Source organism: Eptatretus burgeri, chromosome 7 (genome assembly GCF_056783735.1).
Source record: "Eptatretus burgeri isolate ZD-2024b chromosome 7, Ebu_testis_v1, whole genome shotgun sequence".
In the NCBI taxonomy this organism is placed as follows: Eukaryota; Metazoa; Chordata; class Myxini; order Myxiniformes; family Myxinidae; genus Eptatretus; species Eptatretus burgeri.
The window spans coordinates 86,987,924-87,060,012 of record NC_140967.1 but is presented as its reverse complement, the minus strand read 5'-3'; the positions used below and the strand labels follow the sequence as shown (position 1 = coordinate 87,060,012).

Genomic DNA, 72,089 nt, shown 5'->3' with positions numbered 1-72,089 from the left:
ATGGAATAATCTGTTTTTACCAAAAAAAATTCTTTCTTGTGCATATAAAAATAGTAATATTGTATTATCATCACACCATTTCAAAAGCTTTTTTTCCCTGAGCAGGAGTCAGCTTTTTGCAGGCTCCAATCATGGTACCCTTTCTTGTGGCAATGTTTTTACGGCCGGATGCCCTTCCTGACGCCAACCCTTTCGTCGCCTTTGACACACAGGGGTAATTACCAGTTTACTGGTGCTCATTTCGCCGACCTCGGAAGGATAACAGGCTGAGTCAACCTCCCCCTAATGTTAATTCAATGGCCAGCGGGGCTCGAACTCAGGACCCCGAGAACTCAGGACCCCAAGGATCCCAAGCCACCACCCTAACCACTGGTGCTCATTTCGCCGACCTCGGAAGGATGACAGGCCGAGTCAACCCTCCCTAATATTAATTCAATGGCCAGCGGGGTTCAAACTCAGGACCCTGAGGATCCCAAGCCACCACCCTAACCACAAAGCCAACACCAGGTTAGAAATAGCAATAGTGTATATAGAATAAATTATTGTATTGCACGAAATTAAAACTGTATGGTACATGAAAATACTTAAGTGAAAAATAGTGCCCTGTACTGTATATGGAATGAATATTGAACGAGTGGAAAATGCATCAAACGTTCCACGAAGGAGAGGTGAATATGTCTCCATGACCCGGACAAACCAATGTGTCGGAGTATCAGTTGTAGCACAGGAGCGCGCACACCGAGAGGAGCGCGCACACCGAGAGGAGCGCGCACCGAGAAGCACGCACACCGAAAGGAGCGCGCACACCGAGAGGAGCGCGCACACCGAGAGGAGAGCGCACACCGAGAGGAGCGCGCACACCGAGAGGAGCGCGCACCGAGAGAAGCGCACACCGAGAGAAGCGCGCGCGTCATGTGCGGGACCCATCAAAACCAGGGCGCGCGTCACGTGCAAACGATGTGGTCACAGCGCGCGCTGAGCCAGCTCGGAACGGTCCGTTTGGAATCTCCCGCCCGGTTCTCCACGTCGGCCTCGATTCCCGACAAACGCCGGGCATTTAAAACCCGTTAAAACGGTCGAAAATTCAACGAATGGCGAATATAAATAATCCACGAAATGAGTCCGTTAAATGGTTCAAATTAATCTTTAAAATCAGCGTTCTTACCTCGTTCACCTCAGCACGAACACGAACAACGAACCCGTGCGATGAACTCCTCGAGGAGGAACGCGGCGACTGGAGGAGGTGGAGCAAGTAATGGGCGGAGCAAAGAGGACACGCCTCCACATTTTAAGACGGCCAATGGCTGGACGGCTCTGAGACTGCGAGCAGTGATATCATGAAGACCTTTTCAGTTACAATCGCAAGACAAGCAATGTGTGTGTGTGTGTGTGTGTGTGTGTGTGTGTGTGTGTGTGTGTGTGTGTGTGTGTGTGTGTGTGTGTGTATATGTGTGTGTGTGTGTGTGTGTGTATATGTGTGTGTGTGTGTGTGTGTGTGACCCCCGCAGTGGTCCGAACTGAGTGATGGATTTATTTAAGCAATATAAATATAAATATTAATATGAAATGGGATGTATGACGCGATAGTATTCCATTTATGAGTTGTATTCACATAAATATTATTATTATTATTATTATTATTATTATTATTATTATTACTAGTGCATGCTCGTAGGTGCGTGCCCGTACGTGCAAACAAACAAACAAACAAAAAATTTTCAAACCGCGGGCCAGAAACAACAACCACACACACACACACACACACACACACACACACACACACACACACACACACACACACACACACAGACACACACACACACACACACACACACTGCTGGAATTATAGACAACACACACACACACACACATTGCTGGAATTATAAATAGAGGACACACACACACACAAACATACACACACATACACACACACACACACACACACACACACACACACACACACACACACACACACACACACACACACACACACACACTGCTGGAATTGTAGATAGATGAAATGAGGTCAATGAGATGACAAATGAAGGGGTTGAATGCAGACTGCAGAGCAATGAGTAAGGAAACCCGTCGTTGTGAATCGTTTTTACCACCAAATTGAGATGTATTTCGTTGGCAAGCATGTTGAGTGGAGCTGAATTCCTTAACACTTCCAAAGGCCACAACGTTTTGACAATTGGAAACAAAAAAAAATTGTGCACTTTTTTTGATAAATTATTTTCAGAACAATTTTTCTTCAATAAATAAATAATAACAGAAATTTTCTCCATGTACATTGTACAGACCTTTATCTCGTTAGCACCTCTTCATAAACAACATTGCTGAGGAAACGGCGCTTCTTCTTGTTTACTCGTCCAGGACAAGAATGCGGAGGCTGCTGGATCTGCCAACGTTTTGATAAATTATTAGTTTTAATGGCCAATTATTAAATTAGCGCCAACATATTTTGCCTTTTCGCAACGTCGTCGCAAGGAAGAACACAAAGAGAAGAGACGAGGAAAAAAAAAAGTTCGTGCAAAAAAAATATATTGTTGTGGTTGAAGAAATTCGCAAACCACCATTCAGGTCCTGTAGGTGAGATATCTCTGTAAGTACATGTGTAGTTAGCCCCAAACCCGTTGTTTAGAGGGAATAAATGTGATTCATTCGGGCTGCGACCCTTTAAGATAGCCGTTTTTCTGTTCTATCTTTATTTTGAACCAACCACGTCTCAACCGCCATCACACAACAACCACCAACCGCAACGCCGCTTCACCACGACAACAACGCCAACAGCCACGACCTTTACCTTCACAGCACACCATCCCGCAACCATCGCATCACCGCCATTCCAAGCGTCACCGTGGCCAGGGACCGCCACTTTAGACCCTCCACCACCTTCGCCTCTCCTTCTGCGGCCATTCCCGCACCGCTTGTGGGCACCGAGCGTCAGGCTGTCCTGGACTCGTACAGGGCGCGCGCCGAGCAGCGGGTGCAAAAAGCGGCCTTTCCGAGGAGAAGTCGAATCAAGAATGATACATGCCCACTTCTGATCCGTCCTATCAGCAAGCGCGGGGCGATTTGGCCCCGCCTCCAGGCGCATCGGAGTAGAATCGATATATGCAAATTCGAGGATCAGGGGAGGTTCACGCCCACTTTTCCTCCGTCCAATGGGCGAGCGTGGCTCCGCCCCCGAGCTCATCCTGATCCGGAAATTTGCATATGGGTTCTCCTGCCGTACTATAAAGCGCCGAGCGCGGGGCAAATTCAGTCAGGTTTTGGGCTCGGGCGAGTTGGAGAGGTGTGGCGGTGGCGGAGTGTGGCAGCAGCAGTCAAGACGAGTCTGGAGGAGAGTCAGTCTGTCGGGGTTCGGAGTCTGTCGGGGAGCTGCAGAGAGGGGAAGCCAGGAACGCGGTCGAGGTCGCAGTGGAGTCGCTCGTCGCGGGACCCAAGCAAGCCAGCTATCCTCTTTCCCCAGAGCATCAACAATTCCCCTCTTCCCCCCCCCCCCGCACTGAGATAGTGTGGAAAGGGGGCCCCGTTCCCACCCCATTCCAAGCAGTGCCAACGAAACCCACGGAGGAGCGCGGAGTCGGGGAACTGCCGCCACATTTGCGGCTCATCACAAGACGGGTAGGCTCCACCCGGTCTCGCGCGCACAGGCTCCGTCTGTCCCCTTGTATTTGAGGGTGGCCCTTTTTCTTTTGCTTTTGAGTATATGTGTTGTCGGCGCCATCTGTAAAGTAAAACTGTGTAAGTGTTGTCGTGTGTTCGCGTAGTCGGTAGTAGATCTGCATTGTTGTGTTTCTTTTGTTGCATAATTGTTGTAATTGTATATGTGTGCTTTCTGTGTGCCGCGGAATAAATGTGCCTCATGTTGAACTGTTTTTCCCGTTTCGCTTCGTCTTTTCTTTAATTGAATCTCCATCTTACTTCACGTAAAGGGTTGGTAGTGGGCTAAATACGCCCGATAATTAATCGGAACCGTCGAGGTTGACGATAACACCGCTCGGTTATCCCGATAGTACGGAACGGGTCGCTTAAAGTGGCCCGTGTCCGGAGTCGACCTGCGGCGAGGTGCGATCGCCCGGTCTACCCTCCGTGTGGGTACTTCGGTCGGTCGAATTTGGCGAACAACCCTATCCCACGCGGGGGGCCGATTGGCACGGTCGTGGTGAGGCCGAAAGGCCCACCCGTGACTTGTTCCCGGCGTTAGTCCGAGAGGGTCACGACAGAATTGTGCGTCCGGTGGGCGACATGCCGCGATTCGAGTTAGTGGCCACTCGCATGTCGGCGGGCGCGAATTCGCAACACTGGTGTCAGGAGTGGGACACAAACCCATCCCCCTCCTCGTGGCACTGGTGTCGGAGAGCGGGAAAACGGGCTCTCCTGTCTCCAGCTAAATTCACGGGAATCGGTCCAGGGGTGAGAGGAGCGACCCCCGATTCCTCCAAATTACGAGCGATTTAAATTAACCCTTTACGAGAAATAAGATGGCGTCTCAAGGCGAGCGGGAGCCGGGGGTATTAGAAATGGACTTAGAATGTGTAGAATCCATGGCACAGGATGAAATCCCCGCGCAGGAAATGTTGGTTGTACAGCACGAACTCCCCCAACTGAACCCAGAGTTCGAAATGGGCGCAGTGGCTGGGGTGGCGGACGAACGGCCCCCACGTGCGAATTCGCCCACGGATCGGACGATGGAATTGTTTGAGGCATTGATGAGGAAAATGGATACAAACACAAACGAAATAAAAGGCATGAACAAGCAAATGAACGAAGTGAAAACGAAAATGGATACAAACACAAACGAAATAAAAGGCATGAACAAGCAAATGAACGAAGTGAAAACGAAAATGGATACAAACACAAACGATATAAAAGGCATGAACGAAAATATGGAAACAAACACACTCAGAATGAAGGAAGAAATGAAAGAACTGCGGAGTGCGACGCAGAACATGGGCCGAAGCCTGCAGGCGGGCATGAAGGCAATGGCAGCGGAGCTGAAAATGGCGACTCCACGTGTGGGAGCGAACGAGCTGGGAGGGGGTGCAACGGCTGTGAGGCCCGCGGTGGAGGCGGGTGAGCACAAAGTAATTCGGGAAACGTGTTGGGTGAGGGTCGTGACGGAAGAAGTGACGGTGACCGAGAGGGAAAAACTAAGTGGGGAGACCGAAACGTGTGAGACGAGACACGAGGGGACAACAGAAACTAATAAATGTACAGAGACACGGGAGATGGGAACGATAGAGGAAAGACTACACGATGAAGACGGGGTGAGAGACGCGCGCGCACACACACACACACACACACACACACACACACACACACACACACACACACACACACACACACACACACACACACACACACACACACACACACACACACACACAGTGGAGGATAATGGGGGTGAGCTGGCGGACTGGGTGGAGACCCAGTGCGAGCAGCTGGATGGCCTCCTCCAGGAACGAGGGGAGGGAGTATGCCCCCTTGAGGCGAGTGACGACCAGGTGAGTTCGGTCGTGTCGAGCGAGGTCGAGGGGAGGAGTGCTGTGGACGGGTGCACGCCGAGCTTGGGGGGTATAGAGGCCCCGGAGACCCTTGTGGGGACACGAATCCCCAGTGTGGTTGTCCCGGTGTGTGTGGTGCAAGGTGTGAGTGCGTCCCCGTGTGTGGAAGCGACCCCGTGTGTGAGTGGTGTGGTGGCAAGTGTGCCGAAGGGCGTGCTTCCCAGCATGCCGTGTGTGGATGAGGAACCGCGTGTGAGTGTCGCCGTGTGTGTGAGTGAAACGGCCAGTATGAGTGAGGCACCGCGGGCGAGTGCCCCCGCGTGTGTGAGTGGTATGGGTTGTGCGAGGGAGGTGGCACGAGTGAGTGGACGGCCGAGTGAAAGGGAGACCGTGTGTGTGAGAGAGCGGTATGTGAGGGACATGTCGCTCGGCATGTGTGAACATGCAGCCGCGTCTCCCGGGGTGAATGTGATGGAGTGGAGTGTGAGCGTCGTGAAACTTGGGAGTGCGTGGGTTGAATGGCGACGACAACGGCGACAGAGGAAAGAAAGCCGGGTAGCGGCTGTCGATGTTTTGCGCACCGCGCCGGGTTCACCCAGCAGTGAGCACGCGGTCCGTGCTGTGCAACGCACGAGGCCCCCACGTGCTCGCTTGCGGGAGTGAAGTCCGGTCCGGAAACGCACACGGTGGATTTGCCGATCCCGCGGACGGACAAAGTTTAGGCAGGATTTCGGATTTGGACCGGACGGGTTCTCCACGCGGGCGTGTGTGTTAAGCTCCAACGGGCAGAGCACATGTGTTCGCGTGGGGAACCCCTCGAGACGTGAGGCTTGTGTTTTTTTTATGCGCCGAGTGACGTCATGGCTGCGTGTGTGGTTGGAATCCGGCAGGAGGGTGAATCCCTGCCGGATGGTACCGTCCAAGAGGGACGAGGGAGGCGAACAGCTGCCATGACGTCACGCCACAGGTGCGCGGCTGTGAATTGCCGCACTGGTGCCACAGGTTGTGAGTTTCCGCGCTGGTGCTGCGCGATGAAAAAAAAAAAAAAAAAAAAACAGCAAGCCTCGCTTTCGGGTGAACAGGATTCCCGGGCAAGGGGTGGAAGACCCCCCTGCCTGGGCACAGGATGAAACTAATTAGGGGGAAGGGTTAGCTTAGTTAGACCGGCTCCATGGGGCAGGGGTAAGTCCTCATGGGGCCCGTGGAATGGATTAGGTAGAGGGATTTAGTGAGCTTAACGTGGGGAAATGATTTTTAGAGATTTGGAGACAGTGACAGACTTTGGATGTGTAGAGGGGACGTAGTTTAGCGACGTAGTGTTAAATGGAACGTGCTACTAGTATAAGGGACGACGTGGGAGCACGAGTTAGTTAGGGGAGGTAGTTAGAAGGATGGCAGAGTTCAGCGGTGTGTGTGTTGAAGAGTTGGTGAGTGAGGTGGAAGCATGTGCTTGGTGAGTGAGTGAGGCCAGCGGGTCTGTGTGTATGGAACGAATGTGGAATACATGGTGCGATAAGTGATTGGGGGGAGGAGTGACTCCCGCCCAAGGGACCCTGGGGTCAGTGTAGAGTGAGTTAGGGGGTTAGTCAAATTTACAAAATGGAGGTCGTTTTGCTGTTGGTGGGAATGTAGGCTCGAAACCCGTTTGGAGGGGTGCTGGAGCCCTGTTGACGGGCTGGGAGCGTGGCTGCGAAAGGTTAGTATCGCTGAGTGGGTACCCCGGGCACCAGGCTAGCCGGCCGTAGTAGGCCAAGGGCCCATAGGGGGGCCGGGATAGCGTAGTGGGCACGGGTGCGTCTGCTTGGTGCGGGGGCCCGGGGCGCCGTTAGCCGCGTGGGCAGTGTTGTGGGCATGGGTGACCCTCGGAAAGGGGCCCGGGAAGCCAGCCTGCCACATGTGCGTTTCAGGGGAGGTGCCATGGGGGGCACTTCCCGGTGTTTAGGGAGCTGGTAGGCTTGGAGGCAGTGAGGTGCCTGGGGGTGCCATCGTAGGAGATTCGGCAGAGAGTCGTGCCTGCCAAGAAGAGCCACGCGTCCCAGCCATGAGACCGTGTGAGGGCACGGAGAGAAAATTGGGGGGCGAGGCCCGAAATTTGAGAGGACACCAACACAGGCGACGGGAATTTGGGTTTATAGAACCAATAGTTTAAGCGAGAGGCGCTTGTTGAAAGCCCCGGGGTAGTTTAAGAGTTAATGGTTAGGGTAGATTAGGAGATGTACCCCTCCGCACCATCCATCCCCTCGCTCTCGTTGTGGGCTGCTGGACCCACTTTGTGTTATCGATCGCTGAACTCTGGGGAGGCCATCCTGAGGCTTGAATTGGGCCTCGGCACAGGACGCTAGCTCTCCCTTAGTCCCCTCCGGGAAGGGAACGTAGGGGTTGGGAGTAGGCTATGGGACAGGATAGGTTAGCCGAACAAGGACGATAAAGGGGCTTAGGGGACGAATTATAGTGGGAGAAAGAAAAAAAAAATAAAAAAAATCATTAATTGGGGCAAAATTGGTTTTGGACAAATTAAGGGAGTGGGTATGGACAATGACAGGCAAAGTCGATAGGTTGGGAGGGAGACCGTAGGGTAGGTCCGAGCCCGCATTCTGAGTGGCCAGCACCACCGCACTCCCTCCACCAACCTGCACTGCACGGCAAAGGCTGGCCAGCTTCATCTGCTGGCTGTGTTGCTGTAAGGCCTGTGCCAGCCCACTTCATCTGCCGGCTGTTTTGCTGCGAGGCCTGTACCGGCCGGATCGTCTGCAGCTGTTTACTTCAAGGCCTGTGCCGGCCAGTTCGTCTGCCGGCTGTGTTTGCCTGCAGCGGCCTTGTTCTGCAGGCTGTGTTTGCCTGCTCACCTTTGCCATGCCCACTGCCCCATGTTCACCAGCCCCGTTCAATTTTGCTTTGCCCCCCCCCCCCTGTTCATTTCCATGCGTGCCAGGATCAGAAAGCAACAGTTTGCAAGCTGCAAGAACTGCCCTGTTGGCAGCTACAACACGGGCCTGCAGTGGCGGCCCGTGCACCGTGTTTGCGTTCATGCATCCATTCGTTGTGCTCATTGCGTGTGCCACTTGAGCTGGCACGGAGACTGCGTTGTGCAGCCCATGCACCGTTGTGGTTCACTGCGTTCAGTTCAAAAGGGAAGGCCTTGGACTGCGTGTGAGCAGCCAGCCACGTTCCCTGTCACCTGCATTGTTTTGAGCCAGAGACTGCATGTGGGCAGCCTGGCTCCCTGCTAACTGCTTTCTTTTTGCAGAGTTCAATGATCCTGGGCCATGGTTTAGTGTAAAATTAGTAAGTTAAGGTTAAGATGTACTGTAAATATGAGTGCGCCCCCGGCATGTATGTCTTAGCGCCGGCAATTTTATTTAAGTCGTCCGTGTGAGTGAGTTTGTTTAGATAGTTACGCAGCCCTCAGGTTATTTATTTTGGGGACACGAATACCATGAATGTCGCACTCAGGGATCCGTAGGTAAAATGTACTAGGGGAAAACTACACATGATGGCACACGAAAATTTGACGACTCGGGACGAGTCTGTAAAAAGGGAAGGGGGTAGTGTTGTGGTTACCAAATTCGCAAACCACCATTCAGGTCCCTTAGGTGAGGTATCTCGGTAAGTGCATGTGTAGTTAGGCCCAAACCCGTTGTCTAGTGGGAATACATGTCATTTATGCGAGCTGCGACTCTTCAGGATAGCCGTTTTTCTTTTACTATCTTTATTTTGGACCAACCGCCATGATCACAACCACAACATCAACCACCGACCACAACCACCGCTTCACCACAACCGCCACGACCTTCACGCACACCTCACAACCGTAGCATCGCCACCGTTCTTGCCCCGCTGTGGGTACCGGTGTTGGACTCATGCAGAACGCGCGTCGAACAGCGTGTACAAAATCACGGATTTTGTGCTTCAAAAACGGATCAAAAACGACACACGCCCACTTTTTGCCGTCCAATCGGTGAGCGAGGGGCGATTTGGCCCCGCCTCCAGAACGATCGATATATGCAAATTTGTGGATCAAAAAGCCTTCACGCCCACTTTTTCTCGGGCCAATGGGGAGCGAGGTGAAAGGTCAAAGGGAGGGGGTCAAAGGCGAAGTTACGGGGGGATAAAAGGACGGTGTTCGTCAGTCAGAAGAGAGTCGCAAACGAGAAGGAAGAGAGAGTCGCAAACGGAACGAGAGAGTCAGCAGAACGGGTCGGAGAGTCAAGAAGAGGAGAGTCGGAACGAGAGAAGGAGCAGAACGAGGTCGGAGAGTCAAGAAGAGGAGAGTCGGAAGCAAAGGGTCAAGACTTCGCGGGCGGTGGAGCTGCTCGTCGTGTGCGTTGGAGTCGGAACGGAGGGGACGGAGCTGTGAAAAGGCGGCGACACCAGACGAGGGGGTGCTCGCGTCGTGCAGGAAGCTGCACCCGAGGGAGGCCGACAGCGCGACCTGGCCGAGGTGGAGACGCTCGTCGCACATAATAAAGATCCTCTATACCCCGAGCATCAGCAACCCCCTCCTGTTTCCCCCCGCGCTGAGATAGTGCGACCAAGGGGGCCCCGTTCCCACCCCCTGCCAGGCACTGTCCACGAGGCCCGCGGGTTGCGGGGCCATCGCCGCTCCGCGTCTCATCACCAGACGGGTAGGCCCGACCCGGTCTCGGCCTCAGGCCTACCTCATTCTTGAGGGTATTTCTTTTCCTTGGTTTTGGGTATGTGTTGTCGGCGCCGTCTGTGAAGTAGAATTGTATAAGTGTTGCCGTGTGCTCGGTAGTCGGTATTAGCTCTGCACTGTGTTTTCACTTTTATGTTTGCTTTTTGTGTAAATGGAATTGTGTTTTCTTTTTTGTGTGCATTTGGTGGAATTGTATTTGTGTGCTTTCCGTTCGTCGCGAATAAATGTGCTTTATTGTTGAACTGTTTCCCGCTTCGCTTCGTCATTTCTTTCTTTGAATCCCCATCTTGCTTCACGTAAAGGGTTGGTAGTGGGCTGAATACGCCCGATAATTAATCGAACCGTCGAGGTCGACGATAACACCGCTCGGTTATTCTGATAGTACGGAACGGGTCGCTTAAGTGGCCCGTGTCCGAAGTCGACCTGCGGCGAGGTGCGATCGCCCGGTCTACCCTCCGCGTGGGTACTTAGGTAGTTCGAATTTGGCGAGCAACCCTATCCCACGCGGGGGCTGATTGGCTCGATCGCGGTGAGACCGAAAGGTCCACCCGTGACTGGTTCCCGGCGTTAGTCCGAGAGGGTCACGACTGGATTGTCCGTCCGGTGGGCGACGTGCCGCGATTCGGGTTACGTGGCCATCGCACGCCGGCGGGCGCGAAAACCGCAACAATATATATATATATATATATATATACATACACACATACACACACACACTTAGTGTACAAAACATGAGGAGCACCTTCCTAATATTGAGTTTCACCCCCTTTTGCCCTCAGAACAGCCTCAATTCGGCGGGGCATAGACCCTACCAGGTGACGAAAGCATTCCACAGGGATGTTGGCTCATGTTGACTCCAATGCTTCCTACAGTTGTGTCACGTTGGCTAGTAGTAGATCTCTACTCCGAATAGCTCGTTCCATCTCAACCCACAGATGCTCAATTGGATTGAGATCTGGTGAATGGGCAGACCACTGCAGTAAGCTGAATTCACTGTCATGTTCGTGGAACCATTCCTGAACAATCCTCGCCTTGTGACATGGGGAATTATCCTGCTGATGAAATCCATTCGCAGATGGATACAGTGCTGCCATGAAGGGATGCAGCTGATTGGCAATGATGTTCAGCTATCCTGTGGCATTCAAACGTTGCTCCACTTTTATCAAAGGCCCAATGCGTTTCATGAAAACTCACCAAACACCATCACACCAGCACCACCAGCCTGCAATGATGACACGCAGCATGATGGATGCATGTACTCATGTGGTTTTCTCCATACCCTACTCCTCCCATCAACATGAAACAGCAGGAACTGGGGTTCATCAGACCAGGCAATGTTTTTCCAATCCTCCAGTGTCCAGTGTTTTTCGTTCCTTAGCCCACTGCAACCGCAGGTTCTTGTTTTTTGCTAAAAGAAGTGGAACTCTGCACGGTTGCCAGCTGCCACATCCCATTCGTGTCAAGGTACGACGAGTTGTGCATTCTTTTATGGGTCTTTCGGCACTAATTTTGTACTGGACTGTCAGTCCCTGGTCAGAGTCCAAGTCTCACATCCATAGAGCAAGACTGGAAGCACCAAGGACCTGAGGACTCAGATTTTCATCCTCCCGCACAGGTACCAGCAGCGCCACACCCCATGATTCAGTGAATTTATGACTCCCCAGGCCCGACCCAGATGTCTGTTGACGGTTGGCTCACAGCCAGCAGAGACATGAATATCACTGTCAAGGTTAGTGAATCTCTCTGTGACCTCAACATCCTCACCACAAATAGGTACAGACAGGATAGCAGCATCCAAGATGTCAATGAACTGACCTTCAGCTGGAAAAACTGACCAAGGATTTGAGGCAGAGACTTAATTCCTTCGGTACCAGGTCTTTTCGGAGAATCCTTGGCTATCACTGGTCGGACTTTGTGTCCAACGAGCGGTTGCTGAGAGAGACTCAAACGAGATTTGTTACCTGCATAGTCCGTGAGCGTCAGCTGCGGCTGTATGGACATGTGGCTCGTTTTCCTGACGCTGATCCTGCTCACCAGTTTCTCTCAGCGAGGGAGCCTCGTGAGTGGAGGAGGCCAATGGGCTGACCACGTGCCTCATGGTTGCAGCAGGTTGATCGGCATCTCAAGGAGATGGGGATGGGCCGGCGTCTGCTTGGCGGATGGCCAGGTAGATTTTCGATTGTATTTCGGTCAGGGCTCTGACTGGGCCACTCAAGGACATTTATCTTTTTGTTCCTTAGCCACGTCAGTGTAGCTTTGGCTGTGTACTTTGGGTCATTGTCATGCTGAAAGGTGAACTTCCATCCCAATTTCAGCTTCCTTGCCAAGGGCAGCAGGTTTTCCTCGAGGATATTTCTGTATTTTGCTCCATCCATTTTCCCTTCCATCCTGACAAGTGCCACAGTCCCTGCTGATGAGAAACATCTCCATAAGATGATGCTGCCATCGACCATGCTTCACAGTAGGGATGGTGTTCATTGGGTGATGTGCTGTGTTGGGTTTGCTCCAAACATAACGTTTTGTATATGGGCCAAAAAGTTCCATCTTGGTTTTGTCAGACCACAAAACTGTTTGCCACCTGTCTTCAGAATCTCCGGAGTGTTTTTTTGCATACTTCAAACGGGACTCAAGGTGGACGTTTTTGAGTAATGGCTTCTTTCTTACCACCCTACTTGTACAGTGTGCCGTACTGGCCAGACTTATGCAATGATTGGGATATTGTTGCCACATGCACACAGTGGCCAGTCTTTGCCATAAAGGTATGTGGCTCTTTCAAAGTTGACATTGGCCTCTCTGATCAGTCTCCTTCTAACTTGGTCATCCAGTTTTAAGGGACGGCCTGATCTCGGCAAGATGTTGGTGGTACTGTTGTGGATTTTTCACCCACCCCGTTGTGATCGTTGAAGGATTCTTCCTGGTTGATTGTGGAATCCTATTTGACTTCAGGCAGAGTTTAACGTTTGTCCGATTTGGTTATAAAATCCTGCATAAAACCCACCGACACTGATAACCGATATCCACACAAGTCCTTTCTTTGTGAAACAATTTATTTTCTAATTAATTATCCACCATACACTTCTCACCCTCGTACAATGAATTAAAGAATCCCCATTTGTTGCAATATTATTTGGTTCTATTTCATTTATTCTGACTTTAGTTAACATTTTGACCGACCCGATTCAATTCACTTCCACATTACATCAGAGAGTTTTATTCTAACTTGGTACTTGGTCAGTCCCAAGGAGTACAAGCCACTGAGATTCTAATACTTCCTCAGGTACTTGCACTGAAACAATTTTACATTTCAAAGCATTTTATACTTTAATGGGAGAGTGGTGGGGGCTATTAACCCAGACTGCAGACGTGTCCTTTAGACGAGAAGCCACTATGTACATTTCGAGGCAAAGGTTCGCTGTTATCAGCTCAGGTCACACCGCTCCAGACCAAGACATTTATCAACATTTAGGGCAAAAGTCTCTTGGCCAGAAAGGACAGCCAATTCAACTTATAGCATAAAACTTACATTTCTAAAACCCCATTTGTTACAATTTAGAATACATTAATATACATTTTTCCCCCACACTACCCCGTTTTTTTTTGAAAGGAAAATTTGAATAATTTTTCTTACACATGATTACCATATCCCATTCCTGAAGGAGAAAAGATTTCCATTATTCAAGTTCAATCAACAATGGCGGCGAGTGCTCATATCAGAAAATGAGTGAGTTTCCATTTAATTTATGGCCTGTTCATCAGCATGTGTCACACATTGAAAACATGCTACCCGAAGTCAGAAGATAAACAGGTCAGGGTGTGGATAGAGCAGCACCCAAGGGGAAACACAATCGAAGCACTCCTTGAGCTGAGGAGAAGGTAGATGTGGGCAAGTACGAGCTTGGGCCGGACACTGGGTTGAAGGAGACGAAAAGGACTCAAGAGGTGAACAGAGATCCAGCCCCAACAGAGCCTGGCATCGAGTAAACATCATGGGTGAACATCATGGGCTCATACGTTTCCACAAGACTGACAAAGGTTCTTCCAAAGCATTCAACTTGCATTATCAAGATTTTATCTCTCATTATTTCCCTAAATGACAACGAAAATATACAGAAATCTCAGTTGTATTTGTACTCAAAACATTCATCTCATTTGCTATTTCCATGTAAAAGCAAACAGTCTTTATCAGGGTTCCAATTTGCTATCAATAATTCTTTTCACAAAAATATTCCATCATTTATCCCAAAATATGAAAGTAATCTATTTCTTCAATAACCAAATCCAATTCGATTTTGCACAGTTACCATTTTAACATTCACATCTGCTAAACAATTTACAGTTTCATTCACAAATAGTTCCAGACCATTCTTTATTATCTTGATTTAATTCTCAGTAACTTTTCCTTATCCTCAATTAACAGATTAACAAGGGTTTTTTTTCATGAGCTTAGTCTGAAAGTAACTGACACAGTTACCGCACAACCCCCAATTTGACAGTTCCACTCCGCTCGGCCATCCTGGCTTCGAGTTGCTGAGCTGCAGAGCGTAAAATATCTCAAAAATAATGTTTGACCAATCTCTCTTAAACAACTTTTGGTCAAGAGTCTAGACAATAAAATATTGGTTCACGAAAAAATATAAGTGACCACTATATTCGTTATTGTTGTCTGTCTGTGTCTGTCCCGAGCATAGCTACGTGGGTTTTGATCCGATCCTGATAAAATTTTCGTGGGAAGTTTATATCATGATCTAGTTGTGTTTTCCTGAAAATGGGCGTGGTCCACCCAATATGGACGGAGCCACGCCCAAAAAACGTGTGTTTTTAGGGGTAGCCCAGTTCAATTTGCATCTTCTCCAAGGGGTTTTGTCAAATCTGACAGGGGTTTCGGTATTTGGTTAGCCCAATGGCACCTGCATAGCCCCACGGAGCTCGATTTTCCATTTGTCCCAAGGTCATGAACTTAGAAAATTTCGAATTTTCACATAAAAATCAGACGACCACCCAAACTTTGAGAGCTAGGATGACAATATTTTTATGCATAATCTTGAGGTCATTCCCCACCTAAAGTCTTGAAACTATTTTGCTCCATCTCGAACACCTTGCCCGTGGCGCCCCCTTCAAGTTTGTTTTTACGCTGATTTAATCAAAGTATGGATAATCCGAGGAGTGCGAAATGCCATACAGCCTATATGACGTTATATTGTTCCTGGAATGTTCCAGAGGAAATTTTGCACCAAAGGTCATAATCCTTGACCTTTGACCTTTAAAGTTCACAAAGGTCAAATTTTCAAAGTTGTGGGAATCGAACCGGGTTTTCAACCTTCTTCGACGAACTAACTCCAATAAGCTATAGCACGTATCCTGTTTCCTTATTTTAATGTCCACAACATTGTTTTGTGACCTTTAAAGATTATGCAAAGGTCAAATTTAAGTTGTTGAACGAAACCGGGTTTTCGACATTTTGCAGCTAATAACCTGTCACTCGTACCACATCATGTTGATCATTTTTATAACTTGGTCAAAAATTATCACATTGTCTCATCCTTGACTTCTGAAACAATCCACATCGTCAAATACCGCTCGTGAACCATCGTCGTCTTCAGACTTGTTTTCTTTTAAAATCCACAAATCAAAAATTAAATCTTCAGCATCTATCCAATTAAATCATGAATTTACCTTGACTGAATTGATCAAAGGGTTACACTGGGTTGTTTGCCATTGCCTTCCCAGCACAAGTTCAGGCAACCTCAACATTCGCAGATGAATAAAACAATACGCCTATTTCAACGTCCATCTGAGGGCATCATCAATTAATTATCTGTGAATCGCCCCACGTGCTAAACATCATCAAATCATTAAAATCATTCCAAATCACGTTTCTACATTTAAATCAAAATCTTCAAAACATTTCTGACACGTCCACAGAGCTTGCCCAGCACTTAAACCTGCCGAGTTGAGTAATCACAAATCATCACAATGCCAGCGAGAGCTCAACTCCCAAGACTTCACATTCCGAATATATCCCACATTCACAATTGTTATTTCAATTTATCCAAAATCCCTATGGTTTTTAAATAAAACTTCAACACTTTTTCCCTAAATGGACTTCACGTTAAACAGATTCAGTAGAGAGGGTGCACCACAAACACCAAGTAGCAAGGAACAGGAAGTTTTCTCCACATCCGTTGGGAAGAAAAAGAAAAACTCTAAGACAAGCAAAACCCATAGTTTAGAATTACTCTGTCATGGCTTCAAAACACACACACACACACACACACACACACACACACACACACACACACACACACACACACACACACACACACACACACACACACACACACACACACACACACACACACACACACACACACACACACACACACATACACACACACACACACACAAACGAGCATTGCTTCTCATAGACTCGCGTGTGATCACGTGACAAATACCAATCACATTTCTATCTCATTTTAAAGTCATTGCCAACGGCATGCACATTTCGACACAATAGCCCCCATACTCTTGAATCTGCATTTGAATCGAATTTCACACTTAAAGCTAAGACTCAAACACAGACCCAGTGGAGAGACATGTCACCCCCCACAGATCCAGTCGAGGGGGTGAGCTGCACAGTCGCAGCCCCCACAGATCCAGTGGAGGGGGCGAGCTGCACAGTCGCAGCCCCCATAGATTGAATTCACACACACAACCACGACCTTCCCGTTATCAGCACCAAACCACGAACATCCAGGCTGTTTTATTTCGACTCTCTGCCTGATATTTCTTCCTTAGTTGTTAAAATATCGTCAAAATCCCATCCAGAACACGTTACATTGCAGTGAATATTGGACTCGCACAAGTTTCATTTTTCACTCTCAGCAACACATGCATCTCAATGCAAATCACCAGCCACGCTCCCAGCAGGTCAATCGTCTCCTGCATTCTACAAATTTCACGGTCGACTTTCCCACATTTGGGGAAAAATCGCAAGGCTCAACCTTCCCCCTGAAGTGCAATGGGTAGGCCTCGCCCTGAGAATACCGCCTCAATGATCACAGTATCTCTCCTATCGGGTATCAATGCAAACATATATCTCACGCGTCCTCTGTGCGGTCTGTGGCATGTCACTTCGTCATGCTCATTTGATTACTCCCCTCCATCTTCTTCTCCAGTACTTTTATAAAACAACTACAGTACTTATTGTTTACTTTTAAACGGACTCTCTCCGCTACCTCTTCTTTCTATCAATAAAATTATCTGACAATGAACTTTTCTTTGTTCGAAATGCGTTACCTGCTGAGACAGCCCACCCTTGAGGAACGCTCTCCCTTACCTTCGCTCAAGCACTTGTCGTTCCTCCAGGCACTGCCTCCGGCAGATTAAGCACCTCCGGTCACGAGCACCGCACCAACGTCGGTTCGAATCAGAGTCACCAGGTGCCAACTGTTGTGGATTTTTCACGCACCCCGTTGTGATCGTTGAAGGATTCTTCCTGGTTGATTGTGGAATCCTATTCGACTTCAGGCAGAGTTTAACGTTTGTCCGATTTGGTTATAAAATCCTGCATAAAACCACCAACACTGATAACCGATGTCCACACAAGTCCTTTCTTTGTGAAACAATTTATTTTCTAATTATCCACTATACACTTCTCACCCTTGTCCAATGAACTTCAGAATCCCCATTTGTTGCAATATTATTTGGTTCTTATTTCATTTATTCTTACTTTTAGTTAACAGTTAAACCAACCCAATTCAATTCACTTCCACATTACATCAGAGAGTTTTATTCTAACCTGGTACTTGGTCAGTCCCAAGGAGTACAAGCCACTGAGATTCTAATACTTCCTCAGGTACTTGCACTGAAACAATTTTACATTTCAAAGCATTTTATACTTTCATGGGAGAGTGGTGGGGGCTACCAACCCAGACTGCAGACATGTCCTTTAGGCGAGAAGCCATTACGTACATTTCGAGGCAAAGGTTTGCTGTTATCAGCCCAGGTCACACTGCTCCAGACCAAGACAGTTATCAACATTTAGGAAAAAAAGTCTCTTGACCAGAAAGGACAGCCAATTCAACTTATAGCATAAAACTTACATTTCTAAAACTCCCTTTGTTACAATTTAGAATACATTAATCTACATTTTTCCCCCACAGTACCATATGCCTTCACTTCTTAATGATTGCCTTTACTGTGCTTCAAGGGATATTCAAAGCCTTTGAAATATTTTTATACCCATCCCCTGATCTGTGCCTTTCCACAACTTTATTCCAGAGGTCTTTTGAAAGCTCCTTGGTGCTCATGGTTGAGTCTTTGCAGAGAAATGCACTACCCAGCAGAGGAAACCTACAGGAACAGCCGATTTTATTGTGAAATAATCAATCACTACAATTTAACACACGTGGAAGCCAATTAACTTGGTGTGTCATTTTGACGGTGATTGGTTGCACCTGAGATAATTTACAATTGCAATTGTAAGAGGGATGGACACTAATCCAACCAAGATATTCCAGATCGATATTAATTAATTTACTGAAATTTGTAGAATTTGTTTTTCACTTGGAAGTTGTGGGTCACAATGTTGTAAATGAAGGTGGAAAAAGTCTGATTTAATGTAATTTAATTCCAGGCTACAAGGCACCAAAAGGTGAAAATTTTGAAAGGGGGGTGTAGACTTTCTTCGGCACTGGATATATACATAAACTGGTTATATTGTCATGGGTAAGTTCAAATTAAAACTAATAATACCACTAGAAAGCGTTTTTATGACAAACCAACATCAAGGCTGCACTTTCAAACTTGTCTTCCTCCTCTAAAACTTGGTGGAACCTCGTCAAGTCTCTCTCCAGACTCCGGTGTATGCTTCCACTCCATCCCATCACTCTCTCCAAATGGCACCACAGCCGACTCCGCTCGGGAGAAGGACGAATGTCTCAATCCTGTTTGCTTCAAATTGTGTGAGAACCGAACCCCTCAATCTCCAAACCTACCCTACCCAACCTGTTGTACCCAACTGGTCTTACATAGTCTCCATACCTTCCCCACCCTTTGTACCAAACTTTCTTGGGCATACTGTCTCCATACCTACCCTAATCTCTCGTACCCAACTGGTCTTACATACTGTCTTTCTCACCTGACAAGGTAGAGAGATTTCTGAAAACCTCCGTTGTTTGCTCACTCACATGATACACCAACTGATCACAGGTCGTGTGACCCGTCTTGCCGGTGTTGAGTTTCCCACCATGTTAGCTACAATAGATGAGTCATCTTAACTGTCATCCTGTGTGTTTGTATTGTTTAATTGTCGAGATGCAGTACAACATTTTGGTGACGAAGTTGGCGGGATTAAGTTTTCCAACTCACACCAGCCTTGCTGTCAACGGCAGGAGAGATGGGCAAAATGGTACGTTGCACATTTCAAAATGTTGTGGACACATTTGGACAAAACTTGGTGGAGAGGTTGGGTGTGTTACAGGGATGAACCGATTCAATTTTGGGTAAGGTCCAGGTGCAGGTATGCAGTCTATACTGAGTGCCATTCTGGGTCAGTTTCCGGCTGCTGAGAGGTTAGCCAACGCGCTGCAGAACACAAACATGGTGCAAAAACTGATCATTTCAAGTACAGGCCGATTGCTTGCTTTCAATTATAAGCAAGGTCATGGAAACTATCACTGCGGTTGGCAGCAAATAATTCCTTTTCTCCAACGGGCTGATATCAGATCATCAGTTTGAGTTCAGACCCGGTCATTCTACCTTGGACATGTTGCTTCCACTCTACCAACAATGGATGGCGGCTCTCAATCTCAGACATGAGATCAGGGCTATTTCTATGGAAATATTTTGAGCATTTGATACAGTCTAGCATCCCACCTTGATCTCCAAACTCTGAATATGGCACTCATGGCCAACTTCACACATGGTTTAGTGACTTCCTCCACTCTCATAACCAACATGTGGCACTCAATGGAATTCTTTCATCTCCTCTCCCTGTCAAGGCTGGAGTGCCCCAAGGAAGTGTTCTGGGTCTGGTCCTATTCCTGATCTTCATCAATGATTTTTCTGATTCCCTGGAAAATCCTGCCAATATCTTTGATGATGATTCTACCCTCTGCTGTATTATTTCTTATCCTTTAGGGAGCCAGGCAGCAGCCTCTTCCGAATACGCATCCTCCATTGTACAAAGTCCTTCCTTGGCACACCTGAACTTCTATCCACCTCCAAGGCCTTCATATGCAGCTTGATGGAGTACTGCTCTCCCCTTACTTTGGTTCTTATTTCATTTATTCTTACTTTTAGTTAACAGTTAAACCAACCCAATTCAATTCACTTCCACATTACATCAGAGAGTTTTATTCTAACCTGGTACTTGGTCAGTCCCAAGGAGTACAAGCCACTGAGATTCTAATACTTCCTCAGGTACTTGCACTGAAACAATTTTACATTTCAAAGCATTTTATATTTTCATGGGAGAGTGGTGGGGGCTACCAACCCAGACTGCAGACGTGTCCTTTAGGCGAGAAGCCATTACGTACATTTCGAGGCAAAGGTTTGCTGTTATCAGCCCAGGTCACACTGCTCCAGACCAAGACAGTTATCAACATTTAGGAAAAAAAGTCTCTTGACCAGAAAGGACAGCCAATTCAACTTATAGCATAAAACTTACATTTCTAAAACTCCCTTTGTTACAATTTAGAATACATTAATCTACATTTTTCCCCCACAGTACCATATGCCTTCACTTCTTAATGATTGCCTTTACTGTGCTTCAAGGGATATTCAAAGCCTTTGAAATATTTTTATACCCATCCCCTGATCTGTGCCTTTCCACAACTTTATTCCAGAGGTCTTTTGAAAGCTCCTTGGTGCTCATGGTTGAGTCTTTGCAGAGAAATGCACTACCCAGCAGAGGAAACCTACAGGAACAGCTGATTTTATTGTGAAATAATCAATCACTACAATTTAACACACGTGGAAGCCAATTAACTTGGTGTGTCATTTTGACGGTGATTGGTTGCACCTGAGATAATTTACAATTGCAATTGTAAGAGGGATGGACACTAATCCAACCAAGATATTCCAGATCGATATTAATTAATTTACTGAAATTTGTAGAATTTGTTTTTCACTTGGAAGTTGTGGGTCACAATGTTGTAAATGAAGGTGGAAAAAGTCTGATTTAATGTAATTTAATTCCAGGCTACAAGGCACCAAAAGGTGAAAATTTTGAAAGGGGGGTGTAGACTTTCTTCGGCACTGGATATATACATAAACTGGTTATATTGTCATGGGTAAGTTCAAATTAAAACTAATAATACCACTAGAAAGCGTTTTTATGACAAACCAACATCAAGGCTGCACTTTCAAACTTGTCTTCCTCCTCTAAAACTTGGTGGAACCTCGTCAAGTCTCTCTCCAGACTCCGGTGTATGCTTCCACTCCATCCCATCACTCTCTCCAAATGGCACCACAGCCGACTCCGCTCGGGAGAAGGACGAATGTCTCAATCCTGTTTGCTTCAAATTGTGTGAGAACCGAACCCCTCAATCTCCAAACCTACCCTACCCAACCTGTTGTACCCAACTGGTCTTACATAGTCTCCATACCTTCCCCACCCTTTGTACCAAACTTTCTTGGGCATACTGTCTCCATACCTACCCTAATCTCTCGTACCCAACTGGTCTTACATACTGTCTTTCTCACCTGACAAGGTAGAGAGATTTCTGGAAAACCTCCGTTGTTTGCTCACTCACATGATACACCAACTGATCACAGGTCGTGTGACCCGTCTTGCCGGTGTTGAGTTTCCCACCATGTTAGCTACAATAGATGAGTCATCTTAACTGTCATCCTGTGTGTTTGTATTGTTTAATTGTCGAGATGCAGTACAACATTTTGGTGACGAAGTTGGCGGGATTAAGTTTTCCAACTCACACCAGCCTTGCTGTCAACGGCAGGAGAGATGGGCAAAATGGTACGTTGCACATTTCAAAATGTTGTGGACACATTTGGACAAAACTTGGTGGAGAGGTTGGGTGTGTTACAGGGATGAACCGATTCAATTTTGGGTAAGGTCCAGGTGCAGGTATGCAGTCTATACTGAGTGCCATTCTGGGTCAGTTTCCGGCTGCTGAGAGGTTAGCCAACGCGCTGCAGAACACAAACATGGTGCAAAAACTGATCATTTCAAGTACAGGCCGATTGCTTGCTTTCAATTATAAGCAAGGTCATGGAAACTATCACTGCGGTTGGCAGCAAATAATTCCTTTTCTCCAACGGGCTGATATCAGATCATCAGTTTGAGTTCAGACCCGGTCATTCTACCTTGGACATGTTGCTTCCACTCTACCAACAATGGATGGCGGCTCTCAATCTCAGACATGAGATCAGGGCTATTTCTATGGAAATATTTTGAGCATTTGATACAGTCTAGCATCCCACCTTGATCTCCAAACTCTGAATATGGCACTCATGGCCAACTTCACACATGGTTTAGTGACTTCCTCCACTCTCATAACCAACATGTGGCACTCAATGGAATTCTTTCATCTCCTCTCCCTGTCAAGGCTGGAGTGCCCCAAGGAAGTGTTCTGGGTCTGGTCCTATTCCTGATCTTCATCAATGATTTTTCTGATTCCCTGGAAAATCCTGCCAATATCTTTGATGATGATTCTACCCTCTGCTGTATTATTTCTTATCCTTTAGGGAGCCAGGCAGCAGCCTCTTCCGAATACGCATCCTCCATTGTACAAAGTCCTTCCTTGGCACACCTGAACTTCTATCCACCGCCAAGGCCTTCATATGCAGCTTGATGGAGTACTGCTCTCCCCTTACTCAGATTGATGCCTTGGAAACTAAGGCTTTCAAGATCATTGGAATGTCCCATAATGAGGCTGAGGCTGAGGCTAATGGCCTGTCACTCTCTCCTCACAGACAGGTCAGTGGTCTCTGTCTTCTACCACCTCCTTTCTAGTCCTGTGTCCTGTTCTCTTTCCATGCTTTCTCTCCCCAGGTTTCTGCAGGGCTTCTTTTTTTTAATTCCTTGTCGAGGCTCGTGTGAGAGCTAACACACAACGCACATCAAGGGGGCATGAGACAAGAGGGGCGGGAGGGAGGGACAAAACAGTGGGGAAGACACATTGGGAGATCTGTGGAAGGGAGAGGGACGGGACGAGAAACATGGGGAACAGAAGATGGACATTACAGGGACTTTCAGGAAGGAAAGCAGGGACTTAGAAGGAAGTGGGCTTGGGTGGATTATCGGGGGTAGAAAAGATCGAGGATTTGGATGGGGGATGATAAGAGGTGGTAGTGAACAGCTGTTTTGAAGGCCTGGAGGGAAGAATGGGAAAGAATAGAGTGAGGGGGTTTATTCCAAAGGCGGGACAAAAGAGGAATGAAAGAGTGAAGGCGAGCAGTGATTCGTGATTTTGGTAGTTTTACCAGAAGGGGGTTGTTGGCGGACCTTGAGCGCCCTGAGGAACTGTGGTGGGGACAAATCGCAGAGAGAGCAGGGGGGGCAAGGCAGGAGAGGAGACGGTAGAAGACAGAAAGACCACCGACCAACCTGCGGTGATTGAGTGAGAGGCCCAAAGACTCAGCGTCATTGCGGGAGATTCCGATGATCCGAAATGCCCTGGTTTCTACAGCATGAAGCCGAGAAAGGTGGGAGGCAGGAGCACCAGCCCAGAGGGGAGAGCAGTACTCCATCAGGCTGCGGACAAAAGCTTTGTAAGTGGTCAGGAGCTCAGGAGGGCCGAGGAAGGACTTTGCAAGAGGGAAGATTCCCAGTCGGTGACTGACTTTGGAGGCGAGGTTTGAAATGTGGCTTTCCCAGGAAAGGTCATGGCAGATAGTGAGACCAAGAAGCTTGAAAGAAAGGACTTCTTCCAGAGGATTGTTGAGAAAGTGGATGGGGGGGTTTTCTAAACGGTCCTTTCGAAGAGACATAGTGAGAGTGTGAGACTTGTCTGGATAGAAAGACATGTTCCACGTGTTGGACCAGTTTGTGATTTTATCCAGATCTGCAGTGAGTGAAGAAGCTGCTGCTTGCCGGTCTGAGGGATGACCGATGGTACGGCAGAGGGTGGAGTCATCAGCAAAGAGATTTCGAGGATTTTCCAGAGAGTCAGAGAGATCATTGATGAAAACCAGAAAAAGAACAGGGCACGGAACGCTACCTTGAGGAACTCCAGCCTGGACAGGAAGAGGGGATGAAAGAACTCCATTTAGGGCCACACGTTGACTGCGACAGGAGAGGAAGTCTGCGAGCCATGAGTGGAGATGACCTTGGATACCATGGGAAGAGAGTTTGGTGAGTAGGGTAGGGTGCCAGACTGTGTCAAAAGCACGTGATATGTCCAGGGATACGGCTCGGATTTCCTGTCTGGCATTGAGGACCTCCATCCATTGTTGGGAGAGCAGAAGCAGCATATCCAGGGTAGAGTGACCTGGTCTGAAACCAAATTGATGATCGGAAATCAAGCCATTGGAGAAGAGGAAGGATTTCATGTCTGAAGCGATGATGGATTCCATCACCTTGCTGATGATTGGGAGAAGGCTGATTGGTCTGTAGTTGCAGGGATCTGTTTTTGCACCTTTTTTATGCAGGGCAGTGATGTTTGCAGATTTCCAAGCAGATGGCAGATGACCTTGAGCAAATGAGAGGGTGAATAGAACAGAGAGAGGGTGAGTAAGAGCAGAAGAGCAGGTTTTTAGGACACGTGGGCTGATGCCGTCTGGACCGGTTGCAGAATCTGAGTCGAGGTTTGACAGCAAGCTCTCCACCTTGTCAGGAGAAAAGGACACAGAGTCCAGGGACAGTTGGGTGCGACTGGGTAAGGTGGGTAGAGAAAGTGATGGGTTTTGGACACAAGATTTAGCTGCAAACACCGAGTTTAGGCATTCAGCCTTTTCACGTGCGGTATCAGTTGTACGGCCATTTGAGGTAAGGGAGGGGATGGAGGGGGAACATACACCAGAAACAGATTTGATTAGACGCCACCAGGATTTTGAGGAGGGAGAGAGGTTTGAGAGTTCAGACTTGAGATGAGAAAGATGTTGTTTTCTGGCTCTCCTGAGGGTAGATACACACTTGTTCCGAGCTTTATGGAAGGAACTGAGATTGCCCTCAGTTGGGTTTGCTTTCCATGAGGCAAAGGCAAGTTGTTTCAGGGCAACTGCCTCGCCACAAGCTACAGTGAACCAAGGGCGGGAGGAAAGGTAGGGCAACTGAAGACGAGAGGGGATAAATCTGTGCATGAGGAAGAGCAAGCTTCTTTGAAATAATTCCCAGGATGAGTTGATGTTGGAGAAAGTAGCGATACGAGATCAGTCTGTAAGTTTGATGGCTGCTTGGAGACCCTGCCAGTTGGCTTGAGTGAAATACCAGACTCGACTGCGGTGAGGTGGTTCTCTGATAACAGCCAGAGAGATGTCCACTTTGACAAGGATGTGGTCAGAAGAACCGATTGGAGCGGAGGGAAGAGCAGCAGATATTGTCAGGGAAATTTGTCAAAAACAGATCCAGAAGAGATGGAGTACCATTGGTTGAGATCCGGGTCGGGAAGTTGACCGATTGAGTCAGTCGCAATAAGTCGCAGAAAGCTTTTGCTGAGGTGCCATGACAGGTGAGAGAGGTACCCACACCGAGCCAACTGGCATGATGACAATTGAAGTCGCCACAGAAGAGGAAGAGAGAGTTTGGATGAGAATATAGAAGATGGTCCATGTTTTCCGATAGTGAGGTGTAGATGGAGTCATTACTGTTCGGTGGACGGTACAGTTCACATATAAACATGAGGTGGGAGTGGAGTGGAAGCCGTAGTCAGAGGTATTCCTGGGGGTGTGGGGGAGTGAGGGCAGTGCATGGAGAGTGAGGAATAGAGTCTTTGATGAAGAGAGCAACTCCTCCACCAGGACGAGGCACAGGTCTGTCATACTGGAGGAGGGAGTAACCAGGGAGAGATACTTGGGAGTCAGACACGTCTTGGGGGACGAAAGTTTCTGTTAGGCAGATTATGTCTGGTTTGTCAGTGGCAACCTGTATGGAAAGATCTGAAAGGTTTGAGCGAAGGCCTCGGATATTTGAGGTCCACACTGTTAATGAAGAGGGAGGGGAGGAGGCTTTGGGTGCAGGGGGGGGGGGGAGGGGGAGGGTAGGACAAGGGACGAGGAGGGGAGGTAAGGATGGTTGTTGAGTGTGGGGGATTGCAGAATAGCTTGGGGAGGGGCCGGATGAGGAGGAGAAAAGGCTCTGTGGTGCTGGGGGAGAGGGGGGACAAGAGAGGGGGAAGAAGGCAGTTGAGGATTTGAGGAGGTGGAGTGAAGAGATTGAGGTGAGAGGGCAGTGGAAGGAGGCAGCTTTGTGGATGAGAGGGGGGGGCAACTTTGAGAAGGATGAGTGAGGGGGATGAAAGGTGGGACAAAGGTGAGGGGGAATTTTTGAGAGAGGTGGGAGGGAGAAGAGTGGGATGGTTGCTTTGAGAGTGAGGGGTAAGAGGGGTGAGTTGGCATTGAAGTTGAAAAAAAAGAATGGTTGATGGAAAGCGAACATTCATAGCAAACTGGGTTTTTAATAGTTTTAGTTCAGAGATGCGATTTAACACAATTCTTGATGGATGCAATAAAGGCGAATTCAGAGAATGGAGAGAAGAAACGCTGTAACAGTTGGATTTGTTTAGGCAAGGAATGGAGAGGTCGAAATGAGAGCAGTCTGTTAAAATAGCAGGAGTAGTGCATTATGATACAGTAAAGAGTACCACATGTGTGAGAGAGGAAGATGAAGCATGATAAGATATCGTTTTTGTTATTATTATGAATGTTTGAGAGAGTTTTCAACAGATTAGGTCATGGAAATGTTGTGGAAAAAAATCGAGGAAGGAGGAAGAATAAGAGGTGATGAAGACGAAGAAGCAGAATCAGGAGAAAGGTGGCGGTTTTTTTTTTTTAAGATAAGAAATAGAGAAATTAGTTGGGAGAAATGGGAGACGTTAGGAAAGTGGGGGAGATAGAAATTGAAGGTCAATGGGGAGAAAAAAAACAAATAAAACGATCGTACACCGAGGTGAACAGGTAGGCCTCAGCCTCGTCCTCAAGCCTCGGTCTCAAACACCCGGGAAGACAACGTCGCCAAAAACTCACAAAATAGCACGATTTTTGAAACAAAACCGAACTAGGAACACACAGTAACATGTAGGTGAGAAAATAAACAGTTAAAACGGGACAAATAACGACCGGAAACTTATCTTTTTTGATCGTCAGCAGAGAGCTCCGAAGGAGACCTCTTGACACTCCAAACCCGGAACCGGAAGCGATGGATATGATCAAAGGAGAGGGCTTACACAGTCCACCATTAACCCCATTCTGGTGAAACTACCTAGATCCAGGATCACTGCTCACCTCACCATTTATTCCTCTTTTTCCCACCCGTGGAATCAACTTCCATATTCTCTTCAATCTCATCTTTCTGTCCAAGTATTCAAGACAGCTGTTCACCACCACCGCAAATCGTCCTCAATACAAAACCATCATATTTTCGACACTCCTTAACTTCACCCAAATCCCTCCTCCAATTTTCTCTTCTTGGAGTTTCCTTCTGTATCCATCTTATCCACCCCATGCATCCTCTGTGTCCAACTTGTCCACCACATGCATGTGTGTTTTACGTCCTGTTTTTGTCCGATACATCCTTACTCCTGATTGTTCACTGTACTAACTCTTCCAACAAACCTCGACTATGTATCCAAAAGAAAAAACAACCATCTACTGAGCATCCTCCGTCGTTCAAGGTCTTTCCTTGGCCAATCTGAACGTTTGACAATCTACACGCCTTCATTCGCAGCTTAGAGTATTCCTCTCTCCTTTGGGTTGGCATCCCTGCCTCACATCTTGCCCTTCTTAATGTCATGAAACGTAAGGCCCTTAATATTTATTGGGAGCTCCAACAAAGAAGTGTCTAAGTTTGTTACTTTTGTGTCGTAGGCAGGTTTGTGGTGTCTGTATTCTTCTGCCTCCTTTTCGGCCTTGCACCCTCTGCCCTCTCTTGGCTCTATTCCTTCCAGATTCTGCATGGCACACACTGTCTGTGAGTAGCCCTCTTCTTGTTAAACTCCCAAAATCCAGGCTCACTTCTCACCTCCACTCATTTGTTCCTCTTTTTCCCCTCGGCTGTGGAACCAACTTCCTCAGTCTGTTCAGTCCCATTCCTTCCTCTAGGGCTTCAAGACAGCTGTTCACCACTACCTCACCCCATCCATAGTTATATCTTCTACCCCAAATTACCCCATTCATAAGCACTCCCTTTTTCTAGGTTATTGTGATTTTTGGATGGCATTGTCATGGAACAGGTGGCATAGGATGGCATGCTCTTTGGAAAGGGCATCATTTGGTACCTGACATAACTGCTCACAGTTATAAGTGGTTGTAGTTGTAGTTATTAGGGTATTAAAGGGTACTCTCTTCATTTTTTTTTGTTCTTCCACCCTCACTTTTTCACCTTTATTCGCTTTTAAATTTGTTTTCTCCGCAACCACTTGAGCGATTTGCACAAAATTTTCAACGTCGGAGCAGCTACCCATGGGACAATGTTTTAATGCTAACTATGATGTCATGGTGATGTAGTATGGCAACCATGTTGGAAAAAAAGGGGAAACACTTTGGACATCTCTGAAACCACTGAAAGAAAAAAAAAATCAAACTTGGCACAGGTTAGGTACTCCGCATGGGGAACATTTGATAATGATGTCATTGGTGGCCTAATTATGACATCATAATTAGGTTGGTCAAATTCCTTATCTGGTCAATATGAAATTTTTTGAGGGTGATCTACTCAAAAATTTGTCAAGATAATTAAATTGATGACATGATGTGGTAATGGCAGTCATATTTTTCTGAAAAAAAAAGAAACCTTCAAAATCAGATACACGCGAAACATTAAATGTGTGACCGACTACCCATGTGGAAAAATGTTCAACAACTATGAAGTCATCAATGACGTTGTTTGGCATCCATAGTGGATCGAATTAAAATCTTTTAAAATGCCTTGTCTTGAACCGCTTAATCAATCCATGCGAAACTTCATAGATATGATTGACGAGCCATGGGAAATATGGTTTGAAAATGTAAACATAATCACGTGTAAACATAATCGGTCACGTGGTCTTTATTTAAAAAAAAACTTCTTTGATCCAATATGGCTGTCAATCCATGTGAACTATGAAGTCATACTTATCAATCTTTATTTCTCGTGGCTCACAGTTTTGTAAGCGCCCACATAGACATCACCACTCATCGTTATAAGTGGCAGTTCTTGGGATGGACTAGCCATGAGAAATAAAGTTTGATAAAAATGATTGTCATTGGAACGGGTGACATGGGAAGACATCGGCAGAGGATAGCATCGTTATTGGAATAGGCATCGTTCAGTACCCGGCATAACTGTTCGCAGTTAAACACAGCCAAAGACTTCCAGATATTATCTTACCATGGTATAATTTGAGACGTGTGTGTTCGTTTCCCTTCTATGCATTCCTGAACTGCTGGAATGAATGAGTAGAAAACTGGTCGTTGTACTTGTGGGTGTGCATGGGGGAGTTTTCAGGGGTAAAAAAAAAACATATTCCTGGGAGTTCAGGGTGGGGGGTACCCAGAGAGGACCCCAATTCTCTGTAAGTGCATGTGTATCTGTAGCGCCACTCCTGGTGGGAAGGGGTATTACAAGTGTTAATGACCCCAATTCTGGGGGAAATAACCTGTCTGGTAGGACGGGTCCTTCGCTAATTATAAAGCAGACACAACGCTTTTGTACATTTATACAACACTTAAAGATGACGTTTGTAAAAATCATCAAAGTCATGCAATGGACTCAGGTCCTGGAAGATGATGATGGCCAAACAAGTTTGGAGTAAGAAAAGTATTCCATTGTTGTAGGAGCATGTGGGCAGCGTTTTCCTCAGATAGCTCGGCCTAAGATCAAGAATCCGTTTTCGCAAAATACCTCCAAAGTAAAATTTATTTCATATTTGTACATAGTTGCAATGCTTTTGGAGAAACAAATTGGCATCATTACAACTGGTCAGAAGTAACCTTCCAGATGTAGAAACAAAGTTGTCATCTCCGGTCTTCATGGCAGTATCGAAAATTGAAATTCCGACAGGACGTTCAAAAGAAGAACAGTGAGTGAAACAAAGTCAAATTCGATAATGCAAATACTGCATAAAAACAGTGGAGCTGAATCGTATTTTTGCTTTGTTTTTACAATACACAGCATTGTTAAATTTACAGGAAATATAAATGTGCAGTACAAATTAAAACCCAGTGATTTTAATAGGGAAACGCAAGCATTGTTAAATATACAGTACTTGAAAACCAAAATTGTGCCGCCGACTACCTAAGAGACTTCTTCTTTTGTGTGCGGAGCATGGCTGCAGGCAGAATCATTTGCCAGGGATGCAGCTGTGTCACTGATGCAGTGCCCCTGTAGGTCACAGCGGGAATTAGGAACTCGGTGAGTATGCCGGCGATGGCTCGCCCGCTCTCACCGATGAGACTGAAGTTAACTTAAGGCACATTTTTGATTGCATGACCGTTGCAAAATGCTGCGACAATAAAGAGTCCATAACAGCTCAAGGGGAGGCACTGCTCTACTCAACAAAACCCACCAAAAATGAAGTTTTGCTGAGAAGGAATGGCTCTTTGGATTTTGGAATATGGAACAAAGAAACCAAAAAAGAAAACAAAAAAGAACAACAACAAATCAACGGAGGAAAATGGCAAAGATTTCCAGCTTTTTGAACAGTCATAACAAATTGATAAAATGCAAACACATTCCTCCAATCCTGGGATAAAACAGCATTCATTACTTTAAAATGGAGGACGATCTGGCATGGGAAGAACAGCTAAAGAATGGCAACGCAGCTAAACAGGGCCACTTGGCCAAGTTCACAGTTATTTTAAGGACTTGTGTAGATGGAACCCTTATGGCTGCCCCGATACATGGAAAGGGATCGTATGGCACAAGTACAAAAGACAAAAAAACATTGCACTAATTAAGTTTGCATTGTTCAGCTTGAGATTGGTTTTGAAAGCAATGGACAACGGCGCATTTGTTCGATATAACTCTACGAATCGAGGTGAACTGTGGCATAGCATGCCCAATAGATGGTTCAAAACGACTAAGGCAACCATTTTGTTCAACAATGGCATTGACGTATCGAAACGAATGACTTTCACGATATACGAATTCAAAACAGCAAATCCCACGGCTCACTTTAAGTTTACTAGTGTGCCATAACGATGCAAGAGTGCAATAACTCTGCCTTACCAACCAACTGACCAAACATAACCACCCACCCCCCAACCCAACCCAAGCCAAACACCCTCCTCTCCCCATTCCCAGGACCATCACACATTATGAAAACGTACTGTGCAACAGCCTTCGAGAGTAGTGGTTAAACATTTAAAATTGACAGTGTAGTCATACAGCATGCACTTGTAGCACGTGCAGAAACAGCGGTTTCTTTCAAAAATTGTATAGTCTTGGTAAAGTGATCGAAAGAGGGAATGTAAGAACCGATGGAATGAGCAACAGAATAAAGAAACAGATTGAAAAAGTAAACTGCAAAGCGTTCATTTACATCCTGCCATCTGCCTGTTATTCCAAGCATCCGTTTCCGTTGGTCACGAATGAAGTACACGACTCCCGAAGTGGCTTTCTTTGCTGGGGTGGTGCATGCTGCTGGGTCGAGACACGCGTAAGTGCAATTTGACGTTTTGCAGTGCCCCTGCGCATGAGAAATGGTGGATGTACATGCAGAGGCAGGCTGATGTTGGCTGCCGCGATCGCTCGCCGCAGAGCCGGCGAGTGAGGCCTCGGCCGGCGGGTCCCGTGAGAGCGAGCTTGAAAAGGCACAGGGAAATTGTGGCTAGTACATAACGGTGCAAACCTGTCGGATCGCAATCCGAGGATTCTTCCACTTTCACCATTCTCTCACCTTGCACCTACCTCCCTTCCTTCTCATGGTGAAGAGCAAAATTAAATTGTACAATCTCCATTTGCTCAAACGCAGAACCCGGCGGTTTTTCCTCAGTCACATGGAGGCTCCGTCGGGGTCGGGAAAGAAGTGGACGTGGGTGAGTACGGCAGCGGCAGCAGAGATATGGATGTTGGGGAGGAGGGAGGCGAGTTTGCAGAGTCAGGGACCTCTGGCTGGTTGTAGAAGATGTACGGACATTGACGTATGCACGTTTCAATGATTATGTTGCTGTTCTTGGTCACCGTCACGATGCCCATGGTGTAGTCTGGGCGCATCAGTGTGGGAGCAAAGCAAATGGAGAGGTTCTCACTTGTCATCCTGTTCAAAGTGCTGTGTTGTGTAACCCTGAAGAGGGAAATATCCTCGTGTTGGTTCAAATCACGGCAAGCAAATAAAATCATGTTCTAGATTAAAGGAACAGATTTGCATTGAAATCAAGAAAATAAACTGATAGGCTAAATTAATGGCATGTGGCTAAAACATCGGCACGATTGGCAAAATGGCCTCCTCCTGTGTCCAAGTACCTTGAAAGGTGGGAGGAAGGGGAAGTAATGGAAAAGGGAATTAAAAGGCAAAAGGGGTTGGGGGAAGTCCCAGGTTCTTGCAGATGTAGCATGTAAAGGCACTGTCACACCTTGACGATTTAGCCAGCGTATGCCGACTTCGGAAAAATTTGTCTAAAACGCTGGCACACGTTGAATATGTTGTGGGTAAGTTTTGTATACGTTAAGAGCATCCTGAAAAACACTGCCATACGTCGTAGTACGCTGGCTTTCATCGTTGTACTTTGCAGTTGTCCTCAAATTTTCCATGCTTGTAACTTTACGACGTATGCCAGCGTATGACTCACACGTTCCGCGATGCTGGCCATAAGTTGTAGGCACGTTACGCGATTGTTGACACACGTTACTTGTAAGTTACTCATAAGTCGAAACACGTCAAGGTAATGATTAGCGTACCCGAAACTTATTTCTAACCTACGAGTAACGTGTTGTAGGCACGTTACACGATCGTTGACACACGTCGAGGCATGTTATGCGATTGTTGACACACGTCGAGGCACGTTACTTGCAAGTTACTCACAAGTCGAAACACGTTGAGGTAATGCTTAGCGTACCCAAAACTTATTTCTAACCTATGAGTAACGTGCTTTGAACCTATGTGTAACGTATTTGATTGACGTCTTCCGGACGACCACAGAACTTACTGAACGTGTTTCTAATTTACAGCTACCGTATAATGGCTAATTGGCAGCGTTTAAATAATAATAAAAAAAACAACAACAATAACTTCCGATATTTCGTCACGTGCCGTTACGTCACGTCCGATTGCCTCTTCAGTTTGCTCATGTCTTATTCTTAGTTCCTCTTCTGTGAATATTTTCTGTTTGAGGATATTGTCACGTCGACGTCGAAACTTAAAAGCAAATGTCCGAATATATTTTAAAATTCGCGATAGACTAAAAACAAACAAACAAACAAACAAACAAAAAAACAACAACAACAACAACTTCAGATATTTCGTCACGTGCCTTCACGGAGCCAAGGAGAAAAAAGACAATGTGCCTTGATGGAGAAAATAAGTTTCAGGTATGCTAAACATTACCTCGACGTGTTTCGACTTATGAGTAACTTACAAGGAACTTGTGTCGACGTGTGTCAACGATCACATAACATGCCTACAACTTATGGCCAGCGTATGCGGAATGTGTGAGCCATACGGCGAGTACGTCGTAAAATTTTCAGCATGCTTGAAATTTCACGACGTACGAGACGTACCACGAAATATGACAGCATACTTCATCGTTTTTCAGTGTGCTCTTAACATATACACAACTTACCCATAACGTATTCGACGTGTGCCAGCTTGGTTCGGCAAATTTTTATAGGTCGGCATACGCTGGCTAAATCATCAAGGTGTGACTGCGTGGTTGATACTTTCAATTTTCAGGCGGTTATGGTTTAAATCGGCGTGCGGCAGGTTTTTAACAGGCTACGCCACGAGTTCGTCGGTGATACGTGCAGCGCGCTATGCCCAAGTTAAACTATCGTTGGGCATAGGTTGTGAACGTCGACAACAGGCGAAGCATTCGTTGGTATAAGTTATCTATAAGACAATGAAACGTTCTGTGCCCATTACTAATATGTTATGCATACGACCAACACGTTATATGAATACGACCAAAACTTTAAAAAAAAACATCAAAATTTCAGCGTACGCCAACGGTTTACATACATTTTTATACGTTGTCATTGCTGGCTGAATCGTCAAGGTGTGCCAGCACCTTAAGTGGCTCCTGATTAAAGCACTGTTCATGGAATTGCAATTCCACTCATTAAATTAACTAGATGTTAATTAATATTTCATATCAGGCTTTGGCATTCCTCCTGGATGCAAAAGACACAACATTAACTACGAAGGTGTGGAGAGGGAAATGGGGTGGTGGGAGTTGGGGGACTGGGGGAGGGAAGGGTGGCACCGTTGTCAGGATTCATAAATGAGAATCGAGAAACTCTTCCTCAGGAGAATGGAATCCCCTCTGGTTTAGGGAGGACACATGTACCAAAAACATTTCAACAGTCACAAACAGCACATAACACTGTTAATTAGAGAGCAAGCAAACAAAATATACCAACAACAACAACAAAACTAACTTGTGCAAATGAGTGATGATGTACTTGAAGACTTCCTGATTTATGAATGACATTTTCTTGATCTTCTTTTGAAGTGCCACAAGTTTTGATGTTCTATCAGGACAGCCTGCAAATGCAAAATGAACATCATTAAGCAGAGATTCAAAGTTTATTTGTGAAAGGAGTGCTGTTGGAATGTCTTGCAGTGCATGGCCTTGCATAAAGAAATATCCAAGATTTGTATTTTCGATGCGACATGCTAATCAGCGTCAAGTACCGAGTCACCATAAATCTGCTTTGTTCATCTCGATCACTCGTCGCAACCTATGTTAAACCAGGCCAGACTGTCTGCATGAGGCAAGTGACCCCAGCAAGGTCCAAAAGGGCAATATGGAATCGCAGAAAGACGATATAAATATATCAAACAAAAACACACACACGTGACAAGAAGGGCACGCGGTAGGGCACATTCCTCCACCAAGCTGATGAGTTTATGTTTTGTATCCCACTGATGGGCTGGATCTGGATTCAGACCTGAACTACAATTTAATCGGCTTTTTTTGTCACCTAACCGACTCATCCACCAAGCTTCGTCCAAATCCGTCCCTAAATTTTTGACATATCATGCACATCGCTTAAGCCCGATCAATCAATGGTGAAAGATCACTTGAAAAATTCTCGGATCCGGATTAGGATCTTCACCAAAATAAAATCAATTGGTCCTTGTTAGAAACCCAAGCTGCCCACCAAGTTTCATCCAAATCCATATGCAACTTTTTGAGATATCCTGCTAGATGTCGTTTTTGGTCCTATCTCTCAATGGTGAAATGTTTTTTTTTTAATTCTCAGATCAAGATCCGGATTCTGATCTTCACCAAAATCGAATCTTTTCATCCATGTCACATACCCAAGCTCTCCACCAAATTTCGGCCGAATCTGTCCACAACTTTTTGAGATATCCTGTTCACAAACAAGCAAACAGACAGACAGGGGTGAAAACATGATCTGCATCCACCTTCGGTGGCGGAGGTCAAAATTCACAACACGATACTCTGCAATGGCCGCACTCAAAGCTGCAATCAAACATAGACAAGAACCATTTTAATCAAATGCAGCATTCATTCGCTTCCTTAACTGACCGATAGCTTCGACCAACTCCGGGTGGATGTCGTAAGGCAGCAGGGGTTCGGGTAGCTCCGAGAAGAAGGCCTTGAGCAAGCCGGCGACCACGTTCACGTTCGCCTCCATTGCTTCAAAGCTTATGTTGTGATCTGCAAGTGATTGACAAATAGTACCAAATCCAACCATCCCAGACGACACACTACTATGACAATTCCAGGTGCTGAAGCATATCCTTTAAAGGCAGTGGTTCCCAACCTTTTGGGGTGTGCAAATCCCTTCCATACCACCGAATATTTTGCAGACGTTAATGTACGATTAACATGGTGACATAGCCACTTCATACTAGGCCACAGGAAGGATTAATTGTGGCCTTCTATGAATTGATGCTTCTGATGTGTGACGAGTCGCAGCGTGTGAAGTCATTTGATGGTGCAGGGAGGCTAATGTGTTGGATTTTTTTTTCTCCCCACGGATCCCCGCCAATGTGGACCCCCAGAGGTCCTCAGAGTATAGATTTGTAAACTCTGCTTTAAGGCATTTCTGAATTTTGACAAGCAAATCATATTTTCTTATGGCTAGCCATTGTGTAGATCGACCTTTAAATATATTGTTATTGTATACGTGGAATGCTGGAGAAAAAGAAAAACCTTGAAAAACGACCATAATTGGTTATGATGTTCCTATCTGAGCACTTGCCTTAAACAGCAGTGACTACAAGTTGAGATGACATCGATTGTGTTAAACTAAAGGAATAACGACGACCCGTTCAGTACTCTGTATTGGATGACAAAATATGATCAACAATTTTTTTCCCCTTCCCATCCAAGTATGTACGAGTCTTTCTGACGTTGTGCAATTGTGACTGTCGAGTGACATGGTTTGAACATTTGGCTCGAATGGTGGTACAGTGGTTCAAGTCCAGATCCATTATCAATTGAAGACTGCCAACAGATGAGAAATTGCAACAGTTATTTACAAATTCACATGGAAATGTTTGGAAGAGGGAAGCACATTAAGTTTTCCCAATACTCTGTGACAGCATGATTTTTTTTTTTTGTCACCCTAATAAATGATAAATAATAAATAAATACCGATACACCACGATTATAATCGCTTTCAGCAGAGGGTGGGGGAACCCACCTCCCAACCGCATACGACTCTCCCACTTGTCCCCCACCCCACCCCCCTTCCCTTCCCTCGGTCATTACGCTCACTCAAATTCATGTAATCTCAAGTGAGGCAAGTGAAGGTCTGATGATTAAAAATAAAAATAGAATAAGGATAGAAACTTGTACGATTGCTGAGAATTATTATGATAATAAAAAAAACATTTTTGAAATCATGATTGTGATATACCAGACTCAGAGGGGTTGTGGTCAGAGCATTTACTCCGAGTCTGGGAGGTTAGCGGCTCCATTCTGCCTCTCCTCCGGAATCATACCAAAGACCTTACAGTGGTAAGCGTTTCCTCATCGCTTGAACATCAGTATTGGAGGATAAAGCACAGATAACCCCCAGGAGTTGGCATCCATTGCAGAAGGAAGGGGGGGGTTCCCTAAAAATGCCCTGCTAACTGCAGATAGAGAAGCTCCGCCACGAGACGATGCCAATGTCTCCCAGTGTGTTATGGGGAAGTAACTTCCCCCAAGCTCAGTGGGCCTATTTGTCAGAAGTCAAGTCCTGTGTTGTCTGGTGTGTGTGTGTCGTTGATTGTTATCTCCATATGCGGGTTTCAGAAAATGGAACGGAGTCCCCCAAGGGCTTGAAGTAAACCACTCCGTTTCAGTAAGGGATCACGATTCATGGACCGAGTTGTGAAGGTTTCTTGTTCTCAAAGTTTTGTTCCAAGGGCCTCGGACAGCCTCCAACTGTAGCTTGTTTGTAATAAGATTCCCAGGGATGGTTTACAAGATCTCCATTGGATTGCAGAGCGTTGGTGCTGCTTACGCAGTCTCCTTGGCTATTGGGCACAATCCTGGATGGGATTGCCACTCCAACACAGTATACCAGCATGCTGGCACTCATTTTGCCATCCTCGGAAGGATGACAGGCCGAATTAACCCCACCTGGTATTAATTAAACAGCTGAGTGGGATTTGAACTCAGGACCCGAGGATCCAAAGCCCGCCACCCGAACCATTAAGCCAACACCAGGCACAAGGTCTCCATCATGTTCTTTTTATCATTCTCATTGCTACAATTATCACTGATACAATTTTTGTGCTCTTGAACGTGTGTGCACGTGTGTGAGAGGTGGCCTCAGGTCGAGCTCTTCCGAGAACAAACGGGGATTAACCCCCTCATAATACACTCGGTACCCGTGGCCGTAACAATATAATGAAGGGAAAGTCTGTTAAAAGTGCCATGACTGATGAGAAAATCAATGAATCAATGATAGCGATGACTCCATGTAATGTAGTGTGCATTAAGTATGCGAATGCAAAAAATGACCTCATTGTGCGAAGAAAAATGGACGTTTGCTCAAGATGAAAAAAAATTGAAAACCACTACATACAGGATGAACCCTGCAAGCACCACCCCTCCTAGGAATAGGTTGGAAAAATTAATGCCCAGGGCGTTTCTTGCAGGAAATACGGCACATATATATATATATATATATATATATATATATATATATATATATATATATATATATATATATATATATATATATATAATTTGAAAGTAAGTAAAATAATGTATTTACTACTTGTATAAAAGCCTCATTATACTGTTTTTCATACAACTTGAACTGCTGCGAGTACAGCAAGTTACCGATTTACGTTGAGCCTCTTTGCGTCGTTACAATAGAATATCATTAGCACGTTACGGGACAATAGTCGATTTAAGTGGCATTTGTCCGATATGTCGTTCAAATTTTTTAAGTACATGCAGTATACTGTAGTGCACCTTGCGAAATTTTTAAACAAAGTAACGCCATCTGCCAGTGTAGAAGTGACAACATCGTGTTGCCCACTCGTGGAGAATCAACAACAAACATGGCAAGCATTCAGTGGATGCCGCGTCGCCTTATCTCCCAGTCTCGCGTGTTTCATCCTGTGGTGAATTGTAATTAAGTCGATTCTTCACTCCTTAAGTATGTGTTATATGTACTTGAGTGAAGGCTAAGTTAAGTTCGGGTGGCAATTTTTTTCTGCTGACAGCGCATCCCTCCCCTCCCTCCCCCCCCTCATTATTAACACTATGCATATGGGAAAATCGTATCCGAATAACGTCGTTTCGTATCACGTCACAGTTTTATAAAATGGACCCGCGACGTAAATCGGTGACTTGCTGTACTGTATCTTCTTTGCAGAACCTTTGGAATGTCCACGTATGACCTACGACAAAGACAATAAATATGACTTCCTCACCACTTCAGAGCATCACAACTTTACATAATTAATATATCAGTATAGATATTAAGCAAGCAAGTGGCTTAATATAGAGAATTACATATTAAACTAGTGGGGCATGCTCGCAGACTGCAAGCAGAAGCTGGGGTGCATCCGAAGTGCAAACGTAATAAAAACTAGAGTGAAGTCGATGGTGCGCCATTGCAAATCCCCATGCTTCTCACCTAAAGCAAAGTTTAAAGTTGAAAGATGGTAAAAAGTTCCACCAGGAATGACCCAATATCAAATTTTCAGTTAAATGTATATTTCCATTTTGACCTGTGTGACCCAAGTCCCCACCCCCTGGGGCATGAACCTGGGATCAAATCCAAAAATTTGCTACATATTTCATGTGTTCCCCAATGATGACTGCAAGTGCAAAGTTTCACTTTAAAATGTTTTAAAATGTGCCAGTAATTGCATTTTTTGGTATTTGACCTTTTGACCCTGCCCCAGGGAGTGGGGCCAAAATTGATACTGCGCTTGCACCTTCCATCTGGTGATCATAACTTCCAACTTTGGTGAATTTCTGCCAAACCATTTAGGAGGAGAAGGCGTGGCGGATGGACGGACAGAGACAGGTAATGTAAGTTTCAATGTAAACAAGTCCAAAATTTAAAACTAAACTGTTGTTTACATTCTAATTGGTTGCGAGGCAATGCCAAGAGGCGGAGTTTATGATTCCATGTCGAAGACGAACGTTAAGTTGTGGATGTGGAGCTTAAAAACCGAAGTGGAAAACAAACAGGAATTGTTATACACTTACAGCTGTTCCCATGTTGCACGAGCTGTTCCCAATCCGAGAAACACCAGCTCCCTTGGAGAGCGATTGTGTCGTGCAAGATCGCGCGACATCCCATTGTCTTACTTTAGTCACGTGACCCTCCGTGAGCAGAGCGAGGCAACGCAGGCTGACATTTTTGTTTTTTTTTGCGGATATATTCATTTATGGAGAGTTGTGAGATTTCTTTTTTTCCTGGAATCGTGGATTCAAATTACATCATTATGCAATTTTTCAATTTTCTAGCCCTCCGAGAAAGTACGAAACATTTATACGAATGAGTGAGTCAGTGGTTCGAATGAGCTTTTTATACGAGACGAGCAGTTTATCCACCATTCAGGAGGATGAAGTATGTGAATTATTTTCTGAATAAAGTATATGCTTCAAATAAAACCTGATGGATGTTTGTGTGGTTTTATATTTTGCATTGAAAATGATTTTTAAAAATTTTGATTAATTCAAAACATTAACATGCATGCATCACAGGATAACCCATTCAATGAATGATGGAGGCAATCCCAGGAAATTCATGAGGCAGGGATCCCAGGTCAGTGCTTGTCTGAAACACCCCCCCCCCACCCTCCTCCCCACGGGAGAGTAATACCCCCTCCCTCTGGTGGGGGTCAGAAAAGCACTTGCACTATGCCACATGTGCAGTACAAAATTGCAAGTAGTCTCCACAGCTGGGTTGTAAACCCTCTCCCACGACCACCGGTGGCGCTATAGTATACGGTACACATTGCGGTTGATTACAAACAACCATCCACCTACCGTGTTTTTCAGTTTTATTATATTGATGATATGCGAGAGTGATCAATCGTGGATTGAGAAAGGGTAAGAGGAGTGGCTCACCAGTCGAATTCTTCCAATATGGAAGAGGAAGGGAGACGTTCAATATCCGGGGAGGTACCGAGGGGGTAGAGGGATGACAGATTGGATGTTTATGCTGAGACAGTTGGTAAAGAAGAGATTTTAGATACAAGGTGAAATGGTGTGGTTTCGAGACCTTGAGAAGGCTTACGACATTGTCCAAAGAGAGATGGTGATGGCAAAGTGAAGATGGATCGGAGTGCCGGAGGCAGAAGTTGAGGTTGGTATGAGGAAATGAAGGGAAGACTTTTGGTTGGCCAAGAGTTACCCGAAGAGTTCAGTATGAGCATCAGAATGAGGCAAGGAAGTTCACTCGGTCTACAACTGTATATTGTGACGTCCACGGGACTTGAACAGTCCCGCCAACGTAGAATGAGCCGAAACGATGGAGGCGGTTTATTTATTTATAACCCAAACATGGCGGTTCTAATCGCTCTACCGCAAACGGGACGAGGAAGGTGGCACGAGTCGCTTTTCACTGAGTTGATGATGTTTATTTGTTTTCATTATAAACCAGAAATAACAAGACTCGGCAAGAAGAGGGATCCGGGGCGATTCGACGGGATGGTGTGGGATCGGACGTGGGGAAAACACAGACAATTCCAATGAATATACAATTCTCAAACCATCTAAGGCGCCAAGTACACACACACACACACACACACACACACACACACACACACACACACACACACACACACACACACACACACACACACACACACACACACACACACACACACACACACACACACACACACACCGTAGCTACTTCTAGTGGTCAGGCTGGACCGTGGTGTGGACGCAACTGTCCCTGGATCGGCGTCGGACGAGCCGGCCTTGCTCTCGTCAGGGGGGCAGGAGAAACCGTGGTGCTGTCGACCTCCTGGTCCTGGCACAAGTCCGCTCACAGCCACCAGGGAACCAGTTCTGGCGCCAAGTTGCGAGCAGGAGAGGGAGCCAGGTCCGCCCGCCGTTCGACCCCGTACTCCGAGTCAGCAGAACCCCAGAGCCAACCAAGGTGAGGCACGAGGCTCAGCAAGGCTCCAAGACACGATGAAGAATACGATCGAATCAGCACAACAACAAGTACGCTTCCGGCGCAACAGCCTCCACACCCAAAAAAACACGATCTTTTTGTCCCGATCTTCTTCCTCTCCCTTTTCGACCCCGAACAGAACCTTTTTATCCTCCCGTCCTCGTCACTTCCAATCGAGCTGTTTTATTGGTCCACCGCCGTCGCCTTCCGCCAATCGTGATCACGGGGCGGAGCCATCCGCAGCCCTGTCCTGTGACGTCACGGCCAGCCTCCAGGGACTACTAAAAGGGGTTTACGCAGACACACTTACCCTATCCCGTGTCCCTATCTAATTACGTGACAATTATCATTTCCCCCTTGAAGAAATGAACATTTACTAGACAACTTATCACCACTGAATTGCTACTTATTACATCGAGATCCTGGTAAACTCGAACAGCATGGCATACCTAATTAAACATCCTAATTACCCTTTGAATGCATACCCCCCCTCAAACGTAACAATATTATTGGGATGAAGCTAGTGGACAGGAGGGTCCAGCAAGGCAGGCATTCTTTGAAGAATAATATATACAGACTATCGAGTTATTGTGGTGAGAGGGGGCATGAAATGCAGAAGGCATTGGAGGAATGAAGGGATTCGCTCAAGAGACATGGATTGAAGGTGAGCCTGGAGAAGACTGTGGTAACATAGGTCGGACAGCACAGAAAGGAATTCAACACCAGTGTAGAGGGGAAGAATATTTGGCGGGGAAGCAGATTTGAGTATCCAGCTGGAACAATGACCAAGGGTGGTAGTTCAGAGGCAGAGATGCAGAGGAGGATACAGGTGGGTGCATGTGCACGGAGGAGGGTCAGGGACTCGTGGAGGACAGGGAAATATCGTGGATATTGAAAGGGAAAGTTATTGGGTCTTGTGCAACGTCAGCCTCCCTTTAAGGTACGGAGATGGCGGCACTGGCAGAGAAGCATCAACAGAGGCTGCAGGTCGGTGAAAACAGCAGAGACAGGAGGATAGTGGGAATGAAGAGGGTGAATAGAAGAAGGATGCACAAACTGAGGGAGGAGATACATCACCGGTCAAAAGTTTTAGAACACCCCCATTTTAACAGTTTTCTTGAAATTTAAGCAGTTCAATCCAGTGAATAACCTGAAATGGTACAAAGCTAAGTGGTAAACTGCCAGAAATTAAAAATAAAGAGTTTAGGTTGCCAAAAACTGAAAAATAATGCAAATATCAGAGTTGTTAAAAAGGGCATTTTTTAGGGAACAAGTAATGGGATAGAAACGACAGCTGTTCTGCAGCAATGGAAGTAAATTAAGCCTTGAAAGTTGATGCAAACAATTCCTTCAGGTGTCCCAACTTTTGTTGATTAGTTACAAACCCTGTCTGTATAAAAGCAGTGCTGGAACAGACTGTGTTGCTTCACCCTCTGAAGCATTATTTGGACAATATTGCACTGCAGGAAGTAGTATATTGCTATAATAATGGCGAGAAACTGACAACTAACAAAGGAAGACAGACAGAGCATTATAATCCTTACAAGTGTTGGTCTTTCCTTTGGAGAAATTGCAAAGGAAGCCAAGGTGTCAGTGAGTACAGTTTCCTACACCATCAAAAGGCACTTGGAAACTGGAGGAAACTCTGACAGGAGGAGGTCTGGCAGACACAAAGCCGCAACACAATCAGAAGAGAAGTTTCTGAGAGTCAACAGCTTGCGTGATAGGAGGCTCACAGGACAGCAGCTTCAACCACAGCTCAACACTGGTCGAAGTAAAGAAGTCTCAGTTTCAACTGTGAAGAGAAGACTTTGAGCTGCAGATTTGACAGGTCGAGTGGCAGTAAGAAAGCCGTTGCTAAGATGGCAAAATAAGAAAAAGATGCTTGCCTGGGCCATGAAGCACCGCCAGTGGACGAATGAAAACAGGAAGGTCTTATGGACCGATGAAACAAAATTTGAAATCTTCGTTTCATCACGCAGGGTTTTTGTACGCCATCGAGTACGCGAAAGGATGGTTCCTCAGTGTGTGACACCAACTGTCAAACATGGAGGAGGAAGCGTGATGATCTTTTGTTGGATACAGAGTCGGCGACTTGCACAGAGTAACTGGCACCCTGAACCAAAAGGACTACCACAGCATTTTGCAGCGCCATGCAATACCCTCTGGTCTACGCCTAGTTGGTCAGAGGTTCATCCTACAACAAGATAACGACACAAAACATACCTCCAGGCTGTCAGAACTACCTTCGAAGAAAAGAACAAGACGGCAGGCCTCAAATCATGGAATGGCCAGCACAGTCTCCAGACTTCAACCCCATCGAGCTGGTTTGGGATGAACTGGACAGAATGGTGAAAGCAAAGCAACCTACAAGTGCAACACATTTGTGGAAACTTCTGCAACAGTGTTGGGAAGAACTTTCCGAACAATATTTGATTTCCATTGGAGAAAGAATGCCACGAGTATGTTCGGCTGTTATATCTGCAAAAGGTGGCGACTTTGATGAGTCAAAAATTTAGATTAAATTTTGGGTTCAACAAAACGATTCCATGATTTATTTTTTATCTGCAATTGTTCTATGCTTTAATTTCAGAGTACATTGAAATATTAAACTGCTTAAATTTAAGTAAAAACTGGGAAAATGGGGGTGTTCTAAAACTTTTGACCGGTAGTGTAGATGTGAGGATGACCTTGACAGGGAGGTTGGTAAATAGCAGGCATATGTTGGCTGGGCACCTGGTGTGGATGTAGGAACAGAGAATGGCAAAGAAAGTGTACGGGTTGAGAGAATAAGGTACGAGGAAAAGAGGTAAACCTCGACTGAGATGGGAAGATTGTGTGAGGAGGGATGTCAGTGAGGTGGAGGGGGTAGAAGAGTGGAGAAAGTTGTTTGGGAAAAAAAAGAGGGCAGTGGGGTATTGTACAAAGGCACAGCAGCAGCAGCTTGATACCATTAGGCCTCACTCCATAGAAAGGCTAATTATGAAGAAGAAGACGATGATGATGATGATGATGCTAGTCAAAGCATGTTCATGCACTGAATCCTCTCTGGAGAGGGTGGGGGGGGGGAGGAGGGGAGTCAGGCTTGGTTAGTGAAAGGCTTATAAAGCTTACGCAGGAAAGATTACTCACAATAGCCTGATCTAAGTTTATCACCAAAACCACAAGATACTGACTCATTTGTTGATAGTGCAGTTTTAGAAGTGCACAACCCTATAAAAATGTACGATCAGCTGAAAATTTGCAAAACCTGTAATTCACTCAAAAGGAAAGTAGAAAGACGTGTTTGGTTTTGAAAATTATCACTGGTGACTACAAATTTGGAAAGTCCCAACCATTTCAAAAACAGAATCTCAGCCGTTGTCAATAAAGTGGTTTGCAATTTGAATCATGGGGAAAATGATGATGATTAAGTAGCAAATCAGTTACAAAACTGGAGCAAAATAAAGGAAGTAATTTCGTTTATCCTTCACCACCATGACTTCCTGCCAATGTTCTCCATCACTGGAAGGGAAGTTTTCTTATTTTAGTTAAACAAGATGTACTTTGAAGAGAATCGCAAAATGAAAGTAGCGATTAACAAGAGGAAAAGAAATAAAATAAAAAATAAAATAACAATAATAATAATAATAATAATAACACTAATAAAGGAGAAAACGAGACAGACTCGTTTTAGAAAATCCTGCAAAAATATTTGCAAAATATCAACAGTCGAGATAAAACGAGAATGCAAAACAAGGAAGCAATATATTTACAGGGCCAAGTTAAACACAAAACAAAAATGTTTCCAAGTTAAGTGTCCCTCACAGAATTACTGGGGACAGCTAACACTGTGGTGTACTTTGCAAAACAAAAAGGTAAGTTGGACGTTCATGTTCCCAGAGTTGACCCTTTGACGAATGAAAATCGGTCGCAACCATTTCCCAAGTTTATGTATAGGGGAAGTTGCATGGAGAAAAATGTGGAAAGAGCGCTCGACTGCAATGGCTTTGTTTGCGAGGATAGACGGCACATGCTCTTGACTATTTATGTACCGTTCCATATAATTACTAGCAGGGCACTCGGTAGGGCGCATACCTCCGCCACATCACGCCTGATCCACGAGAACATTTCGGGCACAACACATTTTTGAAATATCATGCTATATATCGTGTTTGGCCCTATCTCTCAATGGTGAAGAATCACTTTACAAATTAAATCATTCTTGGATCCAGATCCGGATTCGGATCTTCACCAAAATCGAATCAATTCGTCCTTGCGACACACGCAACCTGTCCGCCAAGTTTCATCCCAATGCGTCCACAACTTTTTGAACTATCCTGCTATATGGGCTGTTCCACAGTAATATGCTACATTTAAGGGTCTTATCTTCAGGAGCTATCACAGAATTCCTAAAGTATCCATACAATACCACTAACATGCTTTTAGGTGTATATATATACTATTTATAGCAAAACCACTATTGTCCGAAAATGAAAGCGTGCAGATAAAATTTTATTCACTGTGATGGGAATAAATCTTTGTCTTAAGTGTTATATTAAAAACTACATAGATTTACCAAGAGTTTTGTATGAACACATACGTTTTTGATTGAGACTGGTTTAGATTATATGTGTAAAAAGACTTTATGATATCCCGCACCCTGAATTTGCCAAAAATATACTTCAATGTGAATGCTGGGGGGTTGAAAACTGAGTAACAAACGTTATGCTATCCGTCAATTCGTCATGAAAGAAACAAGATGCTCAAGCTGCACAACCTTTAAAAATACGGTCTTGTTATTTTTGTGATAACATAACTTAACCTAAATGACAAATGTGTAACAAAGGATAACATTAGTGGTAAGTCCATATCGCCGTAAAAGTTGTACAATCTGGCTTTCCGATTGCGGTCCAAAGTCACGTTTGTTACAGAAGGCTTTGAGCCAGTCGGAGGTCGTTTAATAATAATCATCACTACGAGAGCCTACGCTATCAATTAATTGGGCTGGGTTAGATTATCTTCTTACTGTTGGATTCCAGTAGTGGAGGGGTCAGTCTTTTATTTCCCCTCATTTGCAAGATAAACTGGACACACTTAATGTGGACTATGTATGTAACACAATGGTTACCCATTACTGTGGAAAGGCTCATATATTACTTAAGCCCTATCTCTTAACGGTGAAAAATCACTTAAAAAAATTATCAGATCCAGATCTTCACTGAAACTGAATCGATTCTTTCTTGTCACACAACCAACGTGTCCACCAAGTTTTGTCCAAATCCGTCCGCAACTTTTTGAGATATCGTGCTACGCATCGATTTTGGCCCCCATCTCTCAATGGTGAAGAATCGCTTAAAAAATTCCAGCAGTCAGATCCGGATCCGGATCTTCACCAAAATCGAATCATTTTGTCCCCGACACACACCCAACCTGCCCACCTAATTGCGTCCGAATCTGTCCACAAGTTTGTGAGATATCCTGCTCACAGCCAGACAGACAGACAGACAGACAGGGGTGAAAACATTACCTGTGTCCACCTTCAGTGGCAGAGGTAACCAAGCAGGCACTTACACACTCAGAAATGATCTCATTTCATTTCTCAGTGAGATGACTGTGCTTATAGCATTGATGCTACCGTGCTGGTTTGTCATCATTGTTTTAGGGTCACACCTCTTCATTAAAATGATACAAGGGCAGAAATGGTAACTGGAAAAAGAATTAAATTATACTTTTAAATGTACACCCATGATATTGACCAAAAGGCTTTCTTTTCCCAATAGTACAGTCTAAGTGGACAAACTGTATTTTTGACATGACAAATGATAGTAATGAATGAAATCTATACTGAACCATTGAATCAAAGAAAGAAGGTTTTTACCAACTGATTACGAACCTTTCTCACTCATGCTAAACGATGCAAGTATCACTGAGAAATAACCAAGTTGAGTTGTCGATAATTACGGTTGAAAAATCTTTTGAATACATTGTGAAAATACAACAATGTTTTGGCAAGTAGAGTAAAACAAGAGCTGGCAGGATGGCCGACATGTACGCGCATCCCCCTCTGAGCAGTCCGAATCCCAGCCCAACTATAAACTGTCATCCCGGTGTCACCCAGGCAGATCGAGTCATCAATGTGTGCGCCGTCTCTCGGGTGGACGTTAAACAGGGCATCCCGCCTGCCGGCATTCGTTGGTGGACATTGAAAATCCCACGATATCCTTCAAGAACAGTCGGCAAGCTATCGCCGGCACCCCAAACGAATTACAAATTCCTACCCTGACTACCACTGGGAAGGCAACGGCAAACCACCCAGTGTAATTGTTGATGTCAAGACTGCTTTGGCAGCACTGGGTTTGCGTTCGGCTAGAGACCCAGAATTTGTTAGTTTCGGCCAAAACCGAAACAAACTTTTAATTAGTTGGCTTTGTACATTGCAAAAGGCTCATGTAGTTTTCTTACAGGTTATATGGCTTGTGGAGGAGCTGTTGCATGCAGACACAGACCACAGTCAACACTGGACTTGCTTTCGGACAAACATAGCCAGCAATGGAACTTCCAAGAAACACTCTGGGTGCCGGCGACGCCATCTTTTGACATTGCTGTTCTCTGTGCAGTCAGCGGGGCAATTGAGAAGAAATCCTAATCCCCCGCCCCATAATCTTGTGGGAAGACAACCTACGGGATTTGGCCAAGCTCCATCCTCTAAATGCTGAGTATCAAGCAAGGAAGCAGCATGGACAAACGGAGAGCAAACCTATAGTAACCAGTAGGGGACTTAGAGAGAAAGTAGATTATTTAATTTCCCTGCTTTTCCATTAATGTCACCTGACACAGCTTGCCTTGTTCGACATCATATCCAAAAAGCATGCCTTGAACTTCGATGATGTTAAAACTTCACACATGCTATATTACATCACAATGAAATCAACAGGGTATCAATCATCCGAATTCCACTGATCAAAGCAAACATCGAGTGGCGATAAAAAAAATTAACACCATTTAAAAAGCAATCTTAACCATTTTGTACAGCATTAAAAATATTGAAAGATAACCAGAAACATCAGAATTTTGCCACATTCATCTAACGATACTCGTGGAAACGCAAACTTGACGTACACACGGGTTTCGCGTCACTACCGGAAAGAGGTGACCCAAGACTTTCTGGTAGGGTGGTGAGCATGTGTGCTTGCCAGACCAGGATACAGTGTAAAAGCATACAACATCGATATGAATTTGGATGTGCCGGAATCAAGTCACACATGCAACCCACATAATGCATGCACAGTACACACTTTCAGCAACAGGGGACACCTAAGACAGCCCAACACATGCAGTGGTGAGTTATTACATCAGCACGACTGATATGTTGAATGGTGAAAGTGAACCAGAATTGCCATCTTCACCAATGCTGTTTTGGATTGTGGTGCAACACCTCCCACGCAACATTCCAGCAAGACGCTATGTATGCTTTTATGTTTCGCACCGCACCACCGAGCCCCACAGACATGCCATTTATTCATCAAAAATCCAATTGTTGTCTCAGCAGATGAGAATCTCAGGACACAGTTATTGTTTCGTATGCAGCCTGCGGCTGCTGGTTGCATCATTGCTGAGAGCGTGGCTGTGCCGCTGATGCAGTACTCCTGTTACCAGTACATAGTATGCTGGTACTCATTTTGCCGACCTCGAAAGGATGGCAGGCTGAGTTAACCCCACTGGTATTATCTCAACGGCATGACGGGGGCTCAGAGCATGGTGAAACAATGAGACGATAGAAACAAACAACCGTCTCATGTCTCTAATTTTCCATAATGAAAATAAATGAATAGAAAAAGACACATTTGCATGACTTTGTTCATGCAAAACACCTTTACAGTGCTCCGATTCACATTCTGGTCATTTTACCTGAAAAAAAAAAACGTTCGGTACTGCCGAAGCAGTTTCTTCTGCTTCGGTGGTTTGCAATTGCCTTTCCAGCAGTGAGTCAGGGCAAGAATTTGGAATTTGTTCAGGATGTCGTTGATAGCTCGCCTACTGTTCGTGAAGGACAGCGTGCAACGTTTAACGTCCACCAACTAATGTTAGCAAACAGGACGCCCGTTTAGCGTCCATACGAGGGACGGCAAACAAAATTATGAATTATTACCCTCCCTGTGAAACAACGGGATGAGAGTTTTTGTCGCTGGGATTCAAACCCAGGCAAGACGGCTTAGGAGTGAGTGTGCATGCCTGTAGTGTAGGCCATCCCATCAGCCCTGCTCCGATTAAGCAGTTCCAAATATTATGAAAAGGACTCTATCTTAGAAGTCAACATTACAAAAGTGATTTGTTTCGAGCCCACATCATGCAGGAGCAAATCCCAATTGCACCGTCAATACTGCACAGGGCGACACGTCCACGATGGCGATCATTAGGAGCACACCCTGCCAAGAATGCCACAAAATTGTTCCGAGTACTCCCGGAGCACCATTACATAAATGCTCAAAATTTGCTATTGTTGAAAATGGTTCTCCAACAAAAATAACAATGCCACGTGATGATGTTCAATGTTAACCTAAAGCCTGTTCCCTTCATGTTCGACATTGAGTGGGTAAAGCTCCCTCTGCGGACAAGGTCACAGTACTTTATGCTTGAAAATCACGTGCAATAAAAGGTAACACAAGCATGGCATATGAGTGTTTGTTAGTTAATGCACTTGCCTGTATCAAACTTTCGTTGCAAAGCGTCCTGCTCAGCTTTGTTGCCACACACACGATACAACCCTTCTTGAGACAAACCTGGAAAAAACAAGAGGACATTGCGAAATGATCCACAAGACCACCAACGTACGACACCCCTCCCCCCCAAAGAAATCCCATAATGAGGCGCAGCAAAAAAAAAACCCTAATGTTTTACCAGCTGGAGATCCAACAGATTTATTTGTGTGCATGATGGACAGGCCTGAAGAATGGGAGGAATGCAACCTCAAAATAATCATAATGATGCATTGTGGCTTGTACACTCGGAGCAATATATAACATACAAACACGACATGGCAAAAAGTACTGGATGTGGACACCTGCTCGTCCCACATCTCATTCCAAAATCATGGGCAATAATATGGAGTTGGTCCCCCCCCTCCCTTTGATGCTTAAACAGCCTCCACTCTTCTGGGAAGGCTTTCCACCAGATGTTGAAACATTGCTGCGGGGATTTGCTTCCATTCAGTCACAAGAGCATTAGTGAGGTCAGGCACTGATATTACGCGATTCAGTCTGGCTCACAGTCGGCGTTCCAATTCATCCCAAAGTAAAGGTGCTCGATGGGGTTGAGGTCAGGGCTCTGTGCAGGCCGGTCAAGTTCTTCCGCACCGATCTGGACAAACCATTACTGTATGGACCTCGCTTTGTGCACGGGGGCATTGTCATGCTGAAACAGGAAAGGGCGTTCTCCTGGCATTCGCTAAACCCAGATTAGTCCGCTGGACTGCTAGATGGTGAAGCGTGATTCATCACTCCAGAGAACACGTTTCTGCTGCTCCAGAGTCCATAGGGCAGTGAGCTTTACACCACTCCAGACGACACTTGGCATTGCCCATGGTGATCTTACGCTTGCGTGAGGCTGCTCGGCCATGGAAACCCATTTCATGAAGCTCTCGCTGAACAGTGCTTGTGCCGACGTTGCTTCCAGAGTCAGTTTGGAACTCGGTCGTGAGTGTTGCAACTCACAGAATATTTTTCCGCATTACACGCTTCAGCACTCGGCGGTCCCGTTCTGCGAGCTTGTGAGGCCTACCACTTCGTGGCTGAGTTGTTGTTGCTCCTAGACGTTTCCACTTTACAAGAACAGCACTTGCAGTTGACCGAGGCAGCTCTGGCAGGGCAGTGATGAACTGACTTGTTGGAAAGGTGGCATCCTATGACGGTGCCATGTTGAAAGTCACTGAGCTCTTCAGTACGGCCCATTCTACTGCCAATGTTTGTCTATGGAGATTGCATGGCTGTGTGCTTGGTTTTATACACCTGTCGGCAATGGGTGTGGCTGGAATAGCCGAATCCATGAATGTGGAGTGCCTGCATACTTTTGGCCATGTCGTGTGTGTATGTACATATATATGTTATTTGTGCGTCTGTGTCTCTCTCTGTCTGTCTCTGTATATTGATGTTCCTTATGCACAGCCACATCTTTTAAGTCACAAACTCCAAACTTGGGGTACAAACACAACTTTGCGTTGGGGATAACATAGGCTGTGTAGCTGTGGCCTCACGTGGAGGTGTAGTGGGCGGGGAAAGGGGGGCATGAATTATCTGTGCAAATGTGTACCGTGCATCGCCACCTGCACGTATGTGTATATATATATATATATATATATATATATATATATATATATATATATATATATATATGCAAATGTACCCGCGACACCGGGTTCCTCCACCCACTCCTTCCTCTCACTCCTACCACCCCCCTCACCACACCTCCCTCCCTCCGGACATTTAACCCACCCCTTCCCTCTCTCCTCGAACCTCCACCCACCCCATCCTTCCTCTCACAAAGGTACCTGGCGTTGCCCGGGATCTAACATACATATAATGGACTACCACAATTCAGCACATGTTTTGAACAATTATATTTATCAAGCTACAAAATATTGAACAGAAATATCAACAAAATTGAACATATTATTGTCATGCTTTTGGGTAGACAACATTGCATGTTTTTCCATCAAGGACGAGAACATATAAATTGTTTGGTGTTCCAACTCGAGAACATCCCACAAATAGTTGACCACGTGAAAGACACGGAGAAGACAGATGTTAGCCAGCAACCCTCAGTGATTGGCCTTGTGCTTTGTTGATCAACACGGCAAAACTGAGTCAAACTGGAAACTTAAGTCTCTTCAATTCAAATGGCGGATCATTTGGGATGATGGGGATTCTTGGTATAAAGACATCTTCTCCTTCAGCATTTGCAGTGTTTATGGTCGCTTCAATCACATGTGGCATCAACCGTTTCACACTTAATCTTGTTGTGTTACAGAGCTTTGGAGCATCCAAATTCCGAAGCAACATGATAGGGGACCCAATTTTGAATACCAAGTTGTGAGGCGGTATTCCAGGAGATTCCAATGAGTTGAGGAATTCAGTAGGATAATGCACAGCCTGGTCTATTTCTACGACCGAGTCAACAGATTTGTACGTCCTTGAATCACCTGGTATTTTCTGGAGCACCTGGGAATTTATGACATTCACAGTTTTATTATTTGGGGGCAAGTATTGCACAATCACATAGCCATTTGGTATTGGTATAATGTTGGGCAATGTTTGGATAGACTTTGTCTTTCAGCTATTCAACAAAAGGTACAGTATTGCCACAGCCAACTCGGATTGATATCTTGCCATCTGCAGGATCAAGCCGAATTTTTCCATCGCCAATAAGGAGGAGGAGAGCAGAAAATTCACCTGCTGTGTGATCTCCTTGTCGGTGGAATCACACATTTGTTTTAAAGTTAAGTTTTGCAACATTTTTCCGCACACAGGATGCTTTTAGGCATGCATTCCCCTCATCGGCAGGTGTGCCACCGGGAATAATGGGCAATGTTTTCTGGAAATCTCCTGATAAAAGCAGAGTAGCTCCACCAAATGCAGTAATTTATTATTGCCATGAATGTCTTTCATTGTGCGATCCAGAGCTTCAAAAGCCAATTCGTGAGACATGGTACATTCATCCCATACTACGAGCTGACAGTCTCGCAAAATCTTGGCCGGTCCAGTGCCCTTTTTATATTGCACGGTGGACTGTCCGTATTTGTAAGATTTAGTGGTAGTTTGAAGGCAGAAGGAGCTGCTGTCCGTCCGGCATCAGGTAAAGTTGCTGTTATGCTGGGTCATGCACAAGGGCAATCTTTTGCTGCTGCCGTACTTTAGCCAAGAGAAGGTCCGGTACAAAGGTTTTTCCTGTTCCCCCTGGAGCATCCAGAAAGACAATTTCACCAGCTTTGCTGGTAATCTTCTCAAAAATTACTTGATATGCTGTGGCTTGATCGAGTACCAATTGAGGCTCATTATCTTCAACAAATTTGGAAAGTGTTTCAATGTTGTAACTGGTCTCCCTCAAGACTTCTCTGGAAAGTGTTGAAACTTGATTCCTGGTTGCACTAGGTAGACCAAACTGCCCAAGATCTTTGTCACTCAATAATATAACTTTGTTCTCCAGTGAAATCAAAGCTTCATTGTATGTATCAGGAGTATATTACACATTCACACCTGGATAACCTCTTTGTGCCGGGTTGAAAATATCCTCTGCCAAACTTTTTGTCCCAAAGCTGTCCAGGATTGGATACTCTACATGTGGTTAGCATGACTGAAATAGATTCCTTAGCCTAGAAGGATACTGTGCAGCAGAGGCTTCTGCTGACGTTGCATTCCAATGAGCATCATCTTCTAATAGGACAAGCTTTTGGCAGGCTTCTTGAAAAGTCGAACAAATTTTTTTTTCATGACAATTGTAAAATATTTGAAGGATGTTGGAGCTCTCATAGTATGAAGCAATAACCGAAGAAAGAAACATTCAAAGTTGCTTGGATGCACAGTGTATACCACGGGCGGACTGACGGTATTCTTGGCCTTCGGGTAAAAGGGGTCTTTCGGCTCCCGAGATCAAATGTTTTAATGAGACATAGTGAAAAATAAGTTTCCTAAAACAAATATTTTTGCATAAATATGCAGAATAATAATGAGACTGTGAATTTAAAACAAATATGCTGTAATTTACGAACCAGAAACTGGTGCACCGTGTGTTGCAGAGTACAGTATATACATTAGAGTCCAAAGCATCATGGAATGTTCTAGGCAAAAGGCCTGAAACAGTGTATAATACTAGAGGGGCAGCACTCGGTAGAGTGCAAAACCTCCGCCGCCAATACTGCGAGGTCACTCAAGTGAACCTGATATCCTATTCATTCAATTTGACGTCAACAGTGCTCACAGAGTTATAGTTTGCAACTTTCCCCTTTAACTTTTACATACTCAATTCATTCGTCATAACTGGATTCCTTGAGACAGAAATTGATTTTACGTGGGTATATCCACCTGAAGTTCCAAAATCAGCCGCAATTATAGTTTTGGCATGTTTTTTGTTGGAAATCACTGATAACATGTAGAAATGCAAAAAAAAAAAATCGAAATTTTGTTGAAAAAAAATGTTGCAAAATTTTCTGTTTTTTTTTCTCTAACAATTTTTTTTGGTGGTGGGGGGGGGGGTTGGAAATCACTTAAAACATGGAGAAATGCTAAAACAAAAATTCAAATATTTTTTCAAATTGGCCGCCATAGCGGCCATATTGGATTTTGGACCAAGTCCAAAATCTAATGGCATGATCCTTGGACCAGACCTAATCCCCCCACCAAGTTTCGTCGAAATCCATCGAGGAGTTTTTCCGTAATACTGTTCACAAACAAACAAACAAAGACAGACAGGGGTGAAAACAGTAACCTCCGTCCATCTTCGATGGCGGAGGTTAACAAGATGGGCACTCGGTAGAGCGCCTACCTCCGCCATGATCTGCCTGATCCATGAGAACATATCGGGCCCATTACATTTTTGAAATATGCTACAGGGTACTATATCGTTTTTGGCCCTATCTCTCAATGGTGAAGTCACTTTCAAAATTAAAAAATTATTGTATCCAGATCCGGATTCAGATCTTCACCAAAATCAAACCAATTCGTCCTTGTCACATACCCAACGTGTCCACCATGTTTCATCCGAATCCATCAACAACTTTTTGAGATGTGGTGCTATATATCGTTTTTGGCCCTATCTCTCAATGGTGAAGAATCACTCTTAAAATTCTAGTAGTCGGATCCAGATTTGGATCTTCACCAAAATCTAAGCAGTTCCTCCTTGTCATACACCCAACCTGTCCACAAAATTTCATCCGGATCCATCCACAACTTTTTGAGATATCCTGCACACAGCCAAACAAACCGACAAGAAAACAAACAAACAAACAGACAAACAAACACACACAAACAAACAAACAAAGACAGAAAGGGGTGAAACTTCGGTGGCAGAGGTAAAAACTGCACACAAAGACAAAATTATAATTTCTCTGTGTCATTTACCTGAAGATTTTGCCAAGAAAAACAAGTAGTCACTTTAACCGTACGATCTAAAATACAGGAGATAGCAGGACGTTCGAACTGACTGAGCCAATTCGCACCCTCGTCTATTGAACATTATTTCTCCATAAGATTAGCAAAAAATACATGTGAAGATGGTTATTCTTCTTTTGGACAAAGAGGGTACAATCCTATTTTTTGTCGTGCACATTTATGGTTAATAACCATTTTCTGTAAAGTTTGAAACTGTAACTTTAACGGAGGTAAATGTTTGTTTGTTTAAAGCAGGTAAAACGTTTAACAGCAATAAATGACTCTGCTGCATTTTTTTTTTTCTTTTCGGGAATTGATCGAAATCGACATAAAACGCTCAACAATTCATATACAATGTTTAAATATACATTCCAAAATCGCCTTCCTCTCCCATTTCTGAAAACGTAAAGACTTCTTTTTTGAGCATGGGCCCCTTGATGGTCCAAGGCCCTTGGTCGGTGCCCGAATGCCTGACTGCTCAATCCACCCCTGGTGTGTATCCTTCCAAGAACTTCACTCGACTCGATATCAGGATGACCTTCAACAGGACCTCCTTGGATGCAGCATTTGAACCTTTTAGTAGTTGTCTTCCAAGTGCAATCACGGGGTACTTCACAGTACAGTAATGTTTGGGCAAATTCATCATCTTGACGTCGTTCAAAAAAAGCTGTCAAAGTGGTGGGTAGAGGCTCTCCAATATGTTGGTGGGCAGTTTCTTCAGTAAAGTAGTCTTTGGCCATTTTCCAAGTGAACATTTACATGAATCACTGTTGGATGTCCTTCATGGATAGGAAAATTTAAGATTCCTCATATTGCTTCATTGCTACAGATGGATCAACCAGTCTGATCGTTTGCCACTTCCCTTTCAGTCCCAACTTTTTCAAGGCCAAAAACTGCTTGGTCACTTCCTTTGTTGAACGTACTCTATTTACAAATGTACTTGATGGACTTCACCGAGTTGCAGAATTCCACGATGGTATGTACATTGAAGATTTTCAAGAGCAGTGGACAATATGGAACAACCCACTTATTGTCAATAGTAACGTCACCTCCACCAGTCATTTTAATTTTTTTTTCTGTAAATCCTCCATCTTCAGGATTTGTCCTCCGATACATAGGATATCCATCATGACCAGTTTGCATTTCTTGAAGCAAATTCCTGGGATATCTTTTGGTGCATTTCCCTTCCTTCGTACAGATGCTTGTTGATTAAGCTGGAACCATGGGCCATATACCATTTGTTTTCTTCCAATTTCAAAGAGCTGAGGGTCTTCTTGTGGATTGGGAAATTCAGCACTGATGAAGGTATCAATCTGGTTTGGTCTGATCGTATCTTTTAGCCAAATGAACACATGAATGTGTGGCAAAGTCCACGTTTTTGTCACTCGATGGAATACATGAAACAATGTACAGCTCCAAATATTTCACCCCGATTCAATGATTGCATGAGTTTTATCACCTTTTTTTTCTGGAAGACTCTATCAGATCATGCCTGTCCTGCGCAGTTGGCCCACTCATCAACTCATCTTGTATTTCATTCCATTTAGGGTTGCACGTGAAGGTAATGAAGACATTTGGTCAGCCTTATTTGCGAACATCGGCCATAGCATCTTGAGTTCGTTCATAATTGTAATGTGGTCTCCCCCCCCCCCCCCCCCCGGTGAATGAAGATGGTAGAATTACCAACTGGCTAATGTTGTTTGCATTCCCATCATTAACAACAGCATCTCGTAGATGAATATAATCATCCACTCACAATTTATTTTGATTCAAACAAATGAAAAGCAACCATTCACTTCTATTCTTGCATTCATTTCAACCACAAACTGACGGAAAAGCTGTCTATATCGAAGCAGATGGTTAAATTGATTTGCTCGCAACATCATTCTGTGTGCATAGAAATCCATTGCAGAAACCTTCTTTCCAGTGGCATTGCCGGTGATTGGATCAATTTGCATAATGGAAAAACTTGTAACCATCTTCACCTTGTCTACAGACATTATTTGTTCCATTGTAGTTTTTTTTTTTAGAATCTGGACGTAATTACCTTTTTGTCCGTTTGTTTGTCCGCAACCGCTTGTCAGATTGAGACGAAATTTTCAGCATTGGTGCAACTACTCGCGTGCAATGTTTTAATGATAATTATGACGTCATAGGTCACGTGGTGTGGAAGCCATATTGGAAAAATGGGGGAAAAAAAACTTTGGACCTCTGTATCTCTGAAACCCCACCAAGGAAAAACTTGAAACTTGACACATGGCAAGTACTCCTCATGAGGAATGAGTGTGATTTTTTATTACATCATAGAGTTCCTCGTTATGACGTCATAATTGCACATGCAGAACACCACATCCTGTCAGTATGAAAAATTTTGAGGGTCATCTAAGAATAAAATGGTCCACAGAAAAAAAAAATCATGACGTCATCGGTCACGTGATTCGGCAGCCATATTGTTTAAAAATAAAAATAAAAAAACCTTCACAAATCTTTTCTGAAGTGGCTGAACAAATTGAGGCAAAACTTTACATACATGACCGCCCGTCCATGACGAACAAAAGATTCACACATATGATATTATAGGTCACATGGTTTGGCAGCCATATTGGATTTACCCTCAAGCCTATAAAAAAAATACACCACTCAAAAGAAGTCCTGGCGAAGGTCTGCAATCTCTGATTGCTCTTTTTCTTGTTATTACTTTCATGCAGCATTTCTTGCAAAATCAGGACAACATGGGGCTTGACACCAGGTATGCTATTACATCGTTGCTCAGCTTGACTTTCATGATCTCCCAGAAAATACATTTGAAGAAACTTGTGTTCTTCATTTGGAAGAGGAAACAATGATCCAGCATTATGGTAAACTTGCCCTTGAACCGTGAATGTTGGCATGTATCCTGGTAAGCATACTTCAGTTGTACCAAAGGAAGTCATTTGAAAAGAAGAATTGTATTTCCAGATACTGGCCAAGAAATGCTTAGAATCCAGTGTTTCTCCAAGAAGTAACGACTTGAGTGGTTCCAGAGGGTCTTGAAGTGGAGTAAGAGACACCTTCCCAATTGAACAACACATGCCAGGGCTTTCACCTTTCCATTCTTTTGCACTATAGTAAGAGTAAACTTCTGACATTTTTCCAATGGATATGATCGGTAGTGCATCATGAAGTATATATTCACTGCAATTGAAAGCAGCATTCTTCATTTCATTTCATTTCATTTAGCACCTCGTTGTACATTTTCCTGTTCCTTTTAGTTCCCAGAGGGGCATCTCTTTGTGCAGGTGATTCCATTTCTCTGGACCTTTCTTGTTGCTGTCTTAGCCTTGTTGTAGTAGCCTCATTTTCTCTTTCCCTTATTGCAGCTTGTTTTTCGTGTTGCTGTGTTAACCTTGTTGTTGTAACCTCTTCATCATCTGGTGCCCTTATTACCTCCACCACCTGCGATAAACAGAGGTTATGTTTTCACTCCTGTCTGTATGTTTGTGTGCAGGATATCTCAAAAAGTTGTGGAAGGATTCAGATGAAATTTGGTGGACAGGTTGGGTGTGTGACAAGGATGAATTGATTATATTTGGATGAAGATCCGGATCCAAATCCAATAATTTTTTAATTATTCTTCACCATTGAGAGATTGGGCCAAAAACAATACATAGCAAGCTATTTCAAAAACGTTGTGGACGAGTTACGACAAAACTACGTGAACGAGTTGGTTTGGTGACACCAACAAGCTGATTCAATTTTGGTTCAAGTCTCGATCCGGATTTGGCCTATCAGTGGGATACAAAACATAAAATGTTCAGCCTGGTGGAGGCATGCACTCTACCAAGTGCCCTTCTAGTTACCTGCGCCACTGAAGGTGGAAGGAAGGTTGTTATGTTGTCACCCCTGTCTGTTTGTGTGCAGGATATCTCAAAAAGTTGTGGACGGATTTGGCCGAAATTTGGTGGAAAAGTTGGATGTATGACAAGGAAGAATTGATTAAATTTTGGTGAAGATCTGAATCCAATAATTTTTAAGTGATTTTCAGCATTGAGAGATGGGGCTAATCTAATATATCGCATGATATCTCAAAAAGTTATGGACAGATTAGGATGAAACTTGGTGGACAGGTTGGGTGTGTGACAAGGACGAATTTATTCGATTTTGGTGAAGATCTGAATCCAGATTTGGATCCGAGAGTTATTCAATTTTAAAAAGTGATTCTTCACCACTGAGATAGGTCCAAAAACGATACATAGCATGATGTTGCAAAAAATGATTGGGCCTGATATGTTCTCGTGGATCAGGCATTGCGTGGCGGAGGTATGCATGCGCTCTACTGAGTGCCCTTCAAGTTGCAGCTGTGTTAGCCTTCTTGGTGTAGTCCCTTTGTCTTCTCCTGCTCTTATTGTAACTCGTCTTTCTCGCTGTTCTTTTAATTGGGTAAATCTCGTTTCCTGTGTTTGTTGGGACCGAGTATCCACATTTATTTTAGCACGTTTGGATGTTGAAAATGAAGATTTTTCTTGCTCTTCTTGGCATGCTCAAAAAGGGAAGGATTTTCTAATGAAAATGTGCAAATCCTGCATTGCATAAATCATGAACATAAAGATGTCAGAATATATGTGTAATATTAATGAATATTATCACCTAAAAATCCTGAAACTTTTTTTTCTACTTTCGTCGAGTTTCATTGTCGCTAGACCATCCAAAACATCGTCACACTTCCTCCAACATGGAGGATATGTTCCAGGGTCCCTCGTGTTAGAGGAATTTGCATTGGGGGAAATGGGAGTATGTTCCAAGGTCCTGAAAAATTGTCCCTAAAACAGCCTTTGTTGTTGGTATTTTTACGTTTCTTTGCATGGAATAGTGTAGAACTATTAAATTTTTTACAGTACATCAGTGGTTCCCAACCATTTTTAATATAAGGACCACCTTGGTGTCGATATTTTTTTCCTACGGACCACTTACCCCCTTCTTTCACAACACTTTAAAACTTTAAAAAAACAAAAGAAAAACAGTAATTAAGCTAAACCAGCAACGTCTGTGGATTCATCGAGTTGAATGGCGAATCTCTTACCTCGAAGACGTTGAACTTGTTGCTCTTCTATATCGAGTGACATGTCTTGAATGCGACAACAAACTGTATAGTTTGAAAATGGAATGGAGGCAAGTTTTTTTTGTTACTTCTTCGGAGCCAAATAAACATCCTTCACACAGGGCATTACAAGATCTTCCCCAACTGTGTCGGGTTGTTTGGATTTTTCAATCCTCAGCGAAATCAGGAAAGACGCTATCAAACCACCATCAAGTACAGTTGTCATTTTACACATTGAAAACTCCTGATGGCAAAGTTCCCATTTCTTTCGTTGAAAAAGCTCAAGTGGCTTCTTTTCACATTCCGGATGCTTTGTAGATAAACGTCCCATCCTAACAGTCCCATCTGTGTTCCCAAAACTCGACTCGACAAGAGCAGCAATTCACATATACTGCAAGTCCCTGCAGTTTGAAACCACAAAATCACAACAAAACAATTAGCACAAATACTATGACAAGTTAAAAAGGGACGACCTCACGATAATAACACATTGGTGCCAACACTTATTTCCGGGGTCAAAAAAGCAATAACATTTTTTAAAGCTTCAAAAGCAAAAGAATAAACTCCAAGAACAACATATGCCTGTAAATAAGTTCGATAACTTATGGGCAAAAAATAAACTTGGCAATCCTTGGATGGAGAAACTGGTGAAACCCAACAACCCGTTCACAAAATGTCCAACAAACTTACCTTTAGCCTCAATGTAGTCAACACATTTTTCAACAAACAAAGGAATTAGTTGTTCCAACGACTGAAGCAATTCATTCAGTGGATGTCCAAAGTAATTGCTTTCCTTTTTCTCTTGCTTTTTCATTGACTACATTAAAGAAAAAGGAGACAAAGACAAAAAACTCAATGTTAAACGTTTTAACAGTATCAATGCCATTATTAAATAAATCATCAAAAATAAATATTTTGCTTAGAACAACTCAGTGTGTGTGTGTGTGTGTGTGTGTGTGTGTGTGTGTGTGTGTGTGTGTGTGTGTGTGTGTGTGTGTGTGTGTGTGTGTGTGTGTGTGTGTGTGTATGTGTATATATATACACATATACATACATAATTCAAATCACCTTTTTTTTATTCCTCAACGATCTGTCCCACTTGGACTTCTTAGTTTTATCTTCGGTGTCTTCGGATTCTTTGCGTGGACGATGAGTGGTGTCAGAAGGAGAGATGGTGACCGTGCCGTAGATGGCAGTTCTGCGAGGGCGTAAACGTTCGGAGCGTAGCTTGTATAGTCGTGGAATCCTCACCTGTTGCAACCTGTTCTCTGTAGCAGTGGGATCAACTCCATTCCCTATGCTATCATCGAAGCTCCGTGCCTTGATTTTTACAATCTTCCCAGTCCTGCTGTCAACGGGGTCAGAGTAGATGGTTTCCTCTTGATGCTTTTTTGAGATGATTACATCCATCGGCTCAGCATAGGGCATGGAGTCGTGATCATTGGATGGGCTCAGAGGCAACCGTCGATGTTGCTGCTTATCCTCAAACTCCAGCGCCAACGTGGTGGGACACGACCGGGGTGTTCCGTGCAGGCCCGGTCGGCTTTGAGTCGTCGCGTCTTGTGGGCTGAAAAAAGGCATGCTCAAGGGTGATTCGAAATCAATGAAGAATGGTGAGTCTGAGGAAGAGCATTGTAGTCGACCGTTGTTCGATAATGCCAAAGCTGGCATCGATCCTCTCATTTCGTCCAAAAGCCCAGAGGTGCTGGAACTAACACTCCCAAACAAATCAGTGCCAAGCAGAGGATCCGACTTGCTCCTCTCCCACAAGACAATTGACTCATTAATCAATGACTTCTGTTCAAACACTTCCTGGAAAAAAAAAGTGAAGATCTCTGGCTGTTTATCGAGTCGAGATGTCATTTTGAACTTTGCGCCAATATCGGTGGCAATTTGCTCGCCCTCAGTGACCAGTTCTTTTGTGATTGGACAATTGAAAAGGTCGTCGTCAGTGTCTGTCATCGCTAAAAAGTGGACAGGAATGACATCAGGAACATTTCCTAGGAAAGCACGAAGCATGGCGAGTGAAGCACGTCGTTTGGCGAAGTACACCAGCACGTAGCCATGGACCCCTTGATCTCTCTGCAACATTGCAGAGTGGTAGGACAGTGCAGACACTTCAACGCGCCTCCTGTGTGCTCCAAGGAACACATCTAAAGCCACAAAATAACATTCCTCTCTCTTGGTAATGCTACAGAATTGGGATTCCACGAAAGGTGCAAGAATCTGAGGCCCACTGAATGAATCGCCACACATGACGCACATTTGAATGCATAGATCTGCTTCTGTGGGCTCCTTCAACGTTGCACTTGGGCTGACCACAGCCGGGCGGCGTTTTCGTACTTCCAACAACTGTTGCAGAGCCTGCTTGATCTGGTGTTCATGGAAACGGCTTTGGCTCGGGAATTCCTCCAAAGGTAAGTCGACAAAATGGTATTGCAGCTTACTTGCAAACTGTTTGCCCTGTATACGTAGGCTTGCCATCACAACGTTTTTAATCTTCTTTTCACTTGGAACCATGATCAAAATCACTGGCAACAGCGATTTTTCTTTTTTACCTCCATGCAACCACTCCGAATGCTTTTTGAGGCTATGCTCAATGTAGTTCAGAGAATCAGGAGAATTATATACACAAAAGCAACCATGAGGCTTGAAGTCTGTGCCTCGAAATAACTTTGCGGGAAGCATATTGTCGTCAATTGCTTTTAGGTCAAGCTCATATATCCGTCCATCCAAAGTGTATTCGTTGTCAGAAGACTGTGCCAAGATTTCCTTCGCAAGTTCATCCGCAAGGCCATCCCGACCCAGTAGGACGATGTTTATCTTGTCGATTTGGCTGCTGTTCCCAACCGTCAACTTTGGCCGTAAAGCTTCTTCAGCTGACCTGTAGGACAGCTGATTCTGAATTTGAATGTCCATGCAGTTCTTGCCACTAAAACACGTTTGAATAGTGGGATGGTAAATAAAGCCTATGTGTCGAAGGAGCAAAGTGTGGCTCTCACCAGGCAATCGCCTTAAAGCCTGGAACCTCGGATCGTCATTGAGCTCTCGATTGATTTCTCCCATTTTCTCTTTACTTGGAGTGGCATTCAAGTCCAGGTCCACAAACAAGTCCGAATGCTCGAGTAACATTTCCTGAAATTCATCTTTAGCCTTTTCAAAAATCTCTCGTTGATGCGTCGTATAAATTTCCAAACGTTCTGCTTCAGTCAGATGCTGGTGGGACTCGTCACCAAGAAGGAAGACACTGACCTCTTCCATGGCTTTTCCTGGTGATACCTGATTGCACTCAGCTAACACTTTCTTGAAACGCACTTTCATGTCCTCTTTCCATCTCAAGGCTTTAAGGTTACGTAACTGTTCCTGATAAACGTCCTCGGCTTCTTTATCCCTCAAGAAGTCACAAGGAACTCTCTGCTCTTCGCCATTTTCAATACGCTCATTTTCGTACCATTGCTCATCCCTGCCAAGCATCATGAAATACGTGTCAAAATTTGGCCTACTCTGCAAGACCTTCTGTACCTCTTCCCAAGATAAACCTTCAACTTCATCTAGATCAGGAATGAGAACTTCACACGCTTTGGAAAAGGACTTCTTGTATTCTCTCTTTTTCCTCAAAACGAATTCATCCCTGAGATGTTTAATATGTTTCCTGAATAAATCCTTTGCATACTTCTCACCTTTCAAAAACACATACGCTTGAAAATCTTTATTGGCTTCTATCATCATTTTTACCTTCCTCCACTCGGCGTTCAAATCGAGCACTTTCTCAGTGAGAAGTTCAGAAAACTTTTCCGCAGCTGCCGCGACTATCTCTTTCTGTTGCCTCGCCGCTTCAGCAAACGAAATGATCTTGGGCTTCCCCCTCGTTTTGTCGATCATTTGTGCCAATGCAACAAACGCCAACTCCACATTGATGTTGTCAAATGCTGATATTTCGATGATCGGAATCGTCATTTTACCCCTGGACAAAAAATGCTGCAAATCTCGAATAAACTGTTCCACAACGACATCGCATTTAGTCGCGACAAGTAGAACTGGTTTCTTTGTCTTGAGAAGCTGCTTCTGAAGGTTACCAATAAAATTCAACTGGCAATCCAGTTTCCTGCTCGGAACCAGACTGACATCGCAGCAAAGCAAAAAACCATCAATGTTCAGTTTCCCATCAGGCATTTGCTTTTGTTCAAAGTCTTGCTCAATGCCCAACTGATCTGTGCATATGTACATGAGCTTTTCAGCCGAGCTAAGCTTCGTTGCCGCAGCACGCTTGAAATACGGCTGCAAGTTTGTACTCCTGTGCGGTTGGAAAGTGGCATCATCGATGAATTCGGTTTGCTCCACCACCCGGAATGTGTACACACATCCTTCGTCGATTCTTTGAGCTTCTCCCCAATAAAGAAAGTGATCATTGTTTACAACACGGCCACCAAAATCACTCTGGCTGATCAGTGAAGTGTGCACTTCGTAGAAGTCGTCAGCGTTTTGGCGAATAAATCGGTTGCACAGACACGATTTTCCAACGCCACTCGTGCCTTTCTCCTTTTCAGTGCCCGATAGTCCCACAACGGCAATGTTGACCGTGCGAGTGTTTTTGGCCATAATTATTATCCCATCTTTCTGTAAAGAGGAAACACGCACTACCAGAACGGTATCTCCATATATGTCTATCAGTTGTCAGCAGCCGTGTCTTGCAATGTGCTTTTCTTGACTTTTTCACGAAAGGTTATCCATGTTAAAAAGTCTTCAAATGTTGTGGTGTCCAACCTTTTTTCTGCATAAAAGAAGAAAAGAAAAACACTTACACAATCGTACCAATAAAATAATATACCATCTGCTTTTGAAGCCTCCATACACTTCTGGAGTATAATTGGGCATTTTAAAGTATAACTGCACTTTTGCGTTCCAACGGCGACACAACAATCACATCAGCTTTTGTTGTTACACAAAGTATCGATCGATATAAAAGGTATCAACCCATCAATTGGCATCTTTAAGAACCATGAGAGAACTAAAGGTGATTTTAAACGACGAAAACAAAATTGCTTGTTAAACAATGTGAGGACGAAGTGTACAAGTCAAGAAAATAAACGAGAAGCCGTGGAAAGATTGAAATTGTCAAAGATTGAATTGTGAGGACGAAATTGAAAAAAAATATTTTAAAAAAACAACTTTGTAATCCTTTTGAAGGGCCGCAGGAGAGGCTATTGTAATTTGTCTGTGCATGAGCGAGTTTGAGAGTCCACGCAGATATACATTAATATAAGATATCGATAGGGAATATATATATATATATATATATATATATATATATATATATATATATATATATATATATATATATATATATATCTTCTTCTTCTTTCGGCTGCTCGCATTAGGGGTCGCCACAGCGGATCATCCGTATGATCTGCATAGTGATTTGGCACATGTTTTACGCCGGATGCCCTTCCTGACGCAACCCTGGTCACCTCTTACGACACAGGGATAATATATATATATATATATATATATATATGTATATATATATATATATACATATATATATGTATATATATATATATATACATATATATACATACATATATATATATATATATATATATATATATATATATATATATATATATATATATATATATATATATATATATATATATATATATATATATATATATATATATATATATATATATATATATATAAAAGCCTGGTGTTGGAGCAGTGGTTAGGGCAGCGGCTTGGGATCCAAGAGGTCCTGAGTTCAAGCCCCGTTGGGCCACTGAATTAATACACCAGGGGGTTGACTCAGCCTGTCATCCTTCCGAGGTCGGCGAAATGAGTACCAGCATACTGGGCCGGTGTATACCCCGGTTAAAATAGGTGTACCATATCCCTGTGTCGAAAGAGGCGACCAGGGTTGCGTCAGGAAGGGCATCCGGTGTAAAACATGTGCCAAATCACGATGCGGATCATACGGATGATCCGCTGTGGCGACCCCGAACGGGAGCAGCCGAAAGAAGAAGAAGAAGAAGAAATATATATATATATATATATATATATATATATATATATATATATATATATATATATATATATATATATATATATATATATACACCCTGGCAAGACTCTGCATTATTAATGCTCATTGTCATAAATATTACAGGATGATAACTTGCAAGTGATGATTCGTTAATCCACCTCGAGTTTTAAACTTAACATGAGGGTCCGCAAGATACACAATGCAAAACGAACTGACATCTCAATAGAATAAACATTGGCCATAATCCATCGACTCACAATGTTGAGCAAATTTCAGACAACCTTCAGATCAGATTACTGCCTTCAATAAACTCCCTACTCTTCTTGTTCTTCATCCTTTAAATGCCAGAATTATTACCACGTTCTTGTGGGTTTGGCCAAGGGAAGTTTTCGGCCAAGTCCTTCACAAACTGGCTGGCCAGGCCCGACGTTCGACTGAGTAGTTCGACACGTCATCTCACCGTCCGTCTCTCCCGTCATCTCACCGTCCGTCTCTCTCCCGTCATCTCACCGTCCGTCTCTCTCCCGTCATCTCACCGTCCGTCTCTCTCCCGTCATCTCACCGTCCGTCTCTCTCCCGTCATCTCACCGTCCGTCTCTCTCCCGTCATCTCACCGTCCGTCTCTCTCCCGTCATCTCACCGTCCGTCTCTCTCCCGTCATCTCACCGTCCGTCTCTCTCCCGTCATCTCACCGTCCATCTCTCACATCGTCTCGGTAATATCAGGAATTTGGAATTTCTTCTGCATGCGAGTGATAGCTCACCTACTGTTCATGAAAGACACCGTGGGATCATTAATGTTCACCGACTGATGCCAGCAGATGTGACGCCCAGTTTGACCTCCATCCAAGGGACCAGAGGGACGGTATACACACATTGATTAGTCACCTGCCTGTGAAACACCCGCATTCAGTTTTAAGCTCGTTCTGGATTCAAACCCAGGATGGACTGCTTATTGGCGAATGTGTGTCGCTCCAGGCCATCCCAACCAGTGCCAGCGGAATAGCATCCCCACTAAAGTGATTAAAATACAGGGAGGGTAAAAATACCATGACGTGAATACAGTGAATAAATCAAAAGGCTGCTTGATGGCAAAAACGTTCGCAATTTCCAACATTGCTTCACAGAACCGTCGCTGCCTCAACATAAAGTCACACATTCGAGAACCACGAGAAACCACGAGAAACCACTTGTGGTTCACACGAGAACCACAAGTTCGAAACTGCCTGAAAACAAGCTGTGACATCATTTGCATCACTTTGCAAGATGGATTCCTGTGAACAATAGTTCAAGAGGCCGACAAAAGAAAAGTCGACAAAAGGTCTCTTGCAAAAGATAACCTCAGGCTTGTTGTTCCGCATTATTCATCAAAACCCATGTATGCAATGAGAGAAAAAAGATAGCAAAGAGATGAATAATCTTCGATAGCTGCCAAGCGATGCAGGAGCTGCTTCAATGACCACAACGACAACACAATGTGTGATGAATACAGCGGCAATGCACTCATTCAATGACCAGAAGAGAACCAAACCCACAACATATCTTGAATAGGACAATGGACATGGACAAAATAAATATATAAATTAAGGAACAGAGAGGGGCAAAGGATAAAATAGGCACATGGGGGGGCGGGGGGACATAAGAATAAATTCCTGAGATTTTCTACACCTGTATAACAACAACTGACAACACGAGAACCACAAGAGGCTTACAATGCGCAACCACCCACGTTGTAAAAACAAATTCAAGGTGTAAGAAATGTGGTTAAACTACAAAAGTGAAAATAGATACATGGACGGAGTGATAGAACAGCAGAAAGGTGGATCAGTGCAGAAGGATAAGAAAACACAACGAAGCGTAACTTTACTGACACTTAGTTACAAATGCAAACAGTGCAGATATGAGGGGAAACATTTACGTTCTGATCAATCTCTCTTTCTTTCTCCCCCACCAGCCCCCACCCCCTCGCAAATTTCTGTCCCCCACCCTCCGTTTCTCATCCTCCCCCCCCCCATTTCCACGTCGTAACCACCTCAACTCCTCTCCCCTGTCATCTCATATCAACTCTATACTATTCCACGTCTCCCAGCATATTTCTTTTGTTTCCTCACTGTCCATCACTCCTCCATATATCTATCTATCTATCTATATATCTATATCTCTATCTCTCTCCGTTCATCCTCTCCCATCATCTCTGATGCCTCTATCTCAGTTGGTCTCTCTATTATCTTCTCTGTCTCCCTCTTCCCCTCTCTCTTCATCTTTGTTTTCCAATTCTACCATCAGCTCAGTTTCCTTCTTTCTCCCATAACCAGTTTCTCTCTTTCTGACTGTGTCCCATCATCTAAATGACTGGTGATGACTTAACAGTTAAGGTGGCTTGCTATCAATATTAGGTTCTTGAGGTTGAGACCCTGTCACCCGTTGAATTAATACCAGGTGGGGTTGACACAGCTTCTCATCCTTCCAAAGTCAGTGAAATGAGTACCAGTGTAGTGTTAATCGAGGGCACTGCATCAGCAGCATAGCCGTGCCCCCCGGAAAATGATGCAACCCGCAGCCACAGGCTGCACACGATAGCGGAAAAGCCATCATCTATTTTGCAATGTCTTTCCCATCATCTCACCGTCCATCTCTCACCTCCTCCCTCATGTTATCTCATTGTCCGTCTCTCAAGTCGTCCTTCATGCCATCTCACCGTCCGTCTCTCAAGTCGTCCCTCACACCATCTCATCGTCCGTCTCTCAAATCGTCCCTCACGTCATCTCATCGTCCGTCTCTCAAGTCGTCCCTCACGTCATCTCACTATCTGTCTCTCAAGTCGTCCCTCATGTCATCTCTCCGTGTCTCACGTCATCTCGCCCCCAGTGTCTCACGTCATCTCACCCTCCGTGTCTCACGTCATCTCGCCCTCAGTGTCCCACGTCATCTCTCCTCAGTGTCTCACATCATCTCGCCCTCCGTGTCCCACGTCATCTCGCCCTCAGTGTCTCACGTCATCTCGCCCTCCGTGTCTCACGTCATCTCGCCCTCAGTGTCCCACGTCATCTCGCCCTCCGTGTCCCACGTCATCTCGCCCTCCGTGTCCCACGTCATCTCGCCCTCAGTGTCTCACGTCATCTCGCCCTCCGTGTCTCACGTCATCTCGCCCTCAGTGTCCCACGTCATCTCGCCCTCAGTGTCTCACATCATCTCGCCCTCAGTGTCCCACGTCATCTCGCCCTCCGTGTCTCACATCATCTCGCCCTCAGTGTCCCACGTCATCTCGCCCTCAGTGTCTCACGTCATCTCGCCCTCCGTCTCCTCCGTGTCTCACGTCATCTCGCCCTCCGTGTCTCACCCTCCGCCCCTCCGTGCCTCACGTCATCTCGCCCTCCGTGTCTCACGTCATCTCGCCCTCCGTGTCTCACGTCATCTCGCCCTCCGTGTCTCACGTCATCTCGCCCTCCGTGTCTCACCCTCCGCCCCTCCGTGCCTCACGTCATCTCGCCCTCCGTGTCTCACGTCATCTCGCCCTCCGTGTCTCACGTCATCTCTATCTGTCATGTTCTCCGTCTCCCCCTTTCCCTCTATCATCATCTTTGTTTCACCTCTTCCATCGTCTCCGTTTCTCTCTCCCATCATCAGTTTCTCTCCCCTTCTCCGTCTCATCATGCACATTCTCTCTCTCTCTCTCTCACTCATCCCCCGTTTGTCCATCCTCTCCCCCTTCATCTCGTATTTCTCTGTTCCTTGTGCCCGTTTTCTCTCGCTCTTCGTACTCACCGCACTGCGGACACTTCACTCCCTTTTCCCCATCTTCAACACTTCGATGCAACAACCTTCCACTTCGTTCCGCACTCGGACGCGCAGCTCCCTCGGGCGATGATCCCGTCAATGGTCAAACTTCGGTTCGTTCCGAACCCGACGAGGAATCATTTCGGCGCTTGAATTATTCGGCCAGAAAGATGAAGTTAGCGAGACGTTCCGCTCAGGTCGGACGATATGCGCCGCCGGCAGGCCAAGGAAGGGAGCGCCGCACAAGATGGCGCCTTGCTGCGCATGCGCAGTGAGAGGAAGCGCGAGGAGGAGTTGAGGAGACGGTGTGATGAATGGGAGGGTAGGTCAAGAATAGGGGACTCGGTGGGGGGTGGGGAACGGGGTCTGCAGACGACGAAGCGGGAGATCTCCACGACGAGCGCCGAAAAACCGTGGAAACGTGACAGGAACAGAACGGGGGGGGGGGGTCCGTGCAAACGGCTCACGGGACTTCACTGGATGTGCACGTTCGGTGTATTCAAGGAATAATGTTACTGAACCTTCATGCTTCACAAACACTCGTTTCCCAATTAATTATGTACAGCATTTAGGGAAGTTTAATCGCCTCACAATCGGCACCCCCCCCCCCTTCTCAGTCGCCCATTGTTGTGGACCCGGGGGGCGCCGCATCGAGAAGCACGCTGACGAGGAGCACATTTTAAGGTGGGTGTTGGATTGGTCGGTGTTGAGATCGGGTGGAGGGAAACCTGATCTGGCATCGTCCTCTCAAAACTGATTGCCATGTCCGTTTTAAACTGCTATGTCATGTTACCTCTGGCGTGGTGTGATCTGAGGACCTTTCAGTGATGTTGAATCTTAAAGATCATGGTTGAGTTTGTGTATGATCAACGTGCAGGACAAAGACGTTCGGACACATCATGGAGCACCTTTGTACATAATCTATGCCACAGACGAGGGAAACATCATGGTGTATTTTACCTGAATTACAAGGACATTAGTCGACAATGGACAAATCGGGGATTGCATATCATGGGGTTTGACCCTT

The 72,089-nt window shown here is 44.9% G+C and overlaps 2 protein-coding genes and 1 non-coding gene across 21 annotated transcripts in view; all 3 read right to left on the bottom strand.

The window, feature by feature from the left end:
- The window catches only part of LOC147023691 (uncharacterized), a 53,189-nt gene extending 51,944 nt beyond the window's left edge, over positions 1-1,245 (bottom strand). For 12 of the 19 annotated variants that reach the window (XM_085889425.1, XM_085889431.1, XM_085889435.1 and 9 more), the window contains exon 1: positions 1,166-1,245. The gene's annotated coding sequence lies outside the window, so the exon portion shown is untranslated. The remainder of the gene's footprint in view (positions 1-1,165) is intronic. The other 7 variants (XM_085889432.1, XM_085889437.1, XM_085889445.1 and 4 more) reach the window with 6 other exon arrangements.
- A 15,847-nt stretch (positions 1,246-17,092) lies between these two features.
- LOC147023690 (U1 spliceosomal RNA) lies at positions 17,093-17,254 on the bottom strand. The gene has a single exon (XR_015060568.1). It is a non-coding gene; the product is annotated as a U1 spliceosomal RNA (small nuclear RNA).
- Positions 17,255-30,166: 12,912 nt separating this feature from the next.
- LOC147023689 (rho GTPase-activating protein 5-like) lies at positions 30,167-71,338 on the bottom strand. Its single transcript, XM_085889408.1, has 7 exons — positions 71,051-71,338; positions 62,312-66,014; positions 61,934-62,060; positions 50,731-50,808; positions 35,980-36,111; positions 34,862-34,967; positions 30,167-32,552 (listed from the first exon to the last, which is right to left on the bottom strand). The coding sequence occupies exons 2-7, from the start codon at positions 65,840-65,842 to the stop codon at positions 32,258-32,260; spliced, it is 4,269 nt and encodes a 1,422-aa protein (XP_085745534.1). The 5' UTR covers positions 65,843-66,014; positions 71,051-71,338; the 3' UTR covers positions 30,167-32,257.
- Between the last annotated feature and the right edge of the window lie 751 nt (positions 71,339-72,089).

Coding starts and splice junctions, on each gene's coding strand:
- LOC147023689 (XM_085889408.1), bottom strand. CDS start 65,842: ATGGCCAAAAACACTCGCACGGTCAACATTGCCGTTGTGGGACTATCG. Junction 36,112..50,730: donor GCAACGAAAGTTTGATACAG/GCAAGTGCATTA, acceptor AATCACTTGCAG/ATCACAACATAAGCTTTGAA. Junction 32,553..34,861: donor ATCATCACTCATTTGCACAA/GTTAGTTTTGTT, acceptor TTCCCTCTTCAG/GGTTACACAACACAGCACTT.